This window comes from Camellia sinensis, chromosome 7, assembly GCF_055761805.1.
Source record: "Camellia sinensis isolate YWXY chromosome 7, ASM5576180v1, whole genome shotgun sequence".
Classification (NCBI taxonomy): domain Eukaryota; kingdom Viridiplantae; phylum Streptophyta; class Magnoliopsida; order Ericales; family Theaceae; genus Camellia; species Camellia sinensis.
Genome location: NC_138967.1, coordinates 163,906,606 through 163,963,930, shown reverse-complemented (window position 1 = coordinate 163,963,930; position 57,325 = coordinate 163,906,606). Strand labels below are relative to the sequence as shown.

Here is a 57,325-nt window from a genome sequence, read left to right as displayed (position 1 = left end):
TGAAGTATTGTTTTCAAAAAAATAAATGTGAAATTTTGGATAAAAAGGGAAATACTGTCTTGCATGGGGTTCGCACATCTGACAACTGCTATGGGATTGTTATTACCAATGATCTCACTTGTCACTCAGCCATCATAAGTAACATTGGGTTGTGGCATCAAAGATTAGGTCACATGAATTTCAAAGACCTAACTAAGATAGCCAACAAAGAACTTGTGACAGGAGTACCTAAATTGGGTAAGAATCTGAACTATGTGTGTGGACCATATCAACTTGGAAAACATACTCGTGCCCCTCATAAAAAGGTGAACAGCTTTACAACCAAACGTCCTCTTGAATTGGTTCACATGGACTTAATGGGACCTACTCGCACTGAAAACATCGGAGGTAAAAGATACATTTTTTTGATTGTTGATGATTTTACTTGATTTTCGTGGGTAAATTTTTTAAGGGAAAAATCTGATACGTTTGATGCTTTCTAGGCCTTAGTCCTTAAAATCCAAAATGAACAGGGTGTTTCCATTGAGCGTATCATAAGAATCCGAACTGATCATGGTCATGAGTTTGAAAATAGTTCATTTTTGGATTTTTGTGATATGCATGGAATTAAGCATGAATTTTCTGCACCTATTACTCCACAACAAAATTGAGTTGTTGAGAGGAAGAACAGGGTTGTTCAAGAAATGGCTAGGGTCATGCTCCTTAGTAAGAAACTTCCTCCAAAGTTTTGGGCTGAAGCCCTAAATACTGCTATTTATGTCATAAATCGCGTGTATTTAAGGCCCGGCACTTTACAAACTCCATATGAATTGTGGAAGGGATTGAAACCTAATGTAAAATACTTCAAAACCTTTGGGAGTAAGTGTTACATCTTCAAAGATAGAGAGCCTTTGGGCAAATTTGACTCCCGAAGTGATGAATGTATTTTTCTAGGGTATTCAACCACCAGTAGGGCTTTTTGAGTCTATAACTTACGAACTTCTTCTTTAATGGAATCTATCAATGTGGTTATAGATGATACAGGTTTACCTACTCCAGCAACAAATGAGGATGACAATGGTGAGTCTCCAATCTTGGATATTGAACCACAAAATCAAGGAGAAGCTGTGGTCCAATCACAAGAAATTGTTACAGCACTATCCTCACAGGTAAGTTCAAGTCCAAAGAGTGCTCAAAGGGACATCACTCCTGTTGCTTCTATCACCGCAAGTCCTGAGCTTAAACCATCAGCAAGGGTGAAACTGAATCATCCAGTTCAACAGGTGATTGGAAGTGTCTTGGAAGTGTCTTGGATGGAATGAAAACCCGAAGACAGATTCGGGATGAGGTATCACATATGTGTTATGTTTCATTAATTGAACCTAAGAATTTTAAAGAGGCCTTGCTAGATGATAGTTGGGTCAATGCTATGCATGAAGAATTAGGTCAATTTGAACGTAACAAAGTTTGGACTCTAGTTCTCAAACCTAGAGACATGAATGTGATAGGTACCAAGTGGATCTTTAAAAATAAATCTGATGAGAATGGTACTGTTGTTAGGAATAAAGCCAGGTTAGTTGCTCAAGGCTACACACAAGTAGAAGGTGTTGACTATGATGAGACGTTTGCCCCAGTTGCACGTCTCGAATCTATTCGTATTTTGCTTGGTGTTGCATGTTTTCTTGGTTTTAAATTGTTTCAAATGGATGTGAAAAGTGTCTTCCTAAATGGGTACTTGAAAGAAGAGGCATATGTTGAGCAACCAAAAGGGTTTGAGGACCCTAAATGTCCAAATCATGTCTACATGTTAGACAAGGCTTTGTATGGATTGAAACAAGCTCCTCGGGCTTGGTATGATAGACTTACTATATTTCTTCTTGATAATGACTTTCAAAGGGGTAGTGTGGATAAGACCTTATTTGTGAAACATACTAAGTCTCATATTCTTGTTGCTCAGATTTATGTTGATGATATTGTGTTTGGATCCACCGCTGAACATCTTGTGAAATATTTTTCGGATTGCATGGCACATGAGTTTGAGATGAGCATGATGGGAGAGTTGTCTTATTTTTTGGGTCTTCAAATTAAACAGTCTCCTTCAGGTATGTTTGTTTCTCAGTCTAAGTATGCCAAAAATCTTGTGTCAAAGTTTGGTCTTGAGTCTGCCAAACATGCATGCACTCCGATGAGCACCAGTCTTCACCTCTCTAAAGATTCCTCTGGTATTGATGTTGATCCTACCCTTTATAGGAGTATGATAGGGAGTCTTTTGTATCTGACAGCCAGTCGTCCTGATATTTCTTTCAGTGTCGGTGTTTGTGCCTGTTACCAAGCCAGTCCTAAAGAGTCTCACCTTCTTGCGGTCAAACGCATCATCAAATATGTTAATGGGACCTTGGGGTATGGGTTTTGGTTTTCCACTGATACTACAGCTGAAATTATTGGTTTTTCTGATGCCGACTGGGCAGGGTGTGCTGATAATAGGAAAAGTACATACAGGGGGTGTTTTTACCTTGGGAATAATCTGGTTTCCTGGCATAGTAAAAAGCAAAATGCCATCTCTCTTTCGACTGCTGAGGCTGAGTACATTGCTGCAGGAAGTTGTTGTGCACAAATGCTGTGGATGAAGCAAATGCTTCATGATTATAGGATAGAACAGAACACTCTCATACTTTTTTGTGATAACACAAGTGCCATAAACATTTCAAAAAATCCTGTCCAACACTCTCGCACCAAACACATTGACATTCGTCATCATTTTATTCGAGAGTTAGTGGAAGAGGGCCTTGTTGTTCTTGAGCATGTTCCCACTGAGCATCAAAAAGCTGATATTTTTACAAAACCCCTTGATTTTCTTCGGTTTGAGTTCCTTAGAAAGACCTTGGGTGTCATGCTCGATCACTAGAGTGTTACTTGTTCCTTGAGTAGGTGTGAGTGTTTGGCTTTATGTGTGCTTGGATGCTATAATCTCATTGTCATTGATATCTGTTTGTCTTGCATCTAACTTTATTTGTCAACTACTCATGCTGCTTACAAGATCACATTGTTCTCTGTTCATAGCTCATTTTGAATGCCCATACTTATTAACCTCATGATTTCATTCTGTATACATCCTTGAGATAAATTGCTGTAGGGGTTTCCACACAAGTGATCAAAGTTCTCTATGGACCACTAACAGTGTTTCTTGTACTTTTACAGTGGAATTGACCGATACTAGTATATCATGGGTGATGTTGAGTCTCTTAACTATCTACCATCTGTTTTACTTCCACGGTTTCTCCCTTAGTTCCTTGAAGTTCGGGCATTAGGAAAAGGCTACCTCAGAGGCACCAACCAGGCCATCCTTTATGATTTCATTCTTCTTTGGTTTGGTTTCCATACTCTTGAGCGTGAATGCCACTAGTGAGTGCCCACAAGAAAGAAAAGTCAAAAAAAAAAAAGGGGACTCATTGATTGAGGGGGAGCCTCCGCATTTACTCAACAAATACCCCGTGATTCCTAGTGGTTTGACTTTTCTCTGTGTTGTTAAGTTACTCTTGGTGGAGGTCCAGCCATCCGATCACTATGAGGATTAACTCTAGCTCAGTGGACTCTCATGGCTTGCACACACACACCTTATTTTGTGAACTCTCATGTTGGATTTTGAGTTATACATTCTCATGTAGCTTATGCTCACTGATTATATTTTATCTGCTTTGCTCATGATTCCCAGTGTCATTGTTTTTTAATATTGCAAGATTATAGAATTCGTGAATTGCGGATTATTTCATCTTAGTATCCTTTTTGGCCAAAATTGATCATCTACTTATGTTAAAGGTCTCTCTTGTAGATATTGAGTATCTTGTTTTTATTTTAAAAAAAAAAAAAATTTGTTTTTTTCCCTCGCTCGAGCGGATATTCCCACACTCGAGCGTGATTTTGAGCCTTGCAGTAGTTTGCTCTTTGCTTTACAGTTTTGAGAGAGGTATTTTTGTGTTCGAGTGTCCTTCTTCGAGCTCGAGCAGGTGTCAGCTTGCCTTGCTTCACGCTTGAGCGTTAATCCTTACGCTCGAGCGGACCTATTTTGTATAAAACTCTCTCCTCTGACTCTTCAGGTCATTGTTTTTCTCTCTTTTCCAATCTCTCTCCCTAGGGTTTGGATCGTGGTCTTTGTGGGTTAGATTTCATCTTCCTTCTTCTTCTTCCTCGCCGATTCCACCTTGGTAAGTGTTTTTCCCTCACCTCCTCTGTTTTTTTTTTTTTTTTTTTGTAATTTCGGCTCTTATGGGGGTTGTATTTCGGGTTTTTGGGTGTTCTGTGTCTAGTTGTTTATTCCCTTCTCTCACACACTTTCACTGAGTCGTAATGGTTTTTTTCATGGTAGATTTTATATATTTTTTTTATGTGTTTTGTTGTGTCATTAGATCTAGGGTTTATCATTGTTCTTTTTGTCTTCATGCTTTTGTTGGGTTTGGGTTCGAATGTGCTAGACTATGGGTATCTACAAGTATTGCTATGGTGCCTCTTTGGTTTTGTTTTGCAAGGGTTTGGTTTCTCATCAGTGATCACTAGTGTTATTTGTTCTCCTACTTGGTGTTTGACATTGCTATTATGCCCTACAGTCTGAACTCTACATTAGTCATTGTGTATGTGAGTTGCATCATATTGTAAGTGTCATATTTGTTTTCATTATTCTTAATCTCATTGTTACTAATATTACTAATGTTTGCTTTGTTCTCTGTTCGGTTTGGTTTTTTTGGAATTGTTGAGTTTTTGGGTTTTAGTTGTGTCTCACATCATCATGTCTGTCTCTAAGCGCCGAAAGGCCACAGTGTCTCGTCCTACTTTTAATACTGATAGGTCTCAGACTGCTAAACAAGCCAAATTGTTCCATAAATCTTTTAAGGCTCGAACTGTTCACCTAGAATGGAATGTCCAGCCTAACGCTTTCAAGTCCATTCACATCCGTCCATTGTTTGACCCCCTTAGTGGTGGCTAGGTGTTGTCTTTTTCTGGGCGTCAAAATCTCGATTGGGTTCGAGAATTTTACTGCAATATTGAGCAAATTAGTGACATTGAGCCTTTATTCACTACTTGGGTTCGGTCAAAATCGATTTCTGTCACACCTGATCTCATTCGCAGGCTTCTTAAGTTTGATCAAGTGTTCCCTGAACACTATCATTTTCTAGTTCCAGGCCGTCCTACCTGTGATTTTAATCATGTGGCTGAGGTGTTATGTGGTGCTTCCCGTACTTGGCCTACGGGTGCATTGATTAAACAGTTTGAACTCCTTCTGGAGTTTAGACTGCTTAATCTTATTGTTTGTGCCAACATCCTTGTGACCACTCACTCATCCGAAATTAATCAAGACCAAGGATTTGTTTTGTTCTGTATCGCCCGTCACATGTCTATTGATCTAGCCACACTGATTATTAAGAAGATGATAGGTGTTTCTGGGAATAAACAGTTAGGACTTCCTTATGGTTGTATGATCAACCATCTTTTGTTCAAGCTTAAGGTTCAAGTGTTAGAGAATAATGACTTTTCCTTTCCCTCCCGACCATTCACAAAAAAAACTATTTATCAGAGTCGTGCTCATTTTAAGGGAGAGTCTTCTCGGGCCGGTGCTTCTGCAGGTACCACTGCTGGTCTAGCTGAGGAGGTTGAGTTTGACGCTGCAGCCGTAGGGGGTGAGGAGGATGCTGTTCCATCTCGAGCTCTTCATGATCAGCTTCAGCATTTCGAGGAGGCTATGACCCGGTGGTTAGACTTTCTGGATGCACGCTTTGATGCCTTTGATGGCCGCCTTGGTTAGTTAGAGCAGACTGCATTCCAGACTACCACTCAGCTGGCACACATCGTTTCCTTACTTCAGCTTCGGCAGCCCCAGCCTCTTGTAGACACCCCATTTTTGACCGTCCTCAAGACTTGGACGTCACCATTTGAACACTCGGTGATCATCCATGTTTGTGTTCGTCTTGAGTTCTCAGAGGTCTCGGCCACGCGCCTTGCATCAAGACCTCTCGACTTGCCTGCTTTGTGTTTGGTTTTGTACCAAACACTTGTGTTTTGCTTTTGAGGAGCAGGGAATGGCTTGTTGGCCATCCTCACATCTCACCGGCCATGGCTTGAGGCCACCAGCCTTTTTTTTGTTGCCATCGGCCAAATGTTTGGTCGGTCGGCACTCTGTTTGGTCGGTCGACCATTTATTTGGTCAATTTGGCATTTTTGGCTGGTCGACCACTGTGCATCTGCTTTTGGCAGATATTTTGTGCCAGCTGTGCTAGCTGGAACCCACTTTGCACCCCCTCCATACACGTGTATGGAGGGATTTCACTCTTGCTTAGCTTGTTTTGTAAGCTTTGCAAGAGTGATCCTTTATAAAGGGAGGCCTTCTCCTCCCTCCTCAAGGGTTACAAAAAAGAGTTCCAGAGGTCTGAATTAGGGTTAGGTCTTGTGTATCTATATATCTCTATATCTCCCTCTCTTTTGCTCTTTGTGTGTGTATTAAGGTGTTTTGTTCATAGTTTTGCACACAAACACCTAGAGTTACACTTTCCTTTAGCTACTGAGGTACTAAGGAGTGATTTTCAGAGTTCTTGAGCTGATCTAAGCTCGGAGAAGGGGCTGGAGTGGTCCTTGTGAAGAAGGTCTTCAAGGGTAAGAACTTTACCCATTTATTCTCCATTTTTGCATAGGCTTTTAGCCATCCTTGCATCTGTTTTTAAGCTTAACTTATAACATATAAAAGTTCTTATTTTAAGTGCTTAAAATAGTTGTTTAAGGTTGTTTTGGTGTTTGGGGTTGTTTGACCCCTCTTAGGCTTTGTTTGCCCCCCATTTTGTGCTATTTTGGTGAGCTTCGGGACCACCTTGTTTGGGCCTCCTCACCACTGAAATCCAAATCCAGAGGGATTTCAGTGGTGGGATGGTGCTTTGAGGTCCTAAGAAGGAGAGGGCCATCCCTCTCCTTGTTGTCTTCAAAAGTTGTCATTTTAGCCTCATGTGTGAGCACCACTGTTGAGTTCATGTTGGCCATGTCTTAGCTAGTATTTGTGCTTATTTTGCCATGATATAGCACTGTTTTAAGTTGGTTTAGACACACCGTGCTTGCTTTGCATACTTGTCTTGTAATGCCATGAATTGCCTTAACATGCTTTGTACTTTGAGCCTTGTTTCTAGCATGTTTTTGGCCTAGCTTTGTGAAGCTTTTATGCATGTCTTAGTATGCTTAAGGTCTGTTTGGAGTTGTTTTGGCCATCCATGACATACTTTGCATAGCCACCTTGCATTTTGGCTTGTTAGCCTTGGGCGTGTGAGTGTTGAGCATGCATTACTTGGCTTGTTTCAGTGGTTTGGCACCACTTATAACATCATTTTAGTCCTTGTGGTATGCTTGTATGCTTGCATTTGATGCTCCTTTAATGCTTCAAGAGGTTGGTATCTTATGCTCCATGTTTGAACCCTTTTGCATGCCTTTAGACTTAGGCCATTTAGATGCCATCTAGGTGTGCCTTTGACTTTGTTTTGATCTGTCTTGGGGTGGTTTTGAGTCCCCATGGCCCTTTGGGACTTGCTTCATATAGCTATGGTTTAAGCTTCTTGGCTTACCTTGAGTTTTGGACATAGTTGCATGCCTTGCTTGTATTGATATGTTGATTTGGCATCATTCCTCATGTATTTTCAGAGCTTGCTATTCTTGCCATTAGTCCATGTTTATCCTCTTTTAAGTGTGCTTAAAAGTTGCTTTTTTATGCTTAAGAGTTAGGCCATGTGTGCATGCATGTTTGTATGTGTTTTGGCCTTCATTTCCTTAGCATTTGGTCACTGTTTTGGACCTAGTAGAGAGCTATCCATCTTGGTGTAAGTCCCTCCTTTGCATGTTGTTGCATGCTTGCCTTGTGTGTTGTTGCATACTTGGCCTATTGCATGTGTTGCATGCTTGAATCACATTGCATTTAGCATGTTTTCTTCCTTTTGTCTTGGTTGCTTAACATGTTACGTGTCTTGCATGTTTGCATGTTCGCATTGCATATTGCATGTTCGTTAGCTTGCACATGTTGTTACATGCCTTGCATGTTTGTTTGTTTAGGTTGTGTGCTTAGTACACATTACTTGCTTTCATGCTCATGATTACATACTTAGCTCACATGTCTAGGTTGCATTGCATTAAGCATGCATGCCTTGTCTCTTGATCAAGTGATAAAGGTTGGGCCTTATGTGTTTATTTGGTTTGCATTTCATTTGACATCAAAATGCATAACTTGGCCTCTTTGGCCATCACGCATTGAAATGCGCGATTGGTGGCCCGAGGGTGGAGGACCATCCTCCTTTGAGTCATGAACATGATAAGGAGGATGTTTGTGCAAACATTTGCTTGAAATGCATTGCCATGCCATGTTTGCCCTCTGCTGCTGTCAAAACAGGATTCTGCAGATAAATATGGCCGGTCGATTGCATAAAGTGCCGATCGACCAATGATGGATGGCCGAGAGTTGAATATTTGGTCGATGACCCTTCTACCATGGTCGGTGATGCTCCACAGTGTTCAGAGAGTGTTCCTTGGGACTTGTGCAATTTTCAAAAGAGCAGAACAGGGTAAATAGAGGCAGCTTGTGCATGGTGACAGATTTTCGAGCAAACCCGAGCACGCATGCATTGGACCCTCTTCCCGAGGTTATTTTATTGCTTTCTTAGCTTAGTTAATTTGCTTAACTAATTAGGTGGTCTGTAATAATTAATTAGCTTGTAGGTTAATTAATTTGTATTATTCTTTTGGTCCCTCTGAGCGAGGGCGAATGTGTAATAAATGTGGGTGTGTGTGTGTGCATGTCTTCCAACCCCCATTTCTTTCTCCCTTTTACTTACCTGCTTTTGATGGTTAGTACTAGAGCATATTTAATTTAGCATACCTTATGCTATGTATGCGTGCATTCATTCATCAGTATTGCGTGCACCGGGCTCTGCGCATCATGCTAACTGCATAGTATTTCAAATCTAACTTGAATACATATTACTTGTTGTATTTCGCATGCCATCCTAGGATTAGCCGAGCCTATTCTAGATTGCATTTTGCCTGTAATGCATTAGCCATTTAACGTGGACTTGGATCATACGTTTGACTGCTAACATGTTCTTTGTTTTGGCTTGGAGTACGCTGTAAGTATTTATGCTTTAGCATCTCGCATGAGTGTGAATGTTAACATGACAGCATGCTTACCATGTGGCTATGTGCTTATGTGATATTACTGCCTGAATGCCTATGGGTGAAGGTTGGATTGCTTGAGTTGGAACAACTCGTTGAAATCCGTATTTTAGCCTACTTGCGAGTAGCAAATTTCAAACCATTTTCCGAACAAACGGATATGCAATGCTTTGTTCCAAATTAAGCGATCTAGTCTATACTTTTGTGTTGTACGCATCACATAGTAAGATTAGCTAATTAATCGGAATAAGAGTTTTCAAAACAAGATATCATGGTTAGTAGAGGCCGATCTTCGGATTGGGCGAACAGGGGTGCTCATAGCTGACCTTCCCCAATCGTACCCAAGTTCCCGAGCTGAAGCAACTTTGGTGATGATGGACACGTGGCCTTAGGAAAACGAGTCAGGGTTTCCTAAATTCCCCTATAAAAAATATTTAGGTGGCGACTCTATATCTGGCAAAGCAGTCCATGTTTGGCGCTTCTTTACAAAAAAATCTATTTTCAAAAACGATTTGCCGGATTTGGATTCTTTGGTTCATATTTAGAACCGTGACAATTTGAGTCCTGAACTGTAGTGAGCCCAAATGAACGAAACGGGATTCCCTCCCGGGGCGTTCGGGGGACGTCTACACTCCTCCTGATGCTTGATCTTTGTATTTTCATCCTTGCTTCCCGGCCAAAAAGGGTGAGTGGACATTGGACATTTTTGGACATTTGTGGTACATATTTTGATATTTGGATATTTTGTTCATGTTTGGATATGTTGGATACTTTGTGGATATTTGGATATTTTGAATATTGTAGTTGGTGGTTAAGTTTGATTTGTTGATACTTGGATATTTTGTTCATGTTTGGATATGTTGGATACTCTGTTGATATTTGGATATTTTGAATATTGTAGTTGGTGGTTAAGTCTGATTTGTTTGGATATTATTGTGGTCATTATGGATACTGTATTATGGCTATCTTTCTATGTATGTTTTGATATATTCTTGTACAGTTCCACAAGTTTTGTTTTTCTGGTATGTTGCTAGCTATTTCACAGGTGAATGTTGGATGGATGGATTGATCACATGGCAAGATTGTTTGATAATAGAGTTGTTTAGAGTCTTTTTTCTTTATTATTAATCTTGTCTAGTGCGTGTGTTTAAGGACAATTGTTTAGAAATGTTTTGTCCGGGAATTGACAAAGGGGGAGATTGTTAGGTCCCTTTATTGTCAAATCCGGGTATAAAACTTTGTGTTGAAAAAGTTTTAATTTTTTTTTATGTTTTTGTCTTTCCCGCTCGAGCGGGACCATCGGCGCTCGAGCGAAGATTGGGGTCTTTCAGTATTTTGTCAGGTCTGTAAAAATACTGGAAGGTATGATTTCGCGCTCGAGCGGGTTATCAAGCGCTCGAGCGGAACTCTGTTTTGTCACACGCATATTTTGCTGAAGCCGCTCGAGCGGGATGTTGGGCGCTCGAGCGGAGATCGCTGGCTCAGGTTGCCTATTTATACCTGTTTAGGTTGTTTTTAGGTTTTACTTTTCCTAGATCTTATTCAAGAGTCCTAGGGTTTTGTTTGAAGTTTTCTTCTGAGGTTTTTGTGAGTTTTCCTTGATGTTTTTGAGAGAGTTCTAAACTTATGATTTGAGATTCATACATCAAGGAGTTTGTTACTTTATATTCAAGAGAGTTCTTTTCGGTGGATTCCGAAGATTCAAGCGTAGAGTTTCAAAAGGCGTTTGATTCTGTACGTAGTCGTTAATTCGACAAGTGAAGTTGTGGATTCAACTTCAGGATTAATCAGTTCCGAGTCGAAGGCGTGGTGAAAGAGTTACAGAAGATTCAAAGACAAATTGACTGAGTTGGATAATTTGTGTGTTATCTTTGTAATCTTTCTTTCTTCAGTAGTGGATTGATTAGTGGCGTTTTGCCCGTGGTTTTTTATTACAATTGAAGGTTCTTCAATTGTGGTTTTTTCCACGTAAAAATCGTTTGTGTTGATTTATTGTTTATTCAGAAAAACAACAATCTAAATCACTTTCGTAAGTGCTTGATGATTTAGATTGCGTGTTTTGAATTATTGGGATTTGGAATATTTTAATCTTGATCTAATCACGAATCACTTAGGATTTTGAAACGTTATGCGCCATTAGGGCGACTTAGAGAGTGCGCCAAAGGAGGCGGCTCAGAGGGGGCGGCTTGGCTTGTGCGCCAGAAAGGGCGACTTAGGTGGTGCTTCAGATGACGACTTATGAGAAAGTGAGCCTTGGGGTGGTTTGGGTTGTGCGCCAGAGGAGGCGGCTTGGGTTGTGCGCTAGAGGGGACGACTTAGGTGGTTCACATGGTATATCACCATACTCATCATGATATAGGTATAATACCACAATGCGATACTGAAAGAAAAATATGGCAGCGAAATGGGTTAAGGTCCGACAAGCGGCCAAGCTAAGGTTGCTACCCCTCAGTAAGGCGAAGAACACCAAGAGCTTAACCTATAGCTCTGATACCATGTTGCAATAGTAGAGAGAGAGAGAGAGAGAGAGAGAGGAAACAATATGTATTGTATTCAATCAATCTACCCTATACAATAGAAGGCCTAACTATGAGAAAGAGAATCTTACAAGAAACCTAACTATGGCAATACAAATATATCTAATACCTAATAGATAGAGGAATATATACTGTCACACTCCAAATCCGGGCATGACCGGCCATGGCCCACAAGGACTTAGCCCAAGGCACACGTAAGCCTTAACATGAATCCCAAAACCATAAAGAATAAATGTGATGATAGCCTAGAAATAAATAAATCAAAACTCAATCAAGTGACATTCCACAAGTGCAAAACAGGTCATAACCAACTTCCTAAAAATATATATATATACTAAATGGGATACAAACTGCCCACAAAATAAAATAATTCTAAATAAAACCCAACCACTATGTATGCACAAAACCCGACAAAGAAACCTAAAACAAATTAAATAAATGCCCTAGAGGTCCATGCAATTGAGTCCCCGCTACGCCATGAGTCCACTCTAAGTCCTTCTAACACCTGAAAATGGTAAACAACGAAGTCAGCTGATAGCTCAGTGAGTAGCAACATGGATAGTAAATACAATTTTGAAAACAGGGTTCAATTCCAAAATAAGATACATATCACAGAAACTAGATTGGCATACAGTTTGGTAAAGAGAATCTGTTTCAAAAAGAAGGTTCCACAGTTCAACAGTTAAAATACTCATGTCTCTCAAGAACATGATAAATGACATTTTTCACTTAAAACAGATTACAACATAAACACTAATAATTTTCTGGGTACCAAGAAAAAACAAATAATATGCCACACAGTTCTCAAGGTTATAAGCCCCGTTGGATCTAATATCGAACTAAGAGTCATCCTCAGGGTGGCAACCTGGGCCTTTTCTCGAAGACGATCCGATTGAAGGTCACCTAGTTTAATGGAGGTCTTTTCCTTACAATCGTTGAGCACTAGAGTCATCACGGCCCAACCCGGATCTGTTCCCTAGTGGCCAGAGTCACCACACATAGTGGAATAATTTCCTTGGACTAAATACACATATGGTCTCAATAATCAATACACATCAGTTTCGCAAAACATGGTAGTTCATCATTATAAACATGAGACCAAAATAAATAGTTTAAAGTATGCCAAGTTCACACATGTTTTAGAAATGATTTGATTCCATTGATAATATAATAATTTATCAAAACAGTTTAGTCCTGAAACAACAATTTATTTTTCCAATAGTTCAAGGTAGGGGAACATTTATAAAAATACGTGGCATGAAACTACTCACCTGAAAACGAAATAATATAATCCTCGAATAAAGTATGAAAGTCCAACTAGTGCCCTGAACAAAGTATTAAAACTATACGTCACTACTAATTCAAACGTACTAAAAGGAATAACAAACAAAGTAACCCCAAACTAAAATGCACTAATACAGCTCAACCCAACTCACCGTTACTTTTAAATATTATCTAAGTTCATGTTCTTTAAGGTCTAAAATCACTCAAGACATGGGTTCTGATCGAAACTTAACTAAAAGTAACTTTAAGATAAAATAAAGTTTTTTCAATCTATTTGCTAACTTTGAAAATTAAAAACCCACTCCACGTTGTTTAAAAATTCTAAAACCCTCCAGATATCAAATAATACATCTTAAGCTTCAAACCCAATTGGTTTCACTTGATTTGCTTATTAAAATAATTATCTACAATTTTTTATATCCAAACAGGTTGTTTTCGGCAGCACTTGAAATAAATTGACGGTTCTCTTAATATACACGAGCAACCAATGCAAGGCCAAAAATGTAAGAAATTAGACTCGTAATCGGTTCTAATGACGCTGATTTGATAATTTTTGAATTTATACCCAAAGAGAACAACACTCCCAAATTTACTGTTTAAAACCAGTTTTCTGGACAGATTTGAACGCATCAGTTTATATGGATTTTGACTCCCAAAAATTATAAAAAAATTCAGATATGCAATTCAATATGTAATTAATCTATTGTAAAAATTTTAGTTCAAAATTCATTTGTTTGATATGGTTTCTTGATTTTTAAAGTTTGTGGTTCTGTGCAAAATTCTTATCTAACGACTTTAGCTCCTTAATTCGCTTTAAAATTTTGTATGATAATATTATACACAGAATACTAAGAGAATCAGCCAATCCATTCCTTTTTCTTCCAATCAATACACCGAAACATCTATACACAATAATCATAGATATAATATATTATAGAAGAACAATACCTTAAAGTTGTAGAACCACAAAATGCTAGAAATTTCTCTCTCTCTCTCTCTCCTCCTCACAATGACTCATGGCTGCTAAGAAACCTAAAGTGGCTGCTGTTGTGTTGTAAAAATAATAAGAGAGTTAGGGTTTTTCTTTTTTTTTTTATTTTATACTAATGGTTGGGTACACCTAAAGCATGTGTAGGTCAAATAAATAGATAAATATAGAAAATATATGTATAAGTTATATGCAACTCAAATGGTAAAGCCTTATTTATTAAGTTTGTGATCTAGAGTTCAAGTCACACCCTCCTCTCTATTTACTTTATTTTATTTTTATTTTTTTTAGATAATAAATCTTGCCTCTAAATTAAAGACTTTCACCATAAATTTATTTTAGGTTTAAAAATTAATTAAAAGATCCTCCAATAATATTTAATTTGCACCTTAGAATTCACCACCAAAATATTTGAGATTATAATATTATTATTTAATTATTTACTTAATTTTTATATTCGGGTTCTCACATATACCATATATACATTAACATCCACAATGGAGGCAAAACTCATAAGTTGCTATGTCACACAATTAAAATTTATTGTTCTATTAACTAAAAAAGAATAGCATTGTTTGGTAAGAGTTCATGAACTCAAACATTTATACTTTTGTAGTGTATAACAATCATCGAATGTTATATCCCTCCTTTCAGTTAATTCGCAAGAAAGCTACAATTTTTAATACAATATATAGCGTGGTACCTTTTTATGAAGATGTAATGAATCACATAAAGCTTCTAATTCGTACGGGCACTTATTAATGTGTGGAAGGCTTGATATTCTTCATCTTTAAGCCCACAACCTTGTATGCTTGAATGAATTCGCTCCATCAAGAATGACTTAGAAATCAAACATTACCTTGTACTTCAGAAAATATGTCCATTTTAATCAATCCGCTCTAGATTATACATCACTATTCCCACAAGTGCTAATCGAAACGCGCTTTGAGGAAGACACTAAAGGTTTTGGATCGCGAGCTCAACCTTTTCTTTTGCTAGATCTCGAGCTCTCTCAATCCCCCCCACAACTCTTGACTATTTTGTAAGATAGACTTAACAATGGCAAAGGATCAGAGTTCCCGTGAGAGTGTTTATCATGCAAGAATATAGAATCCAGAAGAGAAAAATAAAGAGAGAATTCAAGTGAAATGAACCCATGTTCTGTCCATATATTTATAGTATATATGGTGGCTTTTGGTCAATGGTTACAACCATTGAAATTGAATCATCAAACTCAATGGTCACCATGTTTCCAACCATTGTGGCTCTTCATTCAAAATGCAAATGTCTAGTTGTTTCTTCCTGCAGGAACGTATGAATCACCATATCAAACTTTGATTAGGTGTGAGAGGGTTCACCACATTATGGTGTGATCACCCCTCATACCTTCATCTCCCACTTGATCACATTAGAATAATGGTGATAAAACCTGAGTTAGGCATGTTTACTTTGGTACCAAAATTTTACCTCATGCCAACTTTCATTTATGAATGTACCTCATAGATCGACGTCTGATTGTGACTTGGCGATACGTGTACACGTTTTTGCCACCAATCTAACCGCACCTGTACGAATGTGTTCTCCTACTAAAAACACACTCAAGATGACTTCAATTCACCATATTTCAAATGAACGACATCAATTTTCAGTGTTAGGTTCACAGTCCATACCCAATCACCATTTACGATTTCAGTCGCACACATTCCTCATGTATCGACCTGCGCCGAAATTATTGCTAAGTACTTCCTCTAAGGCCCATTTCGGAAGGTTTCCTTAACACACCTTATCAATGACTTTTTGTTGATCAAGCAGACAACATCATCTAGTCAGCATGTTGCATATCATGGAATTTACATCTCATGCTAACTATGATATATGTACCTTGTCAGTTCGTTTATCTTATTGCCTGACCAAACACATGTTTCCATGCAAGATAGAGTCGCAAAACATTGGTTATCTAGGCGTTCCCAGAGTCATCCGACTATGTTCTTATATAAGTAGCTAAACCACCTAGCTAGACATTTTTCAATCCCATATTAGTTACATGTTCTCTGAATTTTTCCAGAGACAACCCTTTGGTCATAGGGTCGGCCACCATCTCTTCTGAGGATATATAGTCGACTTTAATTTCACCTCTCTCCACTATGTCCTGAATATAGTGATAACTTACATCAATATGTTTTCCCTTAGAGCTATTCACTCCATTTTTTATTAACGAAATGGCAGACTAATTGTCAAAAAACATATTGACCGGTCTGGCAGGTGTACCTAATTGTAAGCTATCAACAAATCGTTTTATCCAGACCGCATTACATAGTGTACTTTGCAACACAACTCCGTTTCTTACTTAACCAAGAAGCTGTTGTTCTACTAAATAAGAACACATGACTACTAGTAGATTTTCTATTATCTATATCTCCTACAAAATCTGCGTCAATGTATCCTTTTATGTCTAGATCACACAAACCAAAACACAATTTCAAATTTTTAGTGCCTTTTAATATTTGAATATTCTTTTGATTGCTTGCCAATGTTCTTTACCTGGATTAGATTGAAACCTTCTTACTAATCCGACTGCATGACAGATGTTAGGTCTTGTGCTTGTCATAGCATACATTAGGCTGCCTACTACCTGAGCATATGGGACATCTCTCATTTTCTCAATTTCAGACTTAGTTTGAGGACTCATACTTTTACTAAGACTTTGTCCCTTGCAAACATGTGTGCTTAAAGAATTACAATTATCTATATTAAATCTTTTGAGCACCTTGTCTAGATATTTTTCTTGATCTAGATATAATAATTTTGAATTTCTATCTCTTGAAATTCTAATTCCTAGAACATAGGTTGCAAGACCCATGTCTTTCATTTCAAATCTAGATGCCAAGAAAGTTTTGGTTTTTATAATCATATCTGGACAATTTCCTGCTAACAATATGTCATCCACATATAAAGACAATATTGCTAACTTATCATCATTTTTCCAGATATAAACACAGTGATCTACTGGACTCACAACATAGCCCATTTCTAAAATGGCTTGGTGGAATTTCAAATACCATTGTATTGACGATTGTTTGAGTCCATACAAGGATCTTTTCAGCTTGTAGACTTTATCTTCGTTGCCTTGGATTTGGAAACCATCAGGTTGCATTATATGAATTTTCTCTTTTAATTTGCCATTGAGAAAAGCTGTTTTAACATCTAATTGATGCAATTCAAAATCTATCCTGGCTACTACCACCATTAGAATCCTTATTGAGGCAAATTTTGCAACAGGAGAATACATATCCACAAAGTCTACTCCAGGGTGCTGTATGAATCCCTTGGCTACTAGCCTTGCCTTGTATTTCTCCAAACTTCCATTTACTGTGAATTTCTTTCTAAGAACCCATTTGCAATCAATGGCTTTTCTTCCATTTAGGAGATCGGTTAATTCCCAAACATCATTTTTCTTGATTGACTCAAGGTCTTCATTCATTGCCTCAAGCCATTGTGTAGCATCACTGCTACTCATTGATTCATTACAACTAGTAGGATCATCTACTATGTTATTAAGCTCTTCAACTTGAAAAACATAATGATCTTTCAAAAACATAGATAGATGTCTTGCTCTCTTACTCCTACTTATCTCAGGATTCAAAGGAGGTAAAACAACGTCATGTAGCTTTTGTTTCCTCCCACTATTAAGTGGTTCAGGGTGAATTTGTGGATCGAGTGACAAAGAAGGAAGAGAAGAATCCGCAGATACTTTGGAGAGTATTTCAATTTGTTCAATAGGAGTAACAAGATCAGTGGATTCAAGAAAATAGCATCTCTACTTTCTATCAATCCACGTTCGGGATGGTAAAAGCGATAACCACTCCCATTTTCAACATAGCCAATAAACTTGCATTCCTAAGTTTTACTTCCAAATTTATCCTTTAAAGGTTTGGGAATAAGTTCATGTGCTTTACATCCCCAAACTTTGAGATTTTGAACATTAGGTTTAGTACCATTCTAGTATTCATAAGGAGTTAGAGGTTTGGCTTTCGTTTCGATTCTATTTAATATGTACGCAACGGTGGACAAGGCTTCCCCCCCAAAAATGAATAGAAAGATCAACATGATCCATTGTAGACCTTGTCATTTCCATTAGAGTATGATTTCATTTTTTTGCGATCCCATTTTGTTGTGGTGTGTATGGCATTGTAAACAAATGTTTGATGCCATTATCTATGTAGAAAAAATCTGTAGCTTCATATTTGCCACCTCTATCATTTGTCAAGTTTTTAATGGACTGACCAAGTTGTTTTTCTACTTCTAATTTATATTCCTTAAGCTTCTCAATTGCCTCTGATTTGTGTTTAAGGAGGTAGATATGTCCATATCTTGAATAATCATCAGTGAAAGTAATAAAGTATTCCACGTCTCAATGAGTTTTAATTCTTGGGCCACAAATGTCCGAATGAATTACGTCAAGTAATTTCGATGATTTCCAATGTTTTAAAAATGTTTTTCTAGTCATTTTTCCTTTGATACATGGTTCACATATATCAAAATCATCAAAACACATTTTAGACAATAGACCACTTTGAAACATTCAAGACATTTTATTTTTATTAATGTGACCTAATCTTCGATGCCATAAATAAGAACTATTACTGGTAGAAACAGACAAATAATCAGAAATACATACTTTATTATTATCAATAGAAAGATAGAACATGTCATTTACTCTTACACCTTTCACTAATACATTTCCTTTCTTAATCAACACAGTGTTAAACCTAAAATTAATCTCAAAACCCTTTTGGTTAATACTGGAACTGAAATTAACTTTCAGAGAATGCTGGGTACATAACGCACATCATGAAGCACAATGGAAGTTCCATTAATAGAGAATTGACAGTTGTCGATGCCCAACACATCACTATAGGAGTTGCTGTCCACGTAGATTTTGTGTTCACCAATCTTCTTTTTAGTAAACTCCACGAACATGTCTTTGTTTCGCACGATATGCCTAGTTGCAGCAGAATCAATCCACCATGAATTTGATGAAGGTTCAAGCACCATTGCTTCAGAAACAATCCTGGCAATGGAATTATGATCCTTTTTCTGCTTGTTCTGAGGACAAGTGGCTTTGATATGATCTTTTTGACCGCAATTGTAACATGGGTCAGTTTGACTCTTGTGATGTTGCTTTTGCCATCCTTGCTACTTTTGACATCCTTTTTGAAGCCCGTTCTTCCATTTTTTCTTGAAAAAATAGTCTTTTTTCTTGTTGAATGGTGTGTGAGAATTATTCTATGGTAGTGGCGAAGATTGTGCCATCAACAAGTTAGAAGATAATCCTTCTTTACACCTTCGCTTCATTCTTTCTTCTTCCAAAACTAAGAGTACAGGCAATGTCACAATTGAAATCTCTCATCCTCTATGAGTTAGAGATGTGACAACGTGATCCCAAGACAATGGAAAAGTATTAAGTATTGTAGTTACTTACATCTTGTCTGACAAAGGGTGATCGGCGTTGGATAATTCTTTAGCAATTAATTCCATCTGATTAACATGATCACCAACATTATCATTATCACTCATACGAGTGTTACTATATTTGCCCAAGAGCAATTGAATTTGAGTGTCCAATCGAACTCCATACTTACTTTTTAGTGCTTCCATTAATTGTTTTGCAGTTTTATGTTCTTCGAATAGCAGAATAATGTTGTCTTTCATATTATGTAACATAGTTGCCTTTGCCATTGCATCATCTTCTATCCATTTATTTTGAAACCAATTAGAATCATCATCTGGTTTATAAGTGGATAAAGTGTGCAATGTTTTGTCATGTGTAAGAAGATAAGAAATGTGGTGTTTCCATGCTTGGAAATTATTTTCATTAAGCATCTCAATTCTTGAAGAATCAATACCACTTTTAATAGCCATACTAAAAACAAATGTGTTACAATAAAAATAAAAATGTGGATATTACCAAAAAAAAAAAGCAAATGAAATACAACGACAAGTCTTAATAAGAATAAGCCTTGTAGTTGTTGAGTCGACTCTCGTGATAAGCAAAATATTGATGTGGAGGAATACAACAGTCTTCTTGGCTTGGGTAAGAAGAATAATGAAAACCCAATGGCCTATTGAACCCAAAACCATGCTTATGAGTCTTGTAAAAATAGTTACGAGCCCAAGGAACACAATGGTGTTTATTAGAAAATTTTTCTTTGGATGTTTTCCTAGGTAACACCCTTGAATAGCCTTATTCTCTGATTATTTCTTCCGGAATATTAGTATTATTACCCATGGAAAAATTCTAAGAAGAATTCTAGAGATTTTGGCTTTTGAATGACTAAAAATGGCTTTGAAATGAGCGAGAACGGACCTAAAAATCATTTGGACCAAGTTGTTGCCGGTTCAAGGGCTGGGCTAAACCGGTTTGGGCCGGCTGGGACCAAACCGACATGACACATGGGTCAGACAGATGCCGGTCGGGCAGAGCAGATGGACGCGGGTTCGGAAGCGGAGCAGAAGGGCGTAAAGCACTAGGCATTGGGCCGACGCGCGAATCTGGGCGCTGGGAGATGGGCTGCGATTTTGGGCTACTTGATTGTGCCTCTATTGCTGGGTTGGGCCGCCTAGATTGGCTATCACGCCTCGATTTTTAATTACTGGGAATCATTACCAAAAGCCTTTAATTTAGGTCTTTTTTTTTATTTTATATATCTATTACCTTTGAGTAATAGAAGTATAATAGTATATGTTCTCTCTCATGATGAATATAACAATAATAATAATACATGCCAAGCTCCCGCTACGGAGTTACAAATAAATAATTATAAACATCAATGTACAAAATTCATTTCTTTCACATCTATTATGAAATTACACCTAACAGACACGTGAACTTCTTAATTCTCCAACCAATTAATCCGACTTCTCTTCCTGTAGGAAATGAAACAACAAGGGGTAAGCACAATTGCCAGCAGGAATCTCATAGTTCCAAAACTATAACCATCCTATAGATAGAAATGATCATACATGCAGGATGATACCATATAATAAGATGATGTTCTGTAATTTCAAAATATCATACGTAGAGTACCTTTTTTTAAAAAATTTATTGAACATTTAAGGAAAACCTTCAACCATAAAAATTATCCCTTATCATCAAAAAACCACAAATCCTTTTTGAAAACAAATATGTTTAAGGAACAACATCATTTTAAATTTATTAACCAATTCCAAAATATTCCTCATTTAATTTCCATTTTTAATATTCGTCTTTTTAATTCCATTTTCTCTTTCTACTCATTACATTTCTTAAAACTCCATAACCTCAAGTTCATGTTCCCTTAATACGCAAAAACAACCCTCATACACTCCATTCCCACCTGTCAATCCTTTATTACTATAACTCCTTAACGTAGAAATCCAAGTCTCCTTTATATTCAATAAAAACTCTCCTACACTCAACTCCTACTTGCCTAACAACTACATCACATCCACATTTGTATTATCAATTATAATTCAACATATCACAAGGATAATAAACCCTTTTAATTCAATTTCTTCAGATAATTTTTATATGCATTCCTTTTCCATGCCAAATTACACACCAATTGTAATTTCATAAGTTCATCTCAATTCACACATATTATCATCGACTCAACACATTTCTCAACATATTCCACCTTTTGCCAACTTGATACGGTGGGACAGCGGGCACCCAATCCATAACACTTTCCACTTTTTGCCGACTATTATACGACGGGAAGTGAACTCCCAAAAACCATTTTCTCCTAAAAACCAAATTTTTCCAAAAACCAATTTTCAACTTTTTAAAACCATCCCCTACATTTGTCGGCTGTTATACAGCAAGACGTGGGCACCTAAAACATTTTCGAAAACTATCATTTTTCCACTTGTGCCGGCTATTATATGGCAGAATTGTGTTGACACCTAAAAACATTTTCCCACATTCGTCCAACGATAAGCCTAGACAGGGCAATTGGGCACCTTGAATTCAAATCACCCCTACATTTACCGGCTATTATACGGAAAGCCGTGGGTACCGAAAAATCGTTTTTCAATTTTAAAACCATCCCCCACATTTGTCGACTATTATACGGTAGAACGCGGGCCCCCAAAAACCTTTTCGACTCCCCGCGCGGGTACCAACCACAACACAACCCAACACAACTCAACTCAACTCCACACAACACAACTTAACCAAACTCAACACAACCCAACTTAACTCAACACAACATAACCCAATACAATTCACTTAACACACAACAAAATTCAACACAACCGTTTCAACACAAAACTCATATCATCCATTCCATTAGTAATTTCTTTTCCCCCAAGTTTAGTTTCATATTATAACATAATTTAAAATATCAACATTAAAAGTTCAATCGTAACTTTTACCTAAATTTTTCAAACTCTTTAACATTTCAATTAAACTTGTACATGTGTAATTTAACACCTTAATTTCATGATTCTACTATCAATTGAAGCAAAACCATTAACCATCTTCATGAGCCAAACTAGGGTTTTTAAGAGAAAATTAAAGCTTTTCACAAAAACACATTTTATTCCAACCCTTCTATTACTTTTACACCCAAACTCATGACCCAAGATCATAACCCAACAAATAAACCCAACTCTCTTCAAACCCTAACCCCCAATCTCATGATTCATCACAATATGCATAAAAATATAAACTTTTGTATTTATATAAAGAAAATACCACAAATCTATCTATAAATGAGGGTATTGAAAGAGAACTAGAAACCTTTACCTCTTGAAGCAAGGAGATGACAACCCAAAATTCACCGGCGACGAAACCATTAACTATTTGGATCAAAATGAAGCCTTTGACGAGATTTACACTCTTTCTTAAAGGACCAAGGTGAAAAGATCACCCTAGGTGAGTAGATCTATAGATTTAACTGAAAAAGTTTGAGTTTTAGAGAGAGAGAAGAGAACTCATGGTTTGAGAGAGAGGAAAGAGGAGAAAAGTGAAATGAAAATATGTTTGGAGCCTATTTATAGTAACAAGGTAATAATAGAATAACAGCCCCAAAGTCAAATGAAAAGAAAAAGTCAAATGAAAAGAAGAAGTCAAAAACCCCCAAAACGTAGGGCCCAAACCAGCCCAAAAAGGTAAAAATTACACGCAAGTGTCGACCCTTCGGGCAAAGGGGTCGACCCTTTAGGAAGAAAAGCAATCTTTGCAACAGGCAAGGTGTCGACACCTTCCAGACTGGTGTCGACACTAAATTTCAGCAAGCAACTTCTAGATTCAGCAACATACAAGGGTCGACCCTTCCCAGACTGGTGTTAACCTTTGTGGACAGCAACAAGAGGCAGGTGTCGACACCACCAAGGTTGGTGTTAACCCTAAATTCTAGCAACACTTGTATAATGAAGCATTAATTTTTTTATGAGAATTTATTTAAGTTGAGTCTTTCAAATTTTATGATGATGATGATTGAATGACAGTGAAAGGTTATGTGAGGGTATTTATTTTATTGATCATATAACCGAATATAGCCTTTGGGGCCACAAGGGCCAAAATGCTTTGGGGTCCTGGGGACCGAAATGTTTTAAGGACCATAAGGGTCGTTGTATGTATAAGGGGTCCCGGGGACCGAAACATTGAAATGAGAATTGAAGTGCTACGATGACATGAGCTATGTTCCTATGGTTATGTTTTGGGTAACGGTACCGTCACCACCTAAGTCGCGAGGTAACGCGACCCTAAGGCTATGTAGTGGATTGTATGATGGGCAGGAAATCTTAATGTATTGAAAAGTTATATTTTTGTTTACTTTCATTATCCAAATGTATTTTTTTCTGCCTTATGAGATTCCTTGGAAAAATCTTGATAACGTTTTATGAAAATTGTATTTCATCATTTTTATTTTTATTTTGTATAAATTTAAGTCCAATTAAGCTCTTATGTTTAGTATCTTTATTTTGAACCCTATTGGTAGGAGCAAGTTTTATAACTCCATGGTATTGGTATACTCATTGGGCTTTAGCTCATTCTTTTAAATAATTTTTTTTTCAGATTCATAGACTTTTGTGTGGCTCGCCTCAACTTGGAAGACTAGAATTTTTTTGAAGGATCACAGGTGGGCATCTTGTGGTTGAGGTTTTGCTTAGGGTCATTCTAGGATGTAAGCTTACCCTTTTTTTTATGAAGGAGGTTGATTGTAAATATTGCTTATGAAGTTGGATGTATTGATGGATTCGTGATTAGTATGTATTATTTTTTTTTTTGGGAGGAAATGCTTGGGAACTATCTTTTAGCATGATAATACTTTTTTTGTCTTTGAATAGATCATCTCATATATGTTAGGCAATTGAAAGGTCTTATACACTTTTGGTGATGTGGTGATGTGATGTAAGAATTATACAGGAATTGTGGTGTAAAGGTGCTATAGCGTTTGAGGTGCACCCTCTTGGCAGGGTTTTGCCTTGCCAAGATTGGGTTGTTACATTTTTGGTATCAGAGCACGAGTTAATATCTCACACACGGGTCCATTGAGCGTTAGAATGTCTAGAACAGAGTTAAGTTGCATGCATCTAATAAGTAAGTGATAAGTTGTGCACTTGGGAATATATGTGTTTGTGTAATAGATTTAAGTATTAAAACCAAGAATTAAGAGTTGTAGGGTATTTTGTTGCTTATAAGAGGACCGAAATGTGTTTGTTTAATAAGTGTGATATTGAGGCTAAACGCCAAGAACTATTGAGGAACTTTTTCACATTGTAAGTAAATATTAGTGAGTACAAGTATAATGATCTGCGAGAATGTAATATTATAAGAACTAAAGGTTATTTTGGAATTTCGATGATTAAGAAGGACTGGGATATGTGTGTTCAACAAGTTTAGTGTTGAAGATAAGAGTTATTGTGAAATTTTCTTTTTATGCTATAAGGGAAATGTAATTTTTGATCATAGCACATTGGTGAGTACATGCATATTGATTCATGTGAACACAGTATTAAACAGAATTAAAAGTTTTTGATGGAAGTTAGGAAGGCTATGTGGTTAAATGTAAAATTAGAGTTTGAGAACATTTTAGGAAGTTAAAGTATTTGATGATTAATGAAGTGTGTCGAACTATGGTGATTGAGAGTTAGAAAACTATTTGATATGAAGATGATATGCTATTTTGGTGAAGGACCTACTATATGAACCATGGAAGTTCATACATATGTTGATGACCTTGAAAGTCCGATTAGAATCACGTTCGGTCAACATAGTTTCGAATCGGAAATTCTTGATCAACTTCATGGGAATGAATAGGTTGCCCTACCAATCTCTTTGCAAAAAAAAAAAAAAAAAAGGAATTGTTTAATTATGGTTGAATTTGTGATGTATGATTTAGGTTATCCAATATTACCCCGACTGCTATCTATCTTGTCTTGTGACTCTAAGAAAAGATAATGAGAAGAAAGAACGAAATGGAAGTTGAGTCTATGTTGGAGCAATTGGGCAAAATAGAGGAAGTGTTAAGAAATATAATGAAAGCTAGGCAATAATGCTATGGGAAACTGCAAGATTATAAGAAAAGTAAAGTGTTAAGTCAAAGAAGGAATTACATAATATGTTTGAGAAGCAGAGTATTAAGTGTTAAGCAAAGTTTGGAGTGGTTAGAAATTTTAAGCAAGATATAAGTTCATTCCCCAAATGTTCGATTTGTTGCAAATATTATAACGGGGTATATCATCGAATTTTAAGAGCATACTACAAATATGGAGAGATAGAACAACTAACGAAGGATTATTTAGGAGTAATAAAATTTTAAGGAGATTTCAAGTCAGCCAGTCAGTTTAAAGATTAGTTTCTAACCCAATTGCTAAGTAAAGGAGTACTTTAAGCATGTGTATAGAATTTTGAGTTGTTATGTCATATATGTTTTGGGATATGTGAATCTTTCCTACCTAATGTTTGGCAGGCATAAGATACATTTACTTGGATTTTGGAACTCCATCTGAAAATGCTAAGAATATTAGAGTATGACCAAGACTTAGATTTATTGTAAAGAAGCCTGTATCTAGTACTACTACTTAGAAGAGTTATTGCGAAATGAAAAGCAAGAAAATATTTTTGCCGAAGTTATAAATGCATATTTCTTAAGAACCTCTTAGGACAAAGAATTTGAATTGACTAACTTGCAAAGGATTGAGAAAGACAAAATTTGGTTTCAAAATACTTTGATGATAGCTTTGATGCTACTTGATGGTTGAAGTAAGTTATATATGCATACAAGAGAATTGGAAAATTTAGAATTTATTTGCTTAGGCATTTGGAACCCAATATGAGATTGTTAAGACAATTAGAATAAGATTGTTATTTCGGGTACCTCAACTAATTGTGAGTAAAGTGTCCACACGTTAATTGATTCAAGACCTATCCATTCATTTGAAGCTAATTGTTATAAGATGAATGTATCATTGGAAATATTATTATATAATAATAAATAACTAAATAAAAAAAAAATGTTTTTTTCGTTAGTTAGAGAATTATATTACTTGGGAACTTGTATTATGATTATGGTTCGATATGGACCCTAGAATGTAACGTTTTGAGTGAATGGATTTTCTATCTCTCAAGTGGATGTGATCATACACCTAAGCGAGTCGTCTTTGACTTCTGAGATTAAACAGTTATTTTGTGGAACCAATGGAGTAAAACCCCAGCCTATTTGGTTTGTCAATAAGGCCATTGTGGTCCGAGTATTTGTGGACCCAAAAAAATAAAATAAAATAAAATAAAAAATAAAAATAAAAATTGAATTTGTCATTAAGGCTGTGTTAAATACTTAGTCTATTTTGGAGACTTCATATGAGATGTCAATAATGGAGTATTTTGATTTATTTGAAGTTAAGTTGGATCACGAATATCATTTGTGATTGATCCTCAATGAATTGGAGACATGTGGATTATTTGGCGATATGTGAATTATTGGAGACATGTGAATGGATGAGTAGAAGTATATAAATTAAGTGATTGACGAGAATAGTACATTGTGATTAATATGTTTCATGGTTTAATGTTATGAGGTTGATTTCAAGGTCTAGTACATATTATTGATTACTGAATGACCTTTGATGACAATATAGATTATGATGAATCACCAATTTGGGTTATGAACCAACAAATAAATGAGAATGAGTCGAACTCCTGTGATGAGAAAATCGAATGGTAAGAAAGTTACTTCGAAAGGAGGAATGAAATGAAGCAAAGCTATTTGATTCGTTTTCAAGTACAAGTGACTTAAGTTTGGAGGACCAAACTTTCTAAGGGGGAGAGATTGTGACAACCCCGCCACGTATAATATTTTATATTTGGTTAATTAAGGAGATTTGGGATTTTAATTAGTCGTTATCCTAATTTAGTTTGGGATTTATGATAATTGTGGAATCTGATTCGTATATGATTCTTTTAAAGATTTATTTTGCAATTAGAAATTAAGGGTCCAAATGGCTTAAGGACGTGAAATTAAGAAGTTGAATCAATTTAATTTTTAATTACGGACCCATTTGGGAGTTTAATTAAATATTCAATTCAGTTTAGTAGAATTGAGATTCGATTAATTAGGTCTGAATTGGAGTTAATTAGGTTAATTAAATTATGAGGATTGAGAATTGTGATTATTACGAATTAAATTTATTTATGGGGTGTCCAGTTTGAATATGTAATTTATTGACGAAAATTTGGAATCTGATTAGAAATTGAAGGCCTAAATGGTTTGAGAAATCAAAATTGATGATGACAATAATTTTAATTTAATATTTGGAGCCTTTTGGGAGTTTGATTAAAAAAATAAAAAAAAATAATAAAAAATTCTGATTCAGATTAATAAATTTAAATATTATTAATTGGGCTCTAAAGGAAGTCAGATTAGACTAATTAAATTAAGTGGGATTTGGGATTAGTCATGATTGATTTAATTATGTGTTAATCAAGATTTATTAAGACTAAGTGTTGCTTAGTTAAATTAATTTTGATCATACAGTAAATTGTAGAATAATCTAGAATTGGGTGTGTTTGTGGGTGTGTGTGTGTGTTGAGAAAATCTGGATGTGAAAAGATGGCTGTGTGTGTGTTTATTCATTGTTTATACGTTGTATTAGATAGAGCCCATTGAATTCATTCTTTGACATTCAGGAAGAGAGCTTGAGCCGTAAAGAGAGAAAGGCCCAGAGAGAGAGAGAGAGAGAGAGAGAGAGAGAGAGAGAGAGAGAGAGAGAGAGAAGGAAGGAACTGAAGGCTTGAGAATTGAAGGAAGAACAAAGGAGAAGAGGGTTTTGTGGGATACCAAGAGTCAAGCAAAAAAAAAAAAAAAATTGTGGAAAAATCATCATAAGGTAAGAAATTTCATCTTTTTTTTAGTATAGTTAAAATAATCTAGACATAAATTGATTCAAGATGGATTTTTAGAGGATTAAAAATGAAGATTTTAAGATTAATTATTTAAATTGGGTTTTACATATTTTGAGTTAAAGATGATGAAATTTTTCTATTTTAGATCTATTATGATTCAGGTTTGATTGTTGAGTTTTATACTCTCAATTAGTTTCTATGAGTATTTTACATGTAGAAAAATGATCAATTTGATGGTTGTTTTGGAGATTAAGATTTGGGTTAATCTAGGGTTTGAATGTGATGTAAAAAAATTGGGGATTTTGGTGTTAGGAAATTTATATGTTGAAATTGACTTGATAAATGGTAGATTGGGTATCTCTATGTTCTATGGAGGAATTTTATAAATGATTGAAGTGGTTTTACTTAAGTTGTTGAGTTTATGAAAATGTTGATTTTTGACTTTTGTAGTTTATTGATGGTGGTATTGTGCATATAAATTGATTGGATATTTAAAAAGTTTATTAACTCAAAAAATGTACAATGGATGGGTGTTGTGGAGATTGGATAAGAAATTTGTTTGGGTGACTTGAAGTTGGAGGAGTTCTTTAGCTTGTCATTCCATAGCATGTCTTATTTAGGATAAATTTTGTAGATGTTGTAATTTTCATTGAAAGCTTTTCCTTAATTTTAGATCCTATTTACCAATTGTTAGGATTGGAGGGAGGCGTCTCTACACCTCTTGGGAATTAATTCGTAGAGTTTCAATCTATGCTTTTGCTAATTGGGAGGTGAGTATACTTACCATGGAAATTACCTTACATCTATCTTTATTACAAAGTTTGAAAATAATTTTTGAATTAAAGGAAATGAATGATACATTTCATCATGATATATGTATAAAAAGAAAATCTATAAATTTATTGAGGCCAATGGTTGAATTTTAATAAAGATATGATTTCATTTGTATAATGAAGCATTAATTTTTTTATGAGAATTTATTTAAGTTGAGTCTTTCAAATTTTATGATGATGATGATTGAATGACAGTGAAAGGTTATGTGAGGGTATTTATTTTATTGATCATATAACCGAATATAGCCTTTGGGGCCACAAGGGCCAAAATGCTTTGGGGTCCTGGGGACCGAAATGTTTTAAGGACCATAAGGGTCGTTGTATGTATAAGGGGTCCCGGGGACCGAAACATTGAAATGAGAATTGAAGTGCTACGATGACATGAGCTATGTTCCTATGGTTATGTTTTGGGTAACGGTACCGTCACCACCTAAGTCGCGAGGTAACGCGACCCTAAGGCTATGTAGTGGATTGTATGATGGGCAGGAAATCTTAATGTATTGAAAAGTTATATTTTTGTTTACTTTCATTATCCAAATGTATTTTTTTCTGCCTTATGAGATTCCTTGGAAAAATCTTGATAACGTTTTATGAAAATTGTATTTCATCATTTTTATTTTTATTTTGTATAAATTTAAGTCCAATTAAGCTCTTATGTTTAGTATCTTTATTTTGAACCCTATTGGTAGGAGCAAGTTTTATAACTCCATGGTATTGGTATACTCATTGGGCTTTAGCTCATTCTTTTAAATAATTTTTTTTTCAGATTCATAGACTTTTGTGTGGCTCGCCTCAACTTGGAAGACTAGAATTTTTTTGAAGGATCACAGGTGGGCATCTTGTGGTTGAGGTTTTGCTTAGGGTCATTCTAGGATGTAAGCTTACCCTTTTTTTTATGAAGGAGGTTGATTGTAAATATTGCTTATGAAGTTGGATGTATTGATGGATTCGTGATTAGTATGTATTATTTTTTTTTTTGGGAGGAAATGCTTGGGAACTATCTTTTAGCATGATAATACTTTTTTTGTCTTTGAATAGATCATCTCATATATGTTAGGCAATTGAAAGGTCTTATACACTTTTGGTGATGTGGTGATGTGATGTAAGAATTATACAGGAATTGTGGTGTAAAGGTGCTATAGCGTTTGAGGTGCACCCTCTTGGCAGGGTTTTGCCTTGCCAAGATTGGGTTGTTACAATCGGAGTTCCCGTGAGGGTGCTTATCACACAAGAATATACAATCCGAAAGAGAAATAAAGAGAGAATTCAAGTGAAATGAACCCATGTTCTGTCTATATATTTACAGTATATATGGTGACTTTTGATCAATGGTTACAACCATTGAAATTGAATCATCAAACTCAATGGTCACCATGTTTCTAACCATTGTGACTCTTCATTCAAAATTCAAGCTTCCAGTTGCTTCTTCCTGCGGGAAGGTATGAATCACCATATCAAACTTTGATTTGATATGAGAGGGTTCACCATATTATGGTGTGATCACCTCTCATACCTTCATATTTCAATGGCCTCATCGAGTGAACCATTCTTGTAGAATTCAGATTCAATGAGCTCTCTCAGTTTCGGTTATTTCTCTAGTGTGAAAATTACTGGCGCAGTCAGGTTCTCTTTTGCCAAGTCGCTTCTAGCTGGCTTTCTCAGCTGCTCCACAGACTGTGTGAAATCCAAAATGTCATCAACAACTTGGAAGGATAGTCCGAGATTCTTACCATGCAGATTCATTTGCTCATTAATATCGCTATCGACCCCACTAAAAATGGAAGCTCCTTTGGTGCTAGCGGTGATTAAGGAGGCTGTTTTGTAGTAGCTCTTGATCAAAGGCTAACAATATAATATCGAATTGTTTGGGATTTTAAGAGAAAGAAACTATTTTATCTACTAATAGTGGCCAAATTGGCATGTTAGTCTGATTCTATCTCTATTCATTCCGTTTGAAGAGATTAAACCTAACGAAATTCCAAATAGAAACTTTCGAGGGTTATTAGCATGTGAGAGAGAAGCATGAACACCAATTAAAGTTTTTAAGGACTTGTGGTGCAATACCTGACTGATGAGCTTGATGACTTCAAGATTTTCAAGATTAGCAAGGTACCGTGATGACTGGGCAAACATGAAGTCCCCAGCAAGCACTGCCACTCTTGTACCAAAAAGTTAGTGAACAGCTTCTTTTCCTGCAAATAGCCAGAAACGTGATATAGCTATGAAGAGAGCGGCTGTCTAGTTACTCATTTTAATGGTTGAAAGTTGAAACTTGAAAGAGACGTCCTTATATATGATGCCACTTAAATTTTTGCATAAAGTAACAGAACCTCAAAAGTTTGCCATTTGTGTGTGGGGTCAACCTTATACCTTTGAAAACAATAGAGCAAGATCTCATGGTTTGCTTGGTCTACAGCACATAAACCAGTGACACTACTTAACGTCCCCCCGGGGGTGCAAAAAAACAACTGAAAGAAAACTCAAAAAAAATGGCTCAAGGGATAATTCAAACATGGTACACGCCATTTCAATTTAGGTTCATGTCCTGAATGCAAACATTTATAAAGTTCGCAACAAGACAGAGAAACGTGTCGGCACATAGTTCCACCAATATGTATTTCCTTCCTCTGTTACTATTGTTTAACCAAAAATCTATGTTATGTAGGCCACTTTAGCTAAACAAAACTCAATTGTATAAATCCTAATCTAGACTTCTAGATAGAACTACAAACAATGGAACTTGTCAAATCTAATACTTGTTATGAAAAATTGCATATAATGTTAACACAAATAGAGATGACATAACTACTTAACGGTCTTGTCAAGTTTATATTGGTAAAATCTGGACTAAAACCACCAAATATTTTGGGAAACAGTTGAAAGTTTCTGCTAGCAAGTTCCGTATCGTAGACTCATTCAACTTAAGAATTAGAAATCAGCAATATCATGTGAAACAATGACATGAACTGTGCTGGAGTTCAATACAGATAGGAGGTTTCAACAGTATAAACTGAAATGTGAAATGAATCATGACAATGATTTTGATGCCACACAACAGCACCGAATTTTGAATAAACCGAGAGCAGCAACATATACCTAAAGGCTTACCTCTGTGCACGTCACTTTCATCTAATACGTCATCATGAATCAAGCTTGTAGTATGGATCATCTCAATAATCTCTACCAAGCACCTATGTTCTTTGGTAAGTTCCCTGGTAAGAAATAATAGTATTGAATAAAACATCTATTTTGTTTAATATCTCAGAAAGTGTATTTTAACAAATACAAATAACACTGCTGACATCAAGCCTGCAATTTCTGTTGTTGCTCTTGACACTAGGAACATCGAAGCTGGCCTCATCCTCTTCCCACTAGCACTGAAAATCTATTCAGTGGCAGACATCAAAACCGGGTTGTCTGCACCAATAATCTAGCAAAAAATTTTCCTCAAAACGGAAGCATATAAAAGAGAGAATGGGAAATTTAGACTCATATTTTAACGGGCAAATTATGCTGATCACCCTTAAGGTTTAGAAAAAAATACAATGAATCCACAATATAATTACACTGACCTCTCTTTTACTAAAGCTAAAACAATCCGAACTAATATAAATGATGTGTGTCGGTGTTGGCTTTTTGGCTTTTCGAAGGGTATTTTTGTGAATGTGAGCGTGCCAGCAAGGATCAATCAGTCCTTACAGAAATTGTGATTGCCAACCAATTATCAGACGATTGTGTTTTAGTTCTTTTTAGCCTCAATGAAGAGGACTTTTACTGGTGGCTTGACTTAGGAGAAATTAAGAGAAATAACAGTAATATGAAGAACAATTGAAGTATTTCATAAAAATGAACACTGAACTCAGCCTCGGAGAGGTTTACAACAGCAATCTACTTGAATCTACTTGAATCTACTTGAAGCTACTCCTATGAATCGAAGTGCAGTGCGGGTATTTAAAGTGCAGGTATTTAAAGAACAGGTATTTAAAGACTGGAAATGTAAAAGACTGGAAAAGAAAATATATGAAGTAAATGACTAATTTGTATGATCTGAGTCCGTCCTCTTTTTCTGGAGGCTGCCCTGCTATTTATACTCGTCAGTGATGACCTTCGAACTGCACTTCGAACCGTCGAACTGCTCCTCCATGATCGCTGATCATGCTTCCTTACAAGTAGCTCCATTACGCCATTACTGGCAGTTGAGCTTCCCTCTTGTACTTGAATTTGAATATGAGTAACCGTTTGAAGATATGTCATCTTGCATCCCGTTATTGATCTAGTGTTACTCAGATCATGTGAGGACCAATATTTATTGCCACGTGTACGATCAGGATTAAAGGCTTAAATAACCTTCCTTTATTACCCTTACTCTGCCACGTGTCGAACTGTAACTGGCTTTTACAAAATATGTAGCCAACATTACCCCCCGCACTAATATACCCAATACTTGGTGATATTAGTGGATTACAGTTTTCCCGCGCCTCTAGATCGTGTATGGAGTCCAAATTCTGGAAATACAACCGTCATCCATTTGGTGATCATTTGCATTAACTCGTTGAACATCCCAATACCTTAGTATTCGAACAGGCTATGGCTGCATCAACTTCCCTTACTACTGATCAAGCATATGAAGAGCCTTTGAGTGATGTTATTTCTCCTCGAAAGAATCTCCACGCATTCATTAGCCACCTTTACCCGCCCTTCTCTATTCAGGTAATGGAGGCTTTTGCAGATTATAAACCTTTGGACTACGAACACATTGCCTTTAATCCCTTGGTTTACAAACTTACAGACACAAAGAGTTCTTCCCCTAAGCTCCCTTTGTATTTTGACCGAACTACTCTCAAGCCTTTGCTTCGACAAGTTGCAAATATGGACTTAGGAAACTCTTCTTCACAGACCTCTGCATGGGATGAAACTGTAACCTCTTCTCCCTCTGGGGCTTCTGGCTGGACAAGCTGGTCAACTCCTGAGACTTATGATTTAAGGGAGCGAATCAATCACCATTTTGTTGAGTTCACTGACCCCTTGGAGTTTCCCTCCTACGCTCGAAGCTCAGTGGTCTACCCTTACGTGCCCATTGACCTTCGACGTAGCTTGGAAGAGACTCTGCTTGTGGCTTGGTATACTTCTTCCATGCCTACAAAGATAATGCACCCTGCCCGGCGTCCAGAAGAAGCACAAGGGTATACCCCTTCATTCTTAGCCAAGAAGGCGAAGATTTGTTCTTCTGATTGGCTTGATTACATTAATGCCTTTGTTCCTTCTGCTCCCGTGCCATCTCCCATAATAGAGGCATCCACACCCTCTTCTGCATCTTCTGAGATAGAAACATCTACTCCCTCCCCTTTGTCTTCTGAAGCAGAGCCATCTACTCTCTTCCCATCTTCCGAAGCAGGATCATCTTCTCCTTCTCCTTCTCCCATTCTTTCCTGGACAGAGAAACTAAGACTTGCCCTTCCAATGGACAAAGTTTTTCCACCTTACCAACCTCCGTCACCCCCTTCTCCAGCCGAGCGAAAGCAAGCTCAACTTTTGCTCGCGGCTTTCTCCCACCTGCCCTTCAATGTTCTTGAGGATGACATTCCTCTTAAGAACTTTCAATGGGCTTGTGATGTCCTGACTAGGGGTCATGTCCTCAACCCTCTTGCCCAAGCAGAACTTCATTTGTTTTTGGACCAACTCCCAGTGCTTCTCTACTGGCATCAGAATTCTAAGATCACTATCCAAAATCTGGATCAACTTTTATCTCTCCGAATTCATGCCCAGTATGAAGCAGAGAATTTTATCGAAGAGTTCGATGACTTCAGGAATAAAGATTCTGCGTACTGGGATGATTTGGTTATAGATGAATTGGAACAAAAATCGAGGGAAGAGGCTTTCGAAGCAAAGGCTGAAGAACTCTATTATGAAGTGAGAGCTCATCAGCTTATGCAACCAACTTTAGAAGAGATAGAAGAAATAATAAAGAAAGAACAGAAATTTATTGACCATTGCTGGACAAAATTTCATGACCTTGTTATTTATTCTATTCCTTATTTTTATGAGCTTGAATTTGTACCCAGATAGGGTTACTTAATGTAATCATCTTGGCTTTAATGTAAACAAAGTCTTTCTGTATTTAACATTGTTTGACTTTGTTTCCTTTTATCTTTAATAGCTAACTCGTAACTTCGAATTTGAACAATCTCACCCTTCGAATCAATTGTTTAATGAAGTACTAAAAGAACCAATCATGTCTTTTTCCAATTCATGGAGTAAAATTGACAATTCTGGCAGATATTATTTTAGTACTTCGATTTTAATGACTTTACTCTTCAACACTAACTGTAACCAATATATGGTCATGGTTGATAAAGCCAATCAATTTTAAACTGATCTCTTTTGGCTTCGAAGGGCAACCTATGGCAATTCCTTCTTGCTCATATAGAAACCAATGATTGGTCTTGGATGTTTCGAACAGTGCCCCTCTTCCTTAAAGAGTCCTAGGGTTTGCTTCGAATGTTGTCATTTTGACTGATAACCTTCAAACAGGTCTTTAGATTTTTGAAGTAGACCAATACTTTGAGCATTCAAGCATTTTTAAGCATGTAGTATGCTCCGAACAGCGTTTCTCATACTCAGAGAATACTAGGTTTTGCTCCGAAGGTCGTTACTTTGATTTATAACCCCTAAACAGACCCATAATCAAGCAATTTAGCACCTTTAAGCATATACTAGGCTTCGAAGCCGACTTATGTATTTCGAAGCCGTTGTTATTTGATTTTTTGACGCCAAGATCTTATTTTCGAAGCCAAATATTTCATTTCGAAGCTGGCCCCAATCTCCGGAATACGCTCTTCCCTCCAAAACTATCAATATTGGAAGAAATTCCTCGCATTCGTACTTTTAGTACTTAACGACTTATGGGGTATAATTTTGGACACAAAGGTTTTAAAACCCTCTCGTTTCGTGTTCCGAAATCTCTTGCCTTTTACAAACCCTTCTCTCTACTGGTTCTTCTGATCTTCTTTGCTCTTCTTTTGCTTACTACCAATGGATCCCTCCTCTCTAAAAGTACTTGCTGGCGACCATATCAGCCCTACCATGGCTTTGAAATATTGTATCGATGAAGAAATCAGCAAGCTGACATCTGGTGAGTCAAGTAACATCGATGGTCGTCTTTTCGTTCCTCGCCACAGCAACAAACAGGAGTACGTCCTAGGTCCTATCTTCCGGGAGGCTCCTGCTCAACTCCCAGCTCTGTACCCTCGTTTGGAGGACCATTTCCTTCTCTACGAAGGAAGGCTTGATTGGGGAAATTGGAAAGTAAATCGTCCTCATCGTTGCTGGCCGACATTGAGGACTGAATGGGAGGAATGGTATGACAGAGTGGTGCCTGCGAGAGAAGATGACCTGCAAGAGCTTTATATCCTCGATGCCCTTCGACTTTCCAGGTTCATTATTCCTGAAGACCCCTTTTTGATTCCTGCTGCCTTATGTTTTTGGAATATGGCTTTCAATTTCTTCCAGTTTCGGTGCGGTATGATGGCCTCCACCGTTCTTGATATTTGCCATCTCCTAGGGCTTTCACCCCATGGTTCTCCTTTTACTCCCAACTACCCAGACCTTCTTGTCAAATTTTCTCTTCCAGCCCTAAGCTCTTCTTATAGTGACTTCGTAAAGGCTGAAAATAAGAGAGAAGGTCCTGTGCGGGACAGAGAACTCTTCTCCTTCATATTATACTGGTTATGCAAATTCCTCTTTTGTACCTCATCTCAGAGGATTATGCTTGAGTTTGCTCCACTTGCGAAGGCACTCGTCTTGAAGAAACATATCGCTCTTGCTCCTTATCTTCTAGGTCATGTCTACAGAACCTGCTCCCAATTTTGCGAAAAACCCCTCGATGCTAACCAAGGAGGTCCCCTCTGGGTGCTCCAACTCTGGCTCTTTGCTTATTTTACTGACCTACATCCCAAGTGTTTAGGATTCCTTGTTCAGGATCCTAGTACTTACGGGGAAAAATATGCCAGGATTGCCCTTTACCCTGCTTCCTTTGCTTATTACTTTACCTTCTTTTATCAACTTCCTATCTCTCCATCTGCTTCCTTCTTTTGTCCTTTCGAAGCCAATAGAGGGCCAACCTGGCTACAATCTTTTCTGGCTGATAAGGAATGTTCCACTTCTCCCCACAAAGATATGCGGGCCTCTATATTATTACCAAGGGAGCTGTTCATTGGCACTCTGAACCCTCAAGCCTATAAATGCATATCTGAGGTATACTGCCCTTCTCAATTTGCAAGGCAATTTGGGCTCTCTCAAGGGATACCTGTTCCTCTTTGCAGTCTTTCAAATGTCCATCTTACTGCCAGGGATTTGAGAATACCCAAATCCAAGCCAGAGGCAGCAGTACTCAGACTGCTGAAGGAATTGAGTGAATTCCAATTTATCCCCTTTCGCCCCTTTGGCTCAGTTTTAAAAAGGTTTAAGAACTGGTGGACAGCCAATATGGAAGTGCGCCTCTCTGTACACCCTCATGACTTGTTGGTGGGGTTGGGATTGCCTTCGAAGGATAAGTCAACAACAGCCCAGAACACTTCTCCCCCTCCTGAAGTTGTCATCACCACTCCTGCCACTTTACCCCTTCCAGCCAGGGTTACTAGAGCTGCTTCGAAGAAGGGTGAGTATCTTCAAGTTCTTTTCCTCCCCTTTTATTTCTGAATCTTTTGTTGGTTTCCTTATACTCATGCTTTTGGTGTAGGGTCTCCACAAGAAGAATCTCCCAAGAGAGCCGAGACTTTAGCTATTCTCAAGAAGAAACAACAACAAAAAACAAAAAGGAGACTAGTCCTTCCTCCTGAAGTACCTGAATCTCTTGAAGAAGAAAGAGAGGTTGAGCCAGAGAAGGAAGTGCCCTTACAAAGAACAAAGAGACAAAAGGTAGCTGTTTCTTCATCTGATGCCATTGAAAATCCTGTTAGCGAGGCAACCACCATAATAGCGGAGAAAGAACTTATCTCTGGAGAGTCTGAACCCCGATCTGAAGAAGGGGAGGTTGGAAAAGAATTGGTTGTATCTCTGCCAAGGGAGAAGAGAAAGAAAATGACTGTTCCTGTCACTGACCATGTTGAGGACTCTACTCATAAAGCAGCTGCCAAGGCAGTCGAACAAGAACATTCCAAGGCAATCGTTGTATTTGAGAGGGCCAAGAAAAGATGGCAAGAGCAAATACTAAGAGAGGAAGCTGCTACTGCCGATGCAACACAAGGGGAAATGGTAAGAAGGCAGCAGACTGCTGGACATTACTCTCTCCGCAGTTCTCCCATCAGTACTAGCGCCTCTGGAACAAGTAATTTCTTTCATACCTCTGCTGTTTTTTACTTTGTCAGCTCGTGGTATTGAAGTTTAACATTGTTCTGCATTTCTTCCTTTTGCAGCGACAACTACTGCACTCACCTTTCCAATGAGACCTTCCTCAATTTCGGTTGAGGTTGACCAAATGCAGAATGTCAGGGTTGTTCGAGTCGTACTTCCACTTCCAAAGCCTATATTTGTCGTACCTTCTTTAAACTCCAGTATTCCTGCATCTCTTTTTCTTGGATTAAAGCCATACCTCCCTTTTTTGGCTCGTGACCTACCTCAGTCTACTTTTCCTTCGAGCCTTGCTCTTTTTCCGTCCTTTATAGAAACTCCAACTGCTACTCCATTCCCAATGGCAGTTGATTCTTCCACAGAGGACACTGGTAGCCCTTCAATTCATGGTTCATCACCAATGCCCACTTCCAACCCCTCTTCTCTTGATTTGCTGGTGGCCAAGACCATAGAGGCTGCCAAAGATGCTCCATCCGTTTCTCCCATCCCTATGCAGCCCTTTGCGTCTTCCACCACAACACTCTCTATGCCCTTCATGTCAAGGGATGAGGTAGACATTTTTGAAGGAAGACTAGCTAGTCTCTTTGACATACCTTCTACCTCTCCCACCTCTATTGCTGAAGCTGAGCCATTAGCCTTGGCTGACTCCCTATTGGAAATCTTCGAGAGTTCTCCTTCCTCCAGCAACAAGCCTTTTGTACCTTCAGTAGATTTGGACACATGCTTGCAACTGTTGACTTCCTTTTCAAGGATCCCCTTCGAGGCTTTACAAAGGCCTATCATCAGGAATGGGTTCCTTCAATGCTGTAACATTGCTGAGCAGTCTGCCATGAGTGTCTCAAGTCATCTATCTCAAGCTGCAGCTACTATTAATTTTTATCTCAACATTTGCCATGCTGCTAAGGCTGCGGATGATAAGCTGGCTAAGGACCAGAGTTTTGTTTCTCAAGTGCATACTGAAGTATCAACTCTGAAAGAACAACACTCTTCTGCCTCCCACTATCGAGTCCAACTTCTGGAGAAGAAAGCTCAGCTCGAAGAGGAGTTAGCCGCAGTAAACCAAGCCTTGGTTTGAACTGATAAGAAACTGCACATCACCAATCAAGGGCTGGCTGATCGAAAAGAAGACATGGCTGTAGCTATTCAATTATTTCCTTCCCTTAGCAATAGGAAAGCTATTGTACAAAAACAATTAAAGCATTGTAATGATTTTTGGGCCAATTTGTGGCACAATGTACTTGATTCTTTATGAAAGCACAATATTTTGAATATCATTTGAACAAGCTTGTGTTTTTGCATATGGTGTTCACTCTATCCCTTGTGTTTCCCAAATGGTTGGAAAATAAGGTTTTAAATATCTGCCATTAATCTTTTTGGGATGTACATAACCATTCAAATTTCTTAAATGGTATGCTCCAAAAGGCAGAACCCTATGAATTTGATATGGTCCTTCCCAGTTAGGTGACCATTTGCCAAACTTATGGCTTTTAATCCCAATTGGGAGTATTGTCTTCCATACCAAATCACCTTCATCAAAGCCAATGTGTTTGACTTTCTTATTATAATTCTTGGCTGCTTTCTTCTTTTGGAAAAGAATGCTATTTAATGCCAAAATTCTGGCTTCATCTATGCCTTCTAATTCTAAGCACATACTTTGATGGTATTGTTCAGGATTCAATTGATCTTGACATCTTACTCTCAAAGATTTAACATTAATCTCTACTGGTAAGACTGCATCATGTCCATACACCAAGGCATAGGGAGTGACTCCTGTGCTTGACCTCGGTGAGGTTCTATATGTCCACAGAACATCCAATAATAGGTTATGCCAATCCCTAGGATTGTCATCCACAACCTTTTGTATTCCTTTTTTCAAGGACTTATTGGATGACTCAGCTTGACCATTAGCTTGTGCATAATAGGGTGTGGAATTAACAAGACTAATTCCAAATTCTGCCACAAAAGACTTCACCATCTTCCCATCAAACACAGTTCCATTATCAACTGTTATGGTTTGCGGGATGCCAAATCTATGGATCAAATCTTTAATAAAACCAATAACCTCTGTTTGGTCTACAGTCTTGTATGGCTTAGCTTCGACCCATTTAGTGAAGTAGTCAGTGGCCACTAGAATGAAACAATGATGTTTCGAAGAAGGTGGGTGTATTTTTCCCATCATATCCATGGCCCACCCTCTGAATGGCCAAGGATTCACTACTGCATGTAGGTCAGTTATGGGCACGTGCCTTATTGTGCCATGCTTTTGACATGCCTGACACCCCTTTGCATATTCTATGCAGTCTTTAAGGATGGTTGGCCAATAATAGGAATGCCTTCGAAGCAACCATCTCATTTTTACACTAGGTTGATGAGCACCACAGATGCCATCATGAACCTCAGCCATGGCTGTTAATGCTTCTTTCGGGCCTAGACATTCTAACAATAAGCCATCTCCCCCCCTTTTGTAGAGAGCATTACCATATATCATATATTGCATAGACTGCAACTTAACTTTTCTACTGGCCTTCGAAGATGGACCAGCCAAGTACTGCATTATTGGATGCCTCCAATCTTGTTCTTGTAAGTCATTATGATTGACTTCCAAGATCACATTCCTTTTATTCAAAGGTTGTATTAATCTCTGATATGTTGTTTGGCTTATGTCCCTTTGGGTATTATCCCTTCTCTTGAAGTTCGAAGCCTTTTGAGCCACATTATTGGCTCTATTGTTCAAGAATCTTGGAACATGGGTTACATTTGCTATTTGAAACTGAGAAAGCAAATGTAATGCAACAACATAATATGGCAGGATACTTATGCTTTGACACTTGAAAATTCCTTTCACTTGGTTAACCACCAATTGAGAATCTCCAAATATGTCAACTGCATGTACTTGTAATCCAATAAGAATCTCTAGTCCCACAATTAAGGCTTCATATTCAGCCTGGTTATTGGAACAGGTAGCTTCATCCACTCTAAAACCATGGGTAGTTTCTGTCCCCTGTGGAGACTTGATTACAATACCAATTCCAATTAACCCATTTGCTTTCGACCCATCGAACCACATTTGCCATGGCTCAACACTGGCCATACCAAGTTCCATTATCTCCTGACTCTCTGTTTGAGATGGATGATCTGCCAAGAAATTGGCTAAAACCTGCCCTTTTACTGCCCTTTGAGGGACATATTCTAGATGAAATTCTGATAAGGCAAGTATCCATTTGCCAATTCCTCCCCTCAACATTGGTCTAGATAACATATATTTAACCAAATCTGTGGTTGCAATTACCAAGACAGTTGTAGGCAAAAGATAATATCTTAATTTTATTGCAGCAAAATACAAAGCAAGACACAGCTTTTCAACAGCTGAATATTTACATTCACAAGAATTTAAAAACCTACTAAGGTAATAAATAGCTTGCTCCTTGCCTCCTTCATTGTCTTGGGCTAAGAAAGCTCCCAATGAATCCTCTGCTGCGGCTATGTACAACTTCAAGGGCTTGTTCCCCTTTGGTGGCATCAGCACTAGAGGGTTAGCCAAGTAGGCCTTGATACCTTCGAAAGCAATTTGATGCTCTGCTGTCCACACAAATTCCTCTTCATTTTTCAGCCTTAACAAGGAAGAAAATACTTTAGTTTTCCCTGCAGTGTTAGAAATGAACCTTCGAAGAAAGTTAACCTGCCCAAGGAACCTTTGTAATTCTTTCTTACTTGATGGGGGTTTGGCTTCAATGATTGCTTTGGCTTTATTCTGATCAATCTGTATTCCTCTCTTGTGAACAACATAGCCCAAGAAATTTCCAGATGATACACCAAAAGCACATTTAAGAGGATTGAGCTTTAACTTGAACTTCCTCATCCTTTCAAAAGCTGCTTCTAAGTGAAACAGGTGCTCCTCCATGGATTGGGACTTAACCACAATGTCATCAATATAACATTCCAAATATCCTCCAATAAGATCATGAAAGATAGTGTTCATGGCTCTTTGATATGTAGCTCCAGCATTCTTTAGACCAAATGGCATTTTAACCCATTCAAAGGTGCCAATATTCCCAGGACATCTGAATGCTGTCTTGTGGATATCTTCCTCTGCAATGCAGATTTGGTTATAGCCGCAATGCCCATCCATCATTGACAAGACTTGGTGACCTGCTGAACTGTCCACCAGCAAGTCCATTATAGGCATAGGGTACTCATCTTTGGGAGTTGCCAGATTTAAATTTCTGAAATCAATACATACCCTCATTTTGCCATTCTTCTTGACTACAGGCACAATATTAGATAGCCACTCGACATACCTGGCTGTTCTAATAAAACCTGCCTTGAGGAGTCTAAGGATCTCTTCCTTGACTTTCTGAATTACTTCTGGACTCATCCTCCTTGGTTTCTGCTTGTAAGGCTTGAAATTAGGCTTCATGGGGAGCCTATGTTCCACTAATGACCTATCCAATCCTGGTAGTTCATTATAAGACCATGCAAAGCAATCTTTGTATTTCTTCAGAACAACCAATAGCTGGTTTCTGTCTAGAGCATTCAAACAAGCACTTATATAAGTGGGCTGTTGTACAGAACCTTCCCCTAGATTTACTTCTTCTAAAGGGTCTTGTGCATGAGAACTCCCTCTGGTTTCTTTTACCTTTGAAGTGATCTTCAAGCTTGGTTCTGCCCCCAGGTTCTTCAATTCAATATCTCTGCCCTCCTCTTCATAGACAAAATCTGTCCACAAGGCTTCCTCTTCCTGTATCTCCTGGACTTTTGTTTCAATGTCCAAGGCACAGTACTTACCAAGAGTCAAGACTCTAGCCTGTTGCTTCTGCTGTTTGCAGCCAATTATCATGGCCTCTCTCTCTTGCTCCTGAACTTTCTGGACTATTGCTTTTATATCCAATGCTGAAAATTTAATCAAAGCCAAGGACTTGGCTTCTTGTGGTTCCTCTCTTTGCCTATAACCAGGCATCATTGTCATCTCTAAGGACAACCTCTTCATCAGCACTTTCTTGGACTAAGTGCTTCAGGTGTGTCACCTCCTCATCAGTCGTTACTTCGGCTGAACTGTCATCTTTCATCAGTAAACTGAGTGGTGTCACTCCCTTAATATACAATTTAGCCTCCGCAAAGTCTGCACAGGCTATGAAGGGTTGAGGATCTGCATCGATTTCCTCTGTCTCTCCATTGCCTAAAGCCATCATGATTTTCTGATGTAAAGAAGAAGGCACACATTTGTTAGTGTGGATCCAATCCCTTCCAAGCAAAGCATTGTATTTAGTATTACTGTCGATTACGAAGAATGCTGTCATACAATCCCTGGTTCCCACACTTAAATTAATGGGTAGAATCCCCTGAGCCATTTGCTTATCTCCAGCAAAACCAGCAATGGTTGTGCTGGTTGGTATCAACCTGGGATTCTTTTTTCCTAGTTTCTTCAAAGAAGATTTCGGGAGTAGGTTTACTGCTGCCCCATTGTCTATCAGGACTCGGTTCAGCTGTATCCCATCAAAGAAAGCCTTGATGTACAAAGGCCTGATGTGCTGCGTCATCGAATCTGAGGGGTACTCAAATGGATACGATAGATTGATGCTTACCACTTCCTCACTTTCATATTCATCTTCCATCGGGGTAACCATTTCGAAATTATCTTGCACCATGCTTGCTTGCGAGTCTTCACTAGAGATCTGAACTGGATCAGCTTCCTGCCCCTCTTGATTTTCATCTCCAGCTTGGAATTCCTGTGGTAGTATGTGTACCATGTTCACTGATATTGGGGGAAACGAGCCAAACTGGATGGCTGGCTGTACTTGTTCCCCCTCTTGGTTACTTTGGTTGACTCCCTCAGAAACATCCTGCATGATGCATTCTGGTATTTCATTGCTAACTGATCCCTTCGAAGGATCTTTCTCAACTGGCTCTTCAGTCAGAAACGTTTGCTCAGCCATGAAGGCTTCGAACATCTCTTCCTCCACGACCTCTTTCTTCTAGCTTATGCTAATCTCTTCTTCAGTCTCGCTATCTGTCTCCATCAGAGCTTTCTCCAACCCTACCAAACTAGCCTTCTCTCTGGTTTTCAGTTCAGAATGAACCTTGGCCAACTGTTCTCGGCTGCAGACCACTTTACTCTGTGGAACTGGCTTTGGAGCATAGTCTGACTTTGGGTTCTTCCTTCCTTCCGTTTTGACTGGTGAAGAATTTTCTCCACTTTCCTTCAGATCTTTCTGATACTGGGTGTACCTGCGCTGAATTTTTCTTCTCTGTGATCTTGAGATGACTGGGACCATGTCTGGTTCCCTTGTCTTTGGGTGTTTAAGCAGCACCCAGTTATTCGGAGCCACCATAGGAGGCCTGATCATCCTACCTTGGTTTACAACATCTCCTCGAACAGGCAATTCTCTAGGTTTGTTTTGCATTACAAACTAGTCTGGGACTCCAGGTATCCATGAACTTGCTGATTCAGACGCTGATCTGCCCTTTTCCACCTTCGAAGCCATCTTCGAAACTGGCCGTGAAGGTAAGTGCTTGGTTTTGTCCTCATGTTTTGAATCTGATTCAGACCTTCGATAAGGGTGACCATTTTCTGTCCTGCGTGAAACTGGTCTAGGGGGCCAATCTCTGGCTTTGATTCCATGAACTGAACCTCTCTCCAGTTTTCTTTCAGAATGGCTACTCTCCATTCTATAATAGTTATGTGGCCTGGATTCATGCAAGAGCTTCTTGCCTTTGTCATGCATTCTGTTCACCACAGGCTCAACCACTGGTGGTCTCTGCCTATCACTAGCCGGATATGGCCTTTTGTTGTAAGCATTAGTTGACTTAGGACGTCTCTGAACATCCCTGTAGTATTGCTTCCCATCAGTTGGAAGCCCCTTCAACCACTTGTAACTGAGTCTGCACCTGGGGCACATTCTCTGCATCACCACTGCTTCTAAAGAATCATCATCCAGCGACTCTTCATCAGAACGTTCCATCTGGTGCGAGAAACCCTGTTCAATAACTGGTGGGCTTCTAGTATTCTTCTTAATGTTGGTTTGATTAGCAACATGCATCTGCACATTGACTTCCTCCAATTCTGTCGAGGACAAGTTCTAGAAGTCTGATGTAATGACATTGGCTGCTGCCTCTCCAACTTCTGGAAAGGGATCACTGTCAATTCCCATGGCTTTTTCTGTTTTAGCTGAGAACTTCAAACTTCCTTTTCGAATCTGTTCTTGGATCCTGTCTCGAAAAACAATGCAGTTTTTAGTCGAGTGAGACCAAGAATTATGCCATTTACAGTATACTTTTCCTTTCAGTTCATCTGGAGATGGTAGTTTTACTCCTTTAGGTAACTTAAGGAAATTAACCGCGAGCAAATGATCAAAGATGTCATCTGCTTTTGTTAAATCGAAAGATTATTTTCTGTGAAAGTCTTTCTTTTTAAACTGCTGGTCTATAGTTGTATCCTTATGAATTAATGCTTCACAGATTACAGGTTCTTTGCCTACAATCACTGCTGCATCTATTTCATAATTAGGATCTCTATAATATGTCTTATATGATGCATTATTTCGATCTTGTTCCTCTTCTAATAATGCTTCATACCGAGACACCTTATAGGTCAGTTCGACCAAATCTCTGAATTCAGTTGAATCAAACTTCTTTCGAAGCCTGAATTCTAAACCATTTTGAGCCAATCTGACGAATTCTGGCTCTGGCAGGATGACTCTACATTTATTTCGAGCCCTTTTAAATCTGGCAATAAACTGAGTAGCCTTTTCTTCAGGCCTTTGACTCAATCTAGCCAAATCTGCCATAGATACTTCTGGCTCTGATTGGAAGAATTGGGCATGAAATGCCTCTTCTATTTGTTGCCAATTTTGAATGGAGCCAGGTGTAAGGTTGATGTACCATACAAATGCTCCCCCCGTTAGGGAATTTGGAAATAATCTCAGTTTCATATAGTCATGGTTAGTAAATTCACCGCATTGAGCAGCAAACCTAGCAATATGTTCTATCGTTGATTGATTTCCAGTCCCATAAAAAAGGGTAAAATCTGGTATCCTGAATCCCCTTGGGTATTCATGTACCCTATCCACCCATTCTGGGTATGGTTTTCTGTATATAGGAGTCTGGACCCCCCGAGCCATTGGTCCACATATCTCCCTAACAATATCAACAATCTGGTCTCTAGGGACCATATTTTGTGCCTGCTGAACCACTACTGGAGGGGCAAACACAGGATTTGGTGGATAAACTTGTACTTGTGGTCCTCTTGGTCCATAAGGTGGTAAATTTGGGGCTGGTTGTCCTTGCGGTGCAGGTTGCTGTTGAGGGTATGGGTAACCCCTTTGAGCATGACCTGCGAAAGGACCTGCAAAAGGTGCTGGAACAGGTGTTGTGTCTCTGCCATTTGTAGGAAAACCCTCCAACCCCCCGGGTGTAAATTCGAATAAGGGATTAGTGTACCCCCTTGTGCCAGGTATGGCTTCGAACATGGGATTTGTAACCATTCTTATGCCAGTTTCTTGTATTTGGCCAGATCCACCAACTTGTGTGGCTTCATTATTAAGTACTGAGGCATTTTGGCCTACTATAGGCCTTGAAATGGGTTCATACCAAGACTGAGGTGATGGTCTTTCATAGTTCTGATTACTAGTTTGACCATTATACTGTCCATTAACTTGCATAGGCTGTTTTTCTCTAGCCAATCTTTGTTGGGGGACATTTACGACTTCCTCCGTGTGTCTTATGTTTGTTGGTTGGTGGTTATTCATTCGATCCAAAAAGGATGTTGCCCACCTTTCCATTGTGTTCATTAATTGTTGTCCCATGGCATTTACTAAACCATCCCATGGATTTGTTGGTTGAATAAATGGCACAGTGGACGGTCCAATTCCTTGGTTTTGTCCAATAATATGAACATATGGTTCTTGTCCAGAAGTACTGGTCTGTTCGACCATAGGTTCTGACAATATAGGAGTTTCCACAGGATGTGTTACCACATTATCCTCTGGATTTGGTATTTCTACCTCTCCTTCCACGCCTTCTTCCAAGCGTTCATTTCCTCCTTGTCGTCTTCTTCTAGCCATTTTTAATTAGGTCCCACTGGGCGTGCCAAAAATATATGTTGGCTTTTTGGCTTTTCGAAGGGTATTTTTGTGAATGTGAGCGTGCCAGCAAGGATCAATCAGTCCTTACAGAAATTGTGATTGCCAACCAATTATCAGACGATTGTGTTTTAGTTCTTTTCAGCCTCAATGAAGAGGACTTTTACTGGTGGCTTGACTTAGGAGAAATTAAGAGAAATAACAGTAATATGAAGAACAATTGAAGTATTTCATAAAAATGAACACTGAACTCAGCCTCGGAGAGGTTTACAACAGCAATCTACTTGAATCTACTTGAATCTACTTGAAGCTACTCCTATGAATCGAAGTGCAGTGCGGGTATTTAAAGTGCAGGTATTTAAAGAACAGGTATTTAAAGACTGGAAATGTAAAAGACTGGAAAAGAAAATATATGAAGTAAATGACTGATTTGTATGATCTGAGTCCGTCCTCTTTTTCTGGGGGCTGCCCTGCTATTTATACTCGTCAGTGATGACCTTCGAACTGCACTTCGAACCGTCGAACTGCTCCTCCATGATCGCTGATCATGCTTCCTTACAAGTAGCTCCATTACGCCATTACTGGCAGTTGAGCTTCCCTCTTGTACTTGAATTTGAATATGAGTAACCGTTTGAAGATATGTCATCTTGCATCCCGTTATTGATCTAGTGTTACTCAGATCATGTGAGGACCAATATTTATTGCCACGTGTACGATCAGGATTAAAGGCTTGAATAACCTTCCTTTATTACCCTTACTCTGCCACATGTCGAACTGTAACTGGCTTTTACAAAATATGTAGCCAACAGTCGGACAATCTTCATTGTATTCCGAATAAATTAAGTTTGTGTACTTAACAACAAACAAAAGAAATAAAGGAAAGGAAAGAGAATGTTTGATTACAAAAATCAAACTAGAAAATAAAATAAATAAATAAAAACATATTTTTATTTTGTTACAAAAATAAAATTAAAATCTGATATAAATAAATAAATAACCAGAAAATAAATTAACAACTTACTTGATTAATTTCTTGAACAAATTTTTGATCAAGTCTAGTGTTTAACACTGTAACTTTAAGACAGATTCATCCTCTCCACGGTGCTTTTAGAATATGGACGTCTACCTCCCAGGATAAAATGATCAATAACGAATAAATGCAGCACTACAATTTATTCGCACAACGAACACACTTTGTGTTTACACTCTTTCTCACAAGAAAAGAATATAGTTAATGCAACAAAATATGCAAAGAGCAAAAGCATAATTTTTGAACGAAAATTAGAGTGAAAAACAAGTGAGGGACTTGTCTTATTTATAGATGCAGTGGTACCCTTTTAGTTTGAATTAAACAGCTAGCATACCTGTTTGAACAAGTACTTAACCTGTTAGGTTTGAATTGGAACTATTTGGGTTCAAATTTTGAATTTGAACAGATATCAACCTGTACAGAATTCCAATTTGAAATTTAAACATATTAAAATCTGTCCGGGTGGGAAAAAATCGGACCCAATTTTGAATTTAATTTCTGAAATTCAAATTCAAAAAATTAGAATTTAATTTTAGAAAAATAAAAATCAAATGTTTTTGGCCCAAAAAGATAGGTATTGGACCGGACAAGCCCAACCCAACCTCACACCACGCACCTGCGCCCAAGCCTAGCCTAGCCCGACCGGACGGACGGGCGGCGCGCACGTGTGTGGTAATTTTTTTTTGGTCCAATGGGTTTAGCCCAATTTGCTCATAACCTCTCCCTTCTACAAACTTGGGGTGCCCTTGGAGCCCTCCCCAAGTTATAATTCTAAGCTTTATAAACCCATAAATTTCTTCCCACCAAACCAATGTGGGACAAGTCTTTATTCAAACCTTTAAGGATTTTCCATCAAAATTCCACTTCCATGGAGCACACTTTGGCTTCAATTTCCTATTCACCCGATAATGGTTTTGAGCAACCAAATATACTACGTGAATCACAACGTGGCATAGAACGCGTTACCACTAAGACCCACGAAATTTGACACATGGGTCCCACCTAAAAATTAGACCAAAGTTTAGAAAAAATTCTATTTTTTGTTTCCAGATTTTTTTCAAAAACTATTTCTAACAATCCCCTACATTAATAGAATTTGATGACAACGGAAATGCAATAATATGCAGAATTTGTCGAAAGAGTATAAATCGAAAAATATCTTGCATCAGGATAGATAGTTTTCGGGCTTGAACCTTCCCTAGTGAAAACCTATCGGGTTTACTAGCTAACCAATAAACGCGATGCCTTGAATTGTTCAGCCGTTTATGTAAGCCAAGACAGTAGATTTCACACAAAATATCTTCTGACACATCATGGTTCTCACGGTTGTGTTCATTTTGGCCTTGAACGCTCCCAGTTTTCATAAGTGCTGCTAGAGAATTTAGCCTTTTCATTCTCATAGAACCGGCCCCAGTTCGACACTCATATAAGTGATTCTTATTGTTAGTATCTCCTTATACTCGTCTTGATTTTATGCCTAAATCAAGATATAAGTAATCATTAAAAGCTAAGCTTATCCTTAGACCCCTGCATATAACACATGTTGCAGATATCACTCTCACCATAGGAATGGGTAGGCAATTTTAATCCCTTGGTGATTTCTGGCAAGCTACACATAACTTAGTTGTGCCTTTGAACTTAGTTCTTGGGATCTCCAATCATATAAGTAGGGTTACCATTATGATGACTCTTATGTAATAGGCTTTAATCCCATCCCCTTCGATGAACTATATACTTGCTCTTTTATCAAACATTTTGTTAACGGAACCGCAATAGTCTCTTTAGATTTTGTATAATCTATTAAGATTATTCCACTTGAGAGCAATTTCCTTACGGTATTATGTCGACGATGAATATGTCGTGACTTACCATTATACATATGATTTTATGCCCTGCCTATTGTAGATTAACTATCACAATGAATGTAGATAACTGGCACAGGTTTTGGCCACATTGGAATGTCTTCTAAGAAGTAACGAAGCCATTTTGCTTCTTCTCCTGCTTTGTCTAAAGCAATGAACTCAGATTCCATTGTGGATCGTGCGATGCATGTTTGTTTTGTGAATTTTTAAGAAACAGCAGCGCCTCCCAGAGTAAAGACATATCCACTAGTCGATTTTTGATCTTTAGTATCCGATATCCAATTGGCATCATAATAACCTGCGAGTACTGCTAGGTATTGAGTAAAGTTTAATCCATGATCACGGGTAAATCTTAGATATCTAAGAACCCGAATGATCGCTTTCCGATGGTCTTCTCCAGGGTTACTAGTGTACCTACTCAATTTACTAACTACATAAGCTATGTCAGGATGAGTACAATTCATTAGGTACATTAGGCTTCCAATGATCTGAGAGTATTTTAACTGAGACACCGCATCACCTTTATTTTTTGATAAATAAAGACTGATGTTTACAGGTGTTCTAGCTACATTCATATCATCCTTGATAAACTTATCAAGAATTTTCTCAATATAATGTGATTGAGATAATGCATATCCGTTAGATGTTTTAGTAATTTTCATTCCTAATATTACATCTGTGACTCCCATAACTTTCATATCAAACCATTTGTTCAGCATTTGCTTAGTTGATTTGATCATGTTTTAACTGCTTCTAATGATAAGCATGTCATTGTAGACACCCCGGTTTTGACCGACCTTAAGACTCAGACGTCATCGATTGAGCGCCCGGTGATAGTGTATGTCGTGCTCGTTTCGAGGTTTCCGGAGTTTTGGCTGAGAGCCTTGCCTCCGGGCCTCTAAACTCTTTGTGCTTCGGATCGGTTTGCGAACCATGCCTTGTTTTCCTTGCCTGAGGGAGGGAGAGGTCTTGTAGACCACTCTTTTGTGGTCGTAGACCACTTTTCCCATTTGGAGACTAGTTTCCGGTTGTTGGAGCCTTCGGCCGTGCGCCTTCTCTCAGGACCGCTTAACGTTCTCCGTTTGGCGTGGTTTTTGAACCACACCTTGTTTCCTTGGCCTAGAGGGTCATTGTGATTTGGGAGACCACTTTTGTGGTCGTAAACCACTTTTGGTGCTTGTCAGCTAGTTTTTGAGGCTCCCAGCTGCGCGCTTTGCCTCTCAAACTTTCGTCTTGCATCCGTTTTAGTTTGTTTTTGGTACAAACCTTGTTTTCTTTGTTTGGAAGGTGGTACAAGGGTGGGAGACCAGTATTTCCCCTTGGAGACCTCTTTTCTTCCTGCCAGCCGGTTTTCTGGTTTGACAACTGGTCTCCTTGATCTTTGGACCATCAAAAGTGGTCGGCCACCACACCATTTGCTTGCTTTCATTCTCTGGACCCTCTACCACCATGGCCGACCAGTTTTTACTCTAGGGGACCACTTAAAGTGGTCCCCCGACCACTTAAGTAGCTAGCCGACCACTTTAAGTGGTCGGCTGCTTTTTGTCACCTTTTTGAAGATATTTTCCTCCAGCTGGCACAGCTGGAAGGCACTGAGACCATCCTCCATACACGTGTATGGAGGGATTGCCTTGGCCCTTAGCTTCTTGATGAAGCTTTGGCTTTTTGTTTCTATAAGAGGGAGGCTCCTCCTCCCTCCTCTAGGTTCAGAAAAATTGCCTCAAGAGTTATACATATAGCTTTGTCTCTATATTACTCTTGTTCTTGATTTTGTGCCTTAAAAGTGTAAATTTGTCATACTTTTGTACACAAACACACACTCAAACACCTTTCTTGTGTTGCTGAGGCTTCTTGAGGTTGTTTTTGAAGTTCTTGGGCTGGTTTGAGATCAAAGAGGCTGCTGAAGTTGCAGTAGTAAAGAAGGTCTTCAAAGGTGAGTTTCTAACCCTTAAAACCCCTATTTTTGCTTAAGCTTTTAGCCCAACTTGCATGCTGTTTTAAGCGTAACTCTTAACTGGAAAAAGTTTTGTTTTTGCATGCTTAAAAATTTTGTTTAAGGTCACTTTTTCGTTTGGGGTGATCTACCCCCCTCTTAGGACTTGTTAGGCCTTGTTTTGAGCCATCCCTTTAGGCTCTTGTTGTAGCCTTTGCATGACCTATCTACCACTGAAATTCAGAGGATTTTCAGTGGTGGAAAGGTGGTTTTGGGGTCTTAAATAGGAGAAGGTCATCCCCTCTCCTTGTATTTTGAATACTTGTCATATATGCCTCATGTTTGAGCATATGTTTTAAGCTTGTGTTGGCTTGTTCTTAGCATGTATTTGTGGTTATTTTGTTGAGGCTTACCACTGTTTTTGCTTGGTTTGGTCATCCCTTGCATGTATAATACACTTGTAGTGTAAATCTTACAAACTAGCTTTGTGTGTCTCATGTTTGAGCATGTCTTTCTAGCTTGTTTTGATGCCATCTTAGTAGGTTTTTGGTGTTGTTTTAACATGCCTTAGATCTATTTTGGGTTGGTTTAGTTGGCTCTTGTATGCCTAATACACTTGTAGTGTAAATCACACAAACTAGTCTTGTATGCTTCATGAAGTAGCATGTTATTCTAGCTTGTTTTCTTTCCATTTCAGCATGTTTTTGGTGATGTTTTGCTATTTCATGACTCTTTTTTGGGTGGGTTTGATTAGCCCTTGCATGCTTCATGCACTTGCAGTGCATTTTCCTGAAATAGCCTAACATGCATCATGTTTTAACATGTCATTCTAGCATGCTTTTGGCTTAACTTTAAGAAGCTTTTGTCCATGTTTACATGCTTTAGCTCTGATTTTGGTTGTTTTGGCCATGCATGCCTTGCTTTGTATAGCCATGGTTTAATCTAGCTTGTTAGCTTTGTGTAGCAAGTCCACTAGCATGTTTTACTTGGACTATTTGAATGATTTGGCATCATTTATCATGTGATTTCAGTCCATGTTTCATGCTCATGTACTTGCATTTATCACTCATTCAATGCGTTGAAGGTTTGCCCCTTTATGCCTTAACATGAATCATTGCGTATGCCTTCATGCATTAGCTTGCGAGCCATCATTTCAGTGCTTATTTTGGGTTATTTTGCCATGATATAACTTTGATTTTTATTGGTTAAGTCATCCCATGCTTGGTCTTAATAGGTGTAGTGTAATCCACCTTATTTACCTTGTATGCATCATGCCTTATGCCCTCTATGCTAGCTTATTTTGGCTTCCTTCCATGCATGTTTTAGACTTATTTTAACATGTTCTAGGACAATTTTGGGTTGCCTTGATCGCATGCTTCATGTTTTGCATACTTGTAGTACAAGTGCTCTTGCTTGCTTCAAGCCTTGACCACCATTGCATGCTTCATTTGTGTTGTGTACATGATTTGGCATCATCTAACATGACATTTCAGAGCTTTTAGCATTGCCATGTTCCCACTTCATTCACTCTTTAAGTGTCTTTGAGTGTTGTGCATTGTTGCCTAGTTTATGGCTTAGCTTGTATGGTTGCATGCCTAGGTTTTTGAGCCCTCATCTCAGCATGTTTAGATCCATGTTTTGACCTGCTTGAGCTCTGTCCATGCTTGGTTCATGCATTTGTGCCGTATATTGCATGCCTCCTTTGTAGTCTTCTTTACTAGCTTCATGCCTTAAGGACTCTTGCATGCCTTACTTGCTTTGTTTAAATGATTTGGCATCATTTCTTACTTAATTTCAGTGCATTTAGTGTTGTTACACTTCTGCATTTATCACTCCTTAAGCCCTCTTCAGAGTTGTGCTCTTAGGCCTAGTTGGTTGGCCATGGCATTGTGCATGCTTGCTTTCCCTTTTTGTGCCTTTGTTTTATCATTATGCCCACTAATTTAGGCATGGCTGAGGCCTATCCATTTTGGTTTAAGTCCATTGTGCATTGTGTATGCCATGTTAGTTATTGCATTGTGTATGCTAGTTGCCATTTGCATTGCGTATGCTAGGTTGTTACATTGCATTGAGTATGCCATGTAGTTGTGTTGCATTGTGTTTGGAATAGGTATTAGTCCAAACACGGGAAATGAGGGACGTTTCATACTTAAAGTGATGAAACGTGCCTCAAATTCCGGTTGCCGATGCTCTTGATCTACGTGATAGAGTTTTAGGCTTATGTGTTTACTTGTGCATTCATTTTTACATTGAATTGTGCAACTTCGCATCTCGGCCATCACGAATTGAAATGCGCGATTGGTGGCCCAAGGGTCAAGAACCACACTCCCTTGAGCTCATGACATGATAGGGAAGGTGGTTGTGCACACATATCTTGCAAATACATTGACATGCCCTTTCTTGCTCTCTGTTACAGCAAATTACGGTTCAGCAGCAACAACTGGTCGGCCAGCCAGAAAAACTAGTTGGCCGACCACTTTTTCTGACTTTCAACAAAGAAAGTGGTTGGCAGGTGGTTGGGGAGACCAAAAGTGGTCGGCCACCCTCCCATAGGTCTCCCAAGATGGAGTTTCAATTTTCTGGAGCTTGGTGCAAGTTTCTGAGAACAAATGAAAATAGAGGCAAATCCGGGCATCGCATTGGATTTCCAAACGAGACGACCTGGCTTGCATGCATTCCTCTCCCTCCGAGGCTCCTAATTTATTGTTTTCCTTAGCTGCCATGCTTAGATAGCTAGCTTATGATTTGTTTTGTACTTTAATAGTTAATGCGTTTAGCTATTTCAATTTGTTTTGTAATAATTAGTTAACTAGGATTAGTTAATTAATTGTGCTGTAATAATTAAGTTTAATTAGCTTAGATTAGCTAGTTAGCTTCTTATTTGGTCCCTCCCTCGAGATGACGTATTATTGTGATAAGCGTGCGTGTGTGTGATGCATGTCTTCTAACCCCCATTTCTTTCTCCCTTTTACTTAACCGCTTACGATGGTTAGTTTTAGGGCATATTTCATTTAGCATACCTTATGCATGCATGTGTGCATCCATTCATCTAGATTGCATGCACCGGGCTCGGCGCATCATACTAACTGTATTGTATTTTAAATTCCAATTTGAATATATGTACCAAGTTGCATTTCACATGACATTCTAGAATAGCCGAGCCTATTTTAGTTGCATTCTCGCATGTGTTGCATTAGCCATCTTAACATGAACTAGGATCATGCATAATTTCTAACTAGCTCTTTGTTTTGGCTCGGAGTACACTGTGAGTGTTTACGCTTTAGCATACTGCATGTGTGTTAATGTTTCCATGAAAGCATGCTTGCCATAAGGCTAACTGCTTATGCGATATAATTGCCTGAATGCCTGTGAGTGAAGGTTGGATTACTTGAATTGGAACAATTCATTGAAATCCCCAATTTAGCCTACTTGCGAGTAACAAACTTCAAACCATTTTCAAACAAACGAACATGCAATGTTTTGTTCCAACTTAGGCGATCTAGTCTATACTTGTTTGCTGTGCGCATAACATAGTAATTCTAGGTTAATAAACGGAATAAGAGCACATGTGTTTTCAAAAACTAGATATCATATTTAGTACAGGCCGATCTTTGATCGGGCGAGCGGGTGTGCTCATTGCATGACCTTCCCCTCTCGTACCCAAGTTCCCGAGCCGAGGCAACTTTGGCGATGACGGACACGCGACCTTAGGCACGAGTCAGGGTTTCCTAAATTCTCCCAAAATAAAATATTTAGGTGGCGACTCTGTATCTGGCAAAGCAGTCCATGTTTGACACTTCTTTATTAAAAATTAGTTTTCCAAAACGATTTGTTGAATTTGGACTCTTTGGTGATTTATCGGTCTTACATCGCACATTGTAAGATTAGATTCAGAACCGTGACATTTGAGTCCGAATTGTAGTAGCTCGGAACTAAACGAGATTCGACGGCGCCCTCCAGCGCGCGTGGATGTCGGGGAGTTCCCGGGAGCGCGTCTACAGTCATCCACATAAATACAAACTATGACATATCCTTGGTCAGTGTTTTTAACATAGACGCACTTGTCACATTCATTTATCTTAAACCTATTAGTAAGCATAGCATGATCAAATTTTTCATGCCATTGCTTAGGTGCTTGTTTTAATCCATAAGGAGATTTTACAAGCTGACAAACTTTTTTTTCTTGCCCTGGCACTACAATCCCTTCGGGTTGCTCCATATAAATCTCTTTATTTAGATCACCGTTTAAGAAAGCTGTCCTAACATCAATCTAATGTATCTCTAAATTTATAACGTTGCTATGGCAATAAGCATGCCGATAGATGTTATTCTTGTCACAGGAGAATGTGTGTCAAAATAGTCTAGACCTTCCTTTTGTCTGTAACCTTTTACAACAAGTCTTGCTTTATACTTGTCTATTAAACCATCTGCTTTCATTTTTCTCTTGACTATCCACTTATATCCAAGAGGTTTATAACTAGGTAGAAGATCCACCAATTCCCAAGTATGATTTTGCATAATGGATTCAATTTCATTATTAACAGCCTCTTTCCACAAAGGTGCTTCGGGACTTGTCAGTACTTCCTTAAAGCTTTGAGGTTCATTTTCTAACAAGTATGTCAAAAAATCTGGACCAAAGGATTTTGATGTTCTTGCTTTCTTACGTCGTCTTGGTTCATCATTAGTTAAATCCTGTTGGTCGAGACCATTACTAGTCTCTTGTATTTGATTGCCATTAGTCTCTTGACTTTGTGTACAATCATAAGTTCTTTTCTATGAACTTAATTCATGTCCTTTCTTGTAAGGAAAGACATGTTCAAAAAACACAGCATTCCTTAACTCTATAATAGTGTTCACATTTAAATCAGGTATTTCTGAT

At 38.3% G+C, this 57,325-nt stretch overlaps 1 long non-coding RNA gene and 1 pseudogene across 1 annotated transcript; one reads left to right on the top strand and one right to left on the bottom strand.

Moving 5' to 3' along the window:
• Positions 1-14,856: 14,856 nt before the first annotated feature.
• LOC114315567 (solanesyl diphosphate synthase 2, chloroplastic-like) lies at positions 14,857-35,765 on the bottom strand (annotated as a pseudogene).
• LOC145795417 (uncharacterized) lies at positions 28,131-30,257 on the top strand. Its single transcript, XR_014336350.1, has 3 exons — positions 28,131-28,347; positions 29,058-29,133; positions 29,963-30,257. It is a non-coding gene; the product is annotated as an uncharacterized LOC145795417 (long non-coding RNA).
• Positions 35,766-57,325: the final 21,560 nt, after the last annotated feature.